General features: G+C 39.0%; 1 protein-coding gene, 2 long non-coding RNA genes and 1 pseudogene across 6 annotated transcripts; 1 reads left to right on the top strand and 3 right to left on the bottom strand.

The window, feature by feature from the left end:
- Nucleotides 1-5,998: 5,998 nt before the first annotated feature.
- On the bottom strand, nt 5,999-8,576 carry LOC126606487 (uncharacterized). 3 transcript variants are annotated; one of them, XR_007617221.1, is made up of 4 exons: nt 8,196-8,576; nt 7,954-8,113; nt 7,190-7,848; nt 5,999-6,197 (listed from the first exon to the last, which is right to left on the bottom strand). It is a non-coding gene; the product is annotated as an uncharacterized LOC126606487 (long non-coding RNA). The 3 variants fall into 3 exon arrangements; XR_007617222.1 differs by having other exon boundaries at nt 5,999-7,248; nt 7,780-7,848; nt 8,196-8,569; XR_007617220.1 differs by having other exon boundaries at nt 5,999-7,848; nt 8,196-8,565.
- Nucleotides 8,577-37,953: 29,377 nt separating this feature from the next.
- LOC126606875 (uncharacterized) lies at nt 37,954-38,823 on the bottom strand. 2 transcript variants are annotated; one of them, XR_007617403.1, is made up of 4 exons: nt 38,704-38,823; nt 38,523-38,620; nt 38,342-38,439; nt 37,954-38,166 (listed from the first exon to the last, which is right to left on the bottom strand). It is a non-coding gene; the product is annotated as an uncharacterized LOC126606875 (long non-coding RNA). The 2 variants fall into 2 exon arrangements; XR_007617404.1 differs by lacking the exon at nt 38,523-38,620.
- A 19,270-nt stretch (nt 38,824-58,093) lies between these two features.
- Nucleotides 58,094-59,515, top strand: LOC126608596 (transcription factor TCP7-like). The gene has a single exon (XM_050276548.1). It carries the CDS (start codon nt 58,227-58,229, stop codon nt 59,058-59,060), a length of 834 nt encoding a protein of 277 aa, XP_050132505.1. The 5' UTR covers nt 58,094-58,226; the 3' UTR covers nt 59,061-59,515.
- A 310-nt stretch (nt 59,516-59,825) lies between these two features.
- Nucleotides 59,826-62,577, bottom strand: LOC126608595 (probable RNA helicase SDE3; annotated as a pseudogene).
- Between the last annotated feature and the right edge of the window lie 9,512 nt (nt 62,578-72,089).

The following is a 72,089-nucleotide window of genomic DNA, read 5'->3' as shown; positions in this document are numbered from 1 at the left end:
CTTCAGTTTTAAACATTCTTAAGCATTGTACAACAATGTCATATGATTGTGTCTACTCCATATCAAATACCTCATAATATAGGTGAATCAAGTGATTACATGTATATATATGTTTATAAACTTATTTATTTAACCGATGCAGGGTATACGAAACCAAGCGTAAAATAAATGGAACATGTTCAGAAAATAACCCAGATGAAAACCGAACATATTAGAAGAAAGAAGACCAAAAATATACCGATTTGTGATCAGCTAATTGTTTAACTCAAGCATCTGATTCCTCTGTGTTTAAGGTGAGTGCTTTTGTATATCAAAATTAAATTCCAATCCAAACTCAAATTCCAAAACAATCACAGCATACAAACTTAATAACCCAAAAAATGATCTTTCACCCCCACTTTAAAGGGGGGGAAAAGAATAGCAAAGAGAGCAAACCCTAGTCTCTATAGCCTCCATGTACATTGTAACCTTCATTTACATAGTGAAACTTAATCGACACCAGTGTGGACGTATTCCCAACTTGGGGTGAATCAAGATATATCTTTGTGTTCTTGTGAGTTTGTGTGATTTACATAATGATTTACGTTAGTCCAAGATCGACCCGATTTTATGCATCAACATGTGTACTGCTTGGCAACGGTCATAAGGGTTAAAACATAATATTACAAAAATTCAAAGTTCAGCTCTCTCTATTCTTCCTCTCTTTCCTCCCTTCCACTATTCCATTACTGCTAGCTATTTGCAGGTTGAGTAATGAGCTGGGAATTTGATCGTAACAAGAAGGAAACAAATTGGTGCCAGAAAAAGGAGAGAGAAAGGTGGGGATCAATGAGGAGACATAGTAGCCGGCGATGAAGATGAAGGGGTAGCCCGTTACGGAGTCAAGTGGCTGAGGAAGAAGCCTTCGACACCGATGATGGTGGAGGATTGGGAAGGGAATGTGGGAGAGGGCATTGGAAATCCCAATGTCCTGAGTTATCTCAAAAATATGGATCTCCACAGCGACCACTTCTTACAGCAATAGTTGTTCCTTCTGTTTTTCATATTGCAACTGATTCGGAATCTAAATCCAGAAAAGATGATTGCGAATGGTAGCTTGAACTTGGATCGGAATTTTGCATTGGCACTAGCATTGAAATCTTGCACTGGCACTAGTATTAGAGTCTTGCATTTGAATTTTGTATTGGAAGTTGCATAAGATGTTAATATAATAGAGCTTGCATCCACACCTACTTTGGCAAAACCATGTCATGTATCGCCATCAGTTTGATGGGGGATGTTGGAATTTGGTTTATTATTATTAGAAATGTGAACTGCCAATTTAGTCATTGAATTACACTTGATTAAAATTAGTTCCCTAAACTATTTTTTTTCTAGAAAAATTAGTCATTAAATTATAAAAATTTATCAATTACATCCCTAATATTAGATTCGAAGCTGCTATATTCAGTTTTGCATCAATTTAAGTCGTGTTATTTGCTAGTGATACGCATTGGAGGGTAGATTGGTGATTTTTCATAAAGAAATAGTGTATGAAGTTAACTTTGGAGGATAAATTAGGCGTTAAATTTGCAACCTATGTGAAATGTTAAGGGCTTATAGGCGAGAAAATGACAGTATTACACTCTAAAGTGTGTCAAGTGACTTAAGTCGATAAAAAAATTGATAAAATAGCTTTGAATATAATAGTAGGAATGAAATTAGTAAGTTTTAATGAATTTAGAGACTTATTTTATTAAAAAAAATAATTCAACGACTTAATTTTCACTGAAGTAATAATTTAAGGACAAAATTGGCATTGCACCCTTATTAGAATTAGTTGTCTTGGGAGCCAACGATTAATCCCTTGCCCATCAAGTTTCAAATTACTTGCTTGTTTAGTCTAGGGTTTGCTTTAGTTTTTTATTATTTAAAGAACTCTTTATATTTGCTATTTTTATGTATCAATAAGCAATACTTTACCCGTATACTATTTAACTTTTACAACAGTTAAATCTTGCATAAAATTCACATTACTTAATACAAAAGTAACATTATCGCCGGAGTCCAGAAAACGAATAAATGGTATATAGCTTCCCTTTCCAGAAGTCATTTTCCATGAAATTAATCACTCCAAAAATGGTTGAGATGGACTCCAGCTGTTTTGATTTGGTGGACAATTTGGAGCCTCATGACTCATGTCATGTGCGGCCCCTCGTTTTCTAAATTTATCATTAGATCATGCTAGAAAAAATTTCTCAAAAATCAATCAAAACAGTTAAATTTACATAATAAAATCGTTCTTTCAATTCCCATTTACATTATTGAATTTACATTAAGAATAGAGAAAATAATATTTAATATACAACTGATTGAATCACATTATTGCTAGCTCATTTTGAGGCTAAGCCAACTCCTCTCCCTTGGTATAGATAATATCGTTTGTTAAAAAAAAATTATTTGACAACTAATTTAATAACATTATTATGCACATGCGAAAGACCTTTTTTATAAAGGAAAACTAATGAAAATGGCTTGAAAACTTTGAGTTTTAATGATAAGGACAAAATAAAGGATAAAGTGAATAGTATCACGATTGACTTTTTAGTGTAAAAATGTGGTTTTTCGTTAAAGTGAACAGTATCGGGTGTTTTTCGTTAAAGTTCCCTTTTTATAATTGGCATTACACGCCTCTTAAAATGTTTTGAGCGTGTTTAAAAATAGAGAAAATAATATTTAATGAACAACTGATTGAATCACATTATTGCTAGCCTATTGTGAGATACTAATTAAAAAAAATTGTACAAAAATAATTAATTATTAAAAAAAACAGTTAAAATGACGAAAATACACCTGCATTATTTTAGGTTGCTTTTGAAATTTTTTGTTTTGGGGGCATTTTTATCTAAAACATTTTGGTGAAACTTGTGACCCCAAAAGGGGTTGTTGGCTTTATATATAACTAGCCTTCATGCACGCGCTCACGAGCGTGCAGAAGGTATTTTTTTTAATCACGGTGTGCTACACACGACTTACATGTTTTAAATGTATTTATATGCGTAAATTGACAAAAGTAAAGTCAAATATTTGAAGTAAATGAATTAGCTCATGCTAGAAGAAACCCCTCATAAACCAATTAAAGTAGCTGAATCCACAAAATAAAATCAGTCTCTATAGAATTTACATTAAGAATAGAGAAAATAATATTTAATAAAAAACTGATTGAATCACATTATTGTTAGCCCATTGCGAGGCTAAGCTCACTTCCATCCGCGTTAGTGTAGATAATATCGTTTGTTAAAAAAAACAATAATTTGACAACTAATTTAATCACATTATTATCCACATGTGAAAGACCTTTTTTTATAATTGGCATTACATGCCTCTTAAAATGTTTTGAATGTGTTTAAAAATAGAGAAAATTATATTTAATGAATTGCTGATTGAATCACATGATTGCTAGCGTATTGTGAGGTACTAATTAAAAAAAATTATACAAAAACAGTTAATTATTAAAAAAAACACTGTTAAAATGATGAAAATACCCCTGCCACATTTGATGCATTATTTTGGGTTGCTTTTGAAGTTTTTTTTATTTGAGGGGCATTTTTGTCCAATTATTTTTTATGACGCTTGTGACACCAAAAACACTATTCATTGAGCTTGTTGGCTTTATATATATAGATTTTCAGCTCTTGTATTTGTTTTTTGAGTCTTGTGACTCCTGAATCCCGATAAGGTATGCTCATATATATGATATATGACCTATTTTCATATGCCTTTTCGAGCAGTTCCACCATGGTCTTTTGCCAAGTGGACTGGCGATGGAACAGGGCCAGATAGCCTAAGCGACTTGCCCCAGCGTGTGCCAGCTTAAGGGAGAGGCTCTGCCCAAGGGAGAGACCTAGCACGATTTGCTAGCCCAATAGCTCGAAGGCAATGTGACGCAAGGCTGACGTTGCCCGGATGTCAGCCATTTTTTTATTGCCGGAAAATAGCCTGCAAGGGCTAGGTTCCTTCGCCAAATTCTGGAAATGGGGAAAAACAATAGGCATGCATGTCAAACTTTAGTAATTTCCAACTAATTTTCACACGCAAAGAGGCATTTAAGTACCTGGAATGGATTCAAATTGAGCAAGAGCTCCAGAATCCACAAACTTGCCAGAGTTTGCTCCGATGAGGTGACCAAAAACTGGGCAAGGTTTCAGAGAAATTGTAAGGGGTTAAACATCTGGTTTCGAACTAGAAAAAACACCACAAATTTTGTCCCAGGCAACATTAAAACATAATGAAACAAGATTTGCATAGAGAACCTCACCTGGATTCGAGTTTCAAATCTTGAAGCTCTCGACTTCAATGGTGATTTACACCATAATGGCCCGATGAGGCATGCAACGATATAGCTCGGATCTTTTAGTCCCAGAGATTAAGGTTTCATGGTTTTGGAGTTTGATTTGTTTAATTTCCGAAGAGGAAAGTGGGTGAGAGCTCTTGGAGCTCTAGAGAGAGTGAGAGTGTCAAGAGCTTAGAGAGAGAGAGAGAGAGAGAGAGAGAGAGAGAGAGAGAGAGAGAGAGAGAGAGAGAGAGGAACTTCAGAAAAAATGGACAGAAATGAGAAGAGTAAACTGTCGATTTGCCCCTTGAACTATCACTCAACTTTCGATTTGCCCCCTGAACTTTTTAATTGGAAAATTAAGGACTTAAACTAATTTTTTTGGCCAATTTCCCCCCTACCGTTAGTTTTTCATAAATTTCATCCAAATTAACGTTAACTCTTATCATGTGCAAACCACGTAACTCTCATTTGTGGACAAAAGCGTCATTTCACTAGACATTCAGACAGAAAAACTATAGAATCACACATATTTGCATAGGTTTATATTTTAGAAATCTAAGGTTTTCAATTATTTTAAAGAATGAAGTGACCAAACTACCCACACATGTTGTGCATATGCTTCCATTTAATAGAAATTTGGATGGAATGAATGAAAAATTAACAGCAGGGGGCAAATCGGCCAAAAAAATTAGTTTAAGTCCTTAATTTTCCAATTAAAAAGTTCAGGGGGCAAATCGAAAGTTGGGTGATAGTTCAGGGGGCAAATCGACAGTTTACTCAAATGAGAAAGATGAATGGAAAGAGAGGGAGTGATGTGAGGGAGTGGAGAGTGCATGGGAAATTCCAAGCAAGTTGCAAAAAATACTATTATTTTATCCACCTATTGTCAGAGCTATTCAAGTGTAAGGTTGGAGATGCAAAAGACAATTATTATTCATTAAGGGCAATTACTGTTGACTAGGTGGATTAAATAGTAGCTAGCCCTGGGGGGCCTTTCCCACGGTGGAATTGCTCTCACAGCTCTAGCTTGAGTTGCTTCCACTTTTGTGGGAAAGAAAATTAGGCAACACCTTTTCAAATGTTACGAAAATTCTCTATGAACTCTTTTAAAGAAAAAATCTTTATGAGCTTTTTATCACTTTATATTTTTTACACAATTTTCAATAATGTTGGTACAAAAATTAATGTTAAATAGTGACAGAAAATTCATAAAGAGTCTTACTTTGAAAGTGTCCCCTTATCATTTCTCGTTCAAATTAATCATCAAACAAGAGTACACTTTTGCCCAACCAGTTATGGTTAGCAAAATTTCCATCACAATTAAGAGTATCAATAAATTAATCAGTGTTTTGTAATAGTCAAGAGTCTTGCCATGAACAATCATTTAATCAATATATACGGGTGACTAGACGATGAAAAAACAATCTTATCTTTAAATTATTATTGAAACATGAATAGTTCCTCTTATAAGACCTGTGAACAGTGAAACTTCGCCACTCACCACTAGTCAATTTGAATTTTGAATCATTAGTCAAATGAATTTTCTTGTTTAAATATGCACTCCGGTTTCATATTTAGTCAATTAAGTTAGGTTATGATTTTCACACACCCTTAACTACTTTTCCTATCAAAATTCTGTCACTATTTAATCTTTCATTAATTACCATAAAAAAGTAGGAAGGGTATATATGGAATGACACACCCCGTCCCGAAGGAGGGCATGCTGGCCGTCACGTGAGAGTGACGTAACCATTTGCACAGTACGGAAGCTTTAAGATACAATTTATAAGTTGATACACCCGAAGGTGAGTCCTAATTTTGTCCAATCTGTCAGAACCCCGCTGTATTCCTCGTAGTCACCACACCTTTGTGATTCCTGAACCTGGAGGGGCGCAAAACCAAAATTGAGTGGGTCAGTAAAACAATTCTTTTCCAAATCCAAACATTTCTCAAAACGTTGTAACCCCTCTCCGTAAAACCTGTATACTTTCCCAGAAATGTAAAATATAAATATACATATATATTCTCAAAACTTCATTTTTACTATCTCAACATTATCTCTTTATCAATCATGCCATGCCATGTCATCTCAACATTTCTCATATTAATTATGCCATGCCACATCATCTCAACAGTAATAAGGTATGAATGCATCAACATAATCATATCAGGTGCAAGAAAGTAATCAACCGTAGGCCCTCTAATAGCCCTATACGGTTGAACCTAGAGCTCAAAATCTATCATTATCACTCTACCAGAGTCACCTCTGTGACCCGTCCGGCCTTCTGCACACAAGTTACGCTCTAGTGCTTCTCATAAATCATCTGTGCACATAATCTAAGGTCACCCACCAGTCGGAATCTCACTAACACTCTCGCGACTGGTCTGTCGTACCCACTCCGCGTGGACTGTACGACTAGCATCTACTTGGATCCAAGGCGAGCGTGCGATGCGGTGAATACTATAAGCACTAAACCATGGTGCAGGATTTGAGCTCAATATATATCATCATCATCATAACAGTAATTAAATACTCATCTGTGCGTCCACCGCACCATTTCATACATATGCATCATAAATCAATTCTTACATGTGCGTCCACCGCACCAATTCATACATATGCATCATAAATCAATTCTTACCTGTGCGTCCACCGCACCAATTCATACATATGCATCATATATTAATTCATGCATGGCATTTCAACTCACATTTCTATATACTTTTCATATCAATTCTATGCATGGTATTTCACTTCCCGTTTTTCCACATAACTCATATGCATTTCATTTTAAACATAATTTCATGCATTTTCAATTTCTGGGAAAACGTTAAGTATATATATATATACGGAAAACAAAACTGCCCACTCACCTGGAGTTCGTCCAACAACTCCCTAGCACCACACATCAAGGCGTCACGACGATCGCGCCCTAGAATAGTAATCAAATCCAACCTCAGAATTCATATCGATAGAATATATAACTTATATAAAATACGTCACTACGTAGTTCGATCCGGAAGATCTGCCACTCAGATTTTAAATCCATAACTTCCAGAGGTCCACAATATATCTCTAGGATAACATCCTAAAATTTCATTACCATCCAACGGTCGGATCATCAATTCACATTTTCACCTAAATGTGAAAACTATAAAACGTTATTTGAACACCTAACCAACAATCTTCAATAACTTTCTCATACGGTGTTCAATTTAGGTATATGAATATACCACAGTGATCTACTCGACGTCACGGACGTCGACATATTTTTAAAATAATTTTATTTTTATTTTTTATTTTTACTGTAGCACCTTCTTCTTCCTTGGGTCGCCGGACTGGTTTTTCCGGCGGCCGTTTTCCGGGCAGTTTTTCAAATTGCCATAACTTTGTCATTTCTCAACGAAATCAAGTGATTCAAAAACGAAAGTTGTAGCCCTTGAAGAGACAAAGAGAATGGTACCTTTCACAACACCTAGTTCGCCGTGGTTTGGCCGGAAACTGCCTCGAAAGCCTCGGAGGTCGCCGGAAACTGGGTATTTTTCAAATGAGTATAACTTCTTCAATACTCAACGAAATTGAGTGAAACAAAAAGGAAAGTTGTAGTACTTGACGAGACGAAGAAATTGATACCTACCTCGACTCCTAACTCGCCGGGGATTCGCCGGAAAAAGCCTCGAAAGCTCCGGCCAAACTTTGAACTTGTCGATCTCCGTGTTCTTACGTCCAAAAACTTCCAACGAAGCACTCCGAGCTTCCTTGGGACCTTACTAAACTCGCTGTGATCTTGTTTTAGCCTAAAACGTAACCAATTCAAAGCTCATGAACAGTGTCATCTCACGGCAACTTTAGAACTAGGGTTTTCGAAGTGAAACTCACCTGAAATTGGTATCCCCGTGCTCGTGAAGTCCCCAGGATCACGATGGTGGTCTTAAATGGAACGTTGGTACAAGATTGTGGTGGTTCTTGGTGGTTGCCGTGAGTTCGAGAGTAAGAGAGAGAATGAGAGAGTTTTCAGAAAAGAATAAGAGAGAGAGAGAGTCTGGAATGAAAGAAGAAGAGAGAAGAAAGGTTACGGGTTTTAGGGAGGGAATTCAGGGTAGGAGGCCCTACCTAAGTCCAAGCACAAATTAACACATACAAATATAAATCTAACCCTAGTTTAGGATCTTAAAGTAAAACAAATGTCATACATTTACACACCTTAATCCCGTTTAAGGTCACATTGGTCATCTCACGTCCTCGGAATTAATAATTCCGGGACGGGCTGTGACATGGAAGATTAAATAGTAGGATACCAATTAACTATTAAAAAATAGGAAGGGATGTGGGAAAAGTAGTTAAAGGTGTGTAAAAATCACAACCCTTAAGGGGTTGGGAGTTATACAATAGATCAATCATAATTAGATTTTTTTTTTTCTTATTCTTTTGAGCAGATGCTATTATTTACACTAAGACCATCTCCAATGGTGATTTAAAACCTAAAAATATTTAGCCCAGAATATTTAGGTTTTAACCCAGAAACAGCTTTTCTACTCCAACCCTTCTGGCCTAAAATTTTAGCCCTAGATTATCAAAAAATGAATTAAGGCTATTTTTTTAAAATTAACTTTAAAAAAAATTATGTAGACTATCCTAAATTAATTTTATGAATATTTTAACCTAAAAATATTTAAATTCCGATAAATTTTGAAAAATCACTAAATCAATACATGAAAATCATGATAAACTGCATAAACTTAATGCCAACGACATTTAATAAACCACATAAACTTAAAAAAAAAAACAATTAATAAACCACATAAACTTAATACAATCGAAAACTCATAGACTACATAAACTTAATAATGATATCCACCATCTTGACTTGGTGATGGACTTGGGTGATAGTCTTGAGATGAATCATCGTCTTGAAATATACTCTGTGTGGCATTCCTTCGTAAAATTTCCTTTTGCTTACCACGTAAGTATTTCTTCCTCTTTGGAGTATATTTGTTTAGGTCCTCCATTATCAAATTAGTTTCATACCTTTCTTGCTCCCTATCCCCTTGTTCCTTCATGGCCAAAAGCATTTGGGCCGATTCTTCTTGCCGACGGCACTGGTTTTCGTTCATTCTTGCCATTTCGCTAGCAAATTGTGCACGTATCGGATCTTGGGACTTCCCCTTTTCTTTTTGCTTCCTTTTGCTTATCTCTACCCGAGGGCCTTGGAAAAGAATAAGTTGGGCTCATTTGGTCGACACCTTCATTGTCGGCAAAATTCACACCTTCATTGACATCATTTGGGGGTGGGGCTTCATTATGAAATAATCTTCCACATTGTTGATTCGCATCGGTTCCCCACCTCGAACAATCCTTGAGGATGTTCCAAGCATGATGCAACTTAAAAGCTTGATTTTTTGGTGTAGTTCTTGTCTTGTAAATTGCCATTGCTTTGTCACCCTATGCAACAAATACATAAAAACAATTAGTTGCAAAATACTATTATGTACATGACAACTAAAATATCAACAAACAATTTACTGAGGCGCCCCTTCCAGTAGGCATGTCAACCATGGCTCTCTCCAAGCTTCCCTTCCACAAAGTGCACACTTTGTTGATAATCTTCCACCGATCATAAACACCACCAACTTCCCTTCGACCGACATTGGAATTTTCATAGAACTTATCAACGATTTTACCCCACAAAACCTTTCTATTTTGATTGGTGTCGACGGCACCATCTTCGCTAACAGAAATCCATGCCAAACATAAAGCAATATCTTCGTCAAAGGTCCAATTACGACCTCTAACATACTCTTTTGCCATCTTGAAAATTTTGGAAATGAGAAGAAATGGTATAAAGAAAAATTGGAAGAATTGTAGGAGAAAAGTGAGTTTTGTGTGGATGTTTGAACAAATACATAGGTATTTATAGAGTTTTTGGTTGAATTTTAAGTTAAATAATTTTTTTAAATTATTCTAGCCGTTGGATTTAAATTTGGACCGTTAGATCTTTTTTTTTACCATTAGATTTGATTATATTCAATCTAAGCCGTTGGATTCAATAAATACATAAATATAAAACTAAAAAAAAATTGAACCTGGACCGTTGGATTAACCAACGGCCCATTTAAACGTAGCCGTTGGATTATAAAAAGTAGCCGTTGGGCTACTTATTGCACTGACAGGAGGGGGAACACCCCCACGTGGGTGTATTGGTTTTCTGAAAATGCCTAGCGCGTGCAGCACGTAGGCGAGTAGGGAAAGGGAACTGGGCTTCACAGCCCTGGTTTCAGTCTCAGTTGGTGGGGCCCATTTTGCTTTGTGGCCTAAAACTGGGCTGGTATTTGACCCTCAAATTAGTTTTAGGTTTTAGGTTAATTTTGGGTCATGGGTTGGAGTGGATTTTTTTTTTGGGGGGGGGAGGGGGAAGGGAAATTTTAGGTTATAAGTCACCATTAGAGATGGTCTAAGGGGGCAAGAGGTGGGCATATTGTTTTAGCCTTACAATGGGCTAGAATAATATGGTTCAAAATTCACCTTTGGCGAGAATCGAACTTAAGACTTTTCACTTACAAGTGAAGAGAAATACCACAGTCTTACCGTAGTACTAAATGGCCAATCATAATTAGGTATTAAACTCAACATAAATACTATACATCATCGTCATTCATGTGAATCGAATCTAATACCTCTCACATGCAAAATAAAGATAAATATTACATGGCCATAGTAGTAGCTGGTTTACTTAACAAATATTATTCTTCTAAAAACAATTACAAAATAATGCAGAAAATTTGTATTCTGCTTAAAAACGTGAAACTACTACACACATACAAAAGAGTCAAGCACTTTTTTCGACCAAAAAACAAAAAAAAAAAGAGTTGAGCACTTTTATCAAATTACGAAGGGACAACAAAAAAGAAGATATATCAAATATAAGAACAATTAATGAATTAATTTAAGAGTCGACCATCCATTGGTCCTGTGTTGGGTTGTTCCCTGTCCATTCAGAATCCATGCATGCAGTAGTGAGTGAGTAGTTTGGTTTGGTTGGAAGTTATTTTTAAAATTCGTACAAAAATAAGATTCAAAAATATTCTCAGTAGATGTAGATCCATCACTAAGTTTCACATGCATCATCATTTGTTCTTAAAAAAAAAAAAAAAAAAAGGATTAGCTGATTGCTTTTTACTAACTATTTGTTAGTATCTTTCTTAAAAATCACAGCAGTCCGTTTTCTAAAAAAATTCACAGAGACATTTTAATCTGTCTGTAGCAACCATCGTGCGATTTACAAGCGACATGAATAAAATCAAAGACGTTATCATGATTTGTTCTTTGAAGGTAAGTCTTGTGTCATTTGGTTTGGACCCATATAATTAATAATACCGTTATTCATCATCCCCTTTTATACTTAATTATGAAAATTTAAACAGATTCACGTGTGCACACATACAGACATACATGCGCTAAATTGAGTTCCCTTCTAAGTTCTTATTGACAGGCTAATGCAACTTTTGTTTTTTGAATTTAAAATCATTCGCGTCTCTTTACTCAATTCTGCTAACTAGGTTGAAAAAAGCGTTATAGTTTCAATTACGTGACAAGATTTTTGGTCTTTTATAGCATTCAATACAAGGATAGGTTAAATAAATTGTGAGTTTTAATTACAATCTTGAAAATTTGAACCAAACAACATTGTCAGGGAGTGAAATTGGGTAATTTTCGCAGGGGATTTGGTTTTTTATTTTTCGTGCCAAAATGATTTGTACAGTTTTAGACATTTCAAATGTAATTTAGGCCGTATATGAATTTAAAAATAAATAAATAAAAAATTATGAATACACCCCAACTATTTGTCAACGTATGTATTCTAAGATTGTTTTTTTTTTTTTTTAATTTCTTGAAGATACTCCCACCTCCATGGTTAAGCACAAAACAGTTAATTAAAAAAAAGAGGTTAATTTTGACGAATGAAACATGAATCAATATTTGGGCGCTTCGACGTCATTCGTAGCCCTGTTACTTCGGTATTGATCACAACATCTATATCATGTGTAACTTCGGCATTGACTCCAACATCTATATTACCTATAAGTTTGTAACTAAGATGTCATCTCCAACTATTGTATAGTCAGAATTTAAAGAAAAATGAATGTGCTTATATATTTCTTCATAAATACATTTCATGACATATAGTTTGCATTACATGAAAATCGTTAAAAGCCTCTAATTGATATGCAAAGGGGACATTTTGGGTTGAGCTTTAGACACCAGGGCATGAATCGTGAAATTCAAATTTCTTTTTTGATCCTACAGTTGCCCAAAAATATTCTAACATAAAATAAGCAAGAAAGAGAATATGAGCATACTGTGTTCCTCATAATGTGTTTCACATATCTGAGAAATCTATGACACTCTTCTCCCTGAACTCTAGCAAGTTCTCTGCAGAAAAACAAAACACCAAAAATTTATTTGAATAATGCAGTCAACAAGAGTTTGATGTAGGGTTTAAGTAAGGTGGGTGTGGGGCGTGAGGGTAGTATAACAAAGCAACCCACTCTTAATCCTTTTTAGAGCATTTCCACCCATTTTGATGGATTGGATCTAGGACTAGAATTATTGCAATTACAATTTACTTAAATAGTAAACTGCCATGATTGTTAGTATTCACTCTCCACCCATTGTGAACCGATGAGATTAATTTAGAATATGTGACTATGATATATACTACATGTCCATGTCTATAAAAAATCTTGTTTACATTTTCGAGTAGATTTCGGATGCTCTCATGTGGCGTAATAAAGACATTCAGTGAGAGGCACAACTCCAAGTTGTTTTAGTGGTGGGTATGAGTAATGCTATTTATACCATGTTTTTGAACCATATTTTCACACCACCTTAGGTGACATTTGATATGAACAGCCATATCATTTGAATTAATCAAATTTTTAAATTTAGTTCATTATTTAATAAACTAATAATTAAGAAAAACTAGTTAATTAAATGATGATTGTGGTATGTGAGGAGTCCTTATCTTTCCTTTCCTTGGGTTTTGCAAATTTTTCAAATGATGTGGCTGTCCACATCAGATGCCACCTAAGGTGGTATAGAAATGTGGTATATAAAAATATGGTATAAATAGCATTACTCGGTGGGTATGCTTGATGATGAAAGCCAACAACGATATGGCGGTTCACGTGTTGAGCATGCACCAAATATCGATAGATGTAGGCACACCCAAGGAATGATCTCTTAAAAGATTATTTTATTTTATCACTGGTGTTGTATACGGTATACCCTACTCACATATTTACAAGTAACCGTTGGAATTTTTTAATTAATTTTTTCCTATTTTCTGTGTCTTCGAAAATGTTTTTTTATATTTTTTGGATTCAAAAAATTATTATCACGGAAAATAGTAAGAACTGTTGGATTGAAGTTAGAATTCAAAAAGGACGTTTGAGATGTGCACTACTACAAAAGTGGCTTATTGTGTCGGTTTTATATAAAATACTGGTGGATAAGACATTTCCAACACCCTTCTTACATGGTGTCGGAATTACTGTCCGGTATAAGCGACATAAACTGTCTATGCCGGGTATAATCGACATAAACTATCTATGTCACTTATAACCAACATAGTTTTTAATCTTTTTAAATGGTGGTGTCGTATAAAAAGAAAATCGTGTTGCTTTCAACCGACATAAAGTTATTGTCACATGAAATACTTTATTTGGCGTTTTCATTTGACACCATTTGTTTTAAATATTTTCAAACTTCTTGTCAATGGGCAGGTTAAGGACAGTCTCATCCGACTGATAGTGTATCCAATATTTGGGCGAGAATTTTCCCACCAGTTTTGCACGCGAAACTGGGTACGGTGATGTCAATGGAGGGTGGTGTCGGTTTTAACCGACATTTTCAAATTTTGAAACTCTGAACCCCTACTTAAAACCCATCTCTCTCTTCCCCCTTCCCCTTCTCCTTGTCCTTCCCTCAGCACTTTCTCTCAAGGGGATATCTTCAGCACTCCCTATTCCACATGCTTTTAGCCCAGTTTTAGCCCTTTTCCATATGAAGCAATGTGGTTGATGGAGACACATGGTTGAAAATGAACAAAGGTTTCATACCTGACCTTGATTACCTTCAAATGACTCCCCACCAAGTGATGAAGCTCCTGTCAGTCTAATTTTGGAAGAGACAACTAAATGATCAATTAGTTCAATCAACAGATAACTGAACTACAAAAAGAAGCAAAGCTAATTAGAGAAATCGCTCATAGGCTTTCTGAATGGGCAGCAACTTGCAAAGGCTTTTATGTCGATGTGTTATCAAAGACTCAGGTATAGCTATTTTTCAAATCGGGCTCTCTGAAGCTTATTTGGTGTTATCAATTTAGTTGCAATATAGTTATCCAGACAGCTTTATATCTGATGAAAAATCTTCGGCGGCAATCAAGCATAAGTGAAATTGGCACAAGCTTCCAGCCAGTTTGCCTTGCGTATGCAACATCATCGTCGAGCACATCAGATCCAATTGATGAAAAAAGGGCAATTCAATTGATATAGTTGAAGAAAAATTTGACAAAAGGAAAAAAGAATAGAGAGGGACAGAAAGGCTGATGTAGGAACTAGGAACCTTTTAGTATGGATTTTTAATCATTGAAGGTTAGGACCGACAATAGGTTTGATATTTTAATTGTTTAATTGTTACTTGATGTCGGTTAGGACCGCCATCATGTCAGAATTTAATGTCGCTTCCAACCGACGTAAGGTTTGATTTCACTTTTAACCGACACTGTTGTTCTCTTTTATTTTATATTACTTTGCTTCTTGGTGGCGGATTAAGGGAACTAACCGACGTCAATACCCTTTTTGTGACACTAGCAGTGGTGTTGGTTCCCCTATTCGACATTGCACGATTTGATGTCGGATTTTTACCAAAAATCCGACAGTAATTGGGGTTTCTTGTCGGTTTTTACATTGTCAGTGATAGCCTCTTTTGTAGTAGTGGTGACTATGTGGCATGTATCCACTTTAGCCATTGGAAGCCTAGCCAACTGTTGTGGTGGGCTTGTCGCGCCATTCTCCCATGTGGAAGGTTATGGTGCACGCACCTGACGGAAAAAAAAAATGAACCCTTCTTTACCACTTTAGGGGGTGGGGGTGAAGGTAGAGCTTAAACGGATTTTCATTGGATCGAAGCCTTTCGGAAATCCTCCCCTTTTGGCTACACTTAAGCGGTTAACACAATCCAAGAAGAAGAGGCGTCAGTGCCAAGATTTTGTCTTGGACTCAGAATTAACAAGGCTGGAGCCATGACCAGTGAGCCTTGTCATGCAAAAATAGGTGGAAGAAATGTGTTTTGGGTGAGATTAGGGATCTAGCCATGTCAGAAAAACATGGATGGAAATGCTCTTACATCATTAGGATTCCATTATTTGTTTACAATTTCCTTTGTATTCTTGTGAAACATGTGTTTTGAGTCATACTGATGAGACTTTTAAATTTAAATTTAATATTTGTCAATTCTTGTATAAATTAAAAAGATCATGATATGATCAACTATACAAGTACTATTTATGGGCTTACAGTGGAATGTTCCATCGTTCATGCGTCAAAACTTAGATTTATTTAAATTATCAAAACCCCAACTGGGGATTATAAAATCACAAAAATAACATAATTATAATGTAGTGGTTAGAAAAAGATACAACTAAAACATATTCAAATGAAAATAATTGAGAATAACGCGTTATTAGGATACGGGAACATATATTTTGATATGATGACGTCCCCTCGTGTGTGTAATATGCCCTCTGCTTTACAATGTGAAAAGATAGAAACCGTGTTACATGGACCAATGTGGGGCACAGATAATCCAAGACCCTTCCATTAGTCAAAACATAGTACTAAAACTATACCACAAAGTTTAGTATTGAATTGTTGTGTTCTTATACAACAAAGTTGGTCTTGTCAAATTCGACATATTACCAAGAAAAGAATTCTATTGTTAATGATTTGGCTCGTTTGGATTTTTCATGTAGTTTGGTCTAGTCTTCTTTTAATAAGCTCTTCCTTGTTGTCGTCGATTACTTATATTAGATAAAGATGGGGTCTTATAACCTCGTAATATTTGAATGTGTTTTTCATTTTCTCTTTGGGCTTGATGCCCGGTTGCCAACTAAAAATATAAAAAATAAAAAAATACCACATCTTACTCATAGCGATTTTTGAGAAAGTTATTAGCATTAAAATAAATAAAAAATTCGTGTGCTTTCTTCTCATTTTTATTTCCTCATTATGGATATGAAGGGAAGGGGTGCGAGAAATACTTTTACGGAAATAATTTTCACAATATTTCTTTTTTCACATATATATTTATTTATGCCTAACTTTTAGATTATCAAATCTAATGATCGGAAATATTTAATAATCCAAAAATCGACTCTTCTACTTCTATTACACTTATTTTCTAGAATTATTTTTGTGTTTTTATAATAATTTGCTGTCGTTTTATTGTGAAAAACTTTCAGCTCTTTTGTTTGTTTTTTTTAAGTCAAGTACGATATTCATTGAATATGGAAGAAAACATGAGTATTTATCAAATATAGCTGAAAATTATCCTTTAATTTAAAAAATGTCACTTTTTATAAAAACTTTCAAGTATATCTAAAATTTCACTTAAATAGACACAAATACTCTCAAATTTAACAATTAAATGAATTAAAGGCTTTTTAGCTACTGTCGCCTTAAGCTCCGATCCAACTTCACCTTTGATTCTACATTCCATCACCACAACCCTATCCCCTTCGACCTTCTCATCACCGACATTAAGTGCCGCCACGGTTACCGCAAATGGGAGCAGCAGAATTTCAATCATGCCTTCAATGTCTTTTTTCTTACTAATATCATATTTAGTTTTAACTATAAAAATAGTTTTTTTATGTTAATCCACATGTCGTTATATGATTGTATTTGTGAGACCCACGTGGCGCCACATCATCACACTAACAGAGCAATTGACAATTTTTTCACGAAAAAAACTAAAATAATTCACGATAGATAAATTCAAGAACACTACTATTGATTATCATTAATTGTTAAGGACCAGATTAAGGAGTTATGTCAATGTCACGAATCATTTTGGCTAAAAAAACCTTTAATTTATTTGATTCTTAAATTTGAGGGTATTGGTGTCTATTTAGGTGAAATTTTGGATATATTTGAAAGATTTTATAAAAAAGTGACATTTTTGAAATTAGGGATTAATTTTTTGCTATATTTGATAAATACTCAAAATGTACAAACAGAGGATATGTGCATAAACGGGCCTCGATAAAAACCTTGCTGGAGATTTTAACTCGGTCGAAGGGAAAAAGAGTATTTTGCACCAAACAACTTAATGGTTAATATTATCCTCAAATAAAAGATCAAAAATTATATCAGGAGGTTCTTCGAACCAATAGATCGGGTGAGCTAGAGTTCGGCCTAATCTAGCTAGGCGATGAGCAACTTTCACTAGTAGAAAAAAGCTTATATATCACGGTCGATGCCCGTGGTAGATTGCAATCCACCACGGACACTGTGCCCGTTAGTAATCTGGATGTGATAGAAAGTCACAGATTCTACCACGGGTTATGCCTGTTGTCAATTGTAATATAACCACAGGTTGTGCCCGTTGTAAATTAAGATCTAACACCACGTGCACTACCGTTGTGGATTACAAATTAGCCACGGCTAATGCCCGTTATAAAAAAATTCTAAAAAAAAAATATTGTTTCATAAATGTATTATATAATATTTATAAACAAAATTACACATTTACTATAATATAACAATTAAATAAAAAATCATAGATTCAAACATTACAGTTGTACACTAAACTAAATCTAACAACAAAACGATGAGATATACAAAGAAATACCAAACTATCCAGAGACCTCCAACAAACAACGACATTGTCACTTGAAGACTTCACATTTCTTTGAACACCTCCAAACAAATGACCTTGAGAGTGAACTACTGCCCCTAAATCTAATGCTTGAGCCTTAGTAATTGTTGCCTCTCTCTATGGGGATGGACATAAGCATATGGATCAAGAAAAAATTCTTGTACCTGTATAGGTAGAAATATACATTTGATCTCAATTAAGAAAAGTGAATATAACTCTTGAAAAATTACATGTTCCTTTACTTGCTAGGATGCTCTCATATATACTTTAACAACCACTCTGGGCTCTGTCAAATGTAGCACATTGACAACTACATTAATATACAATGATTATATTAAATTGCAATCGAAACTCATAGGAACTTAAATGGAGAAATGAAAATGCGATCAAAATTCATGATATCAGAATTCATCCATACCTATATGCATTCGTGTAGATCACCACCTTCTGTTCTCACATGAGTCTGCAAAATCATGAGATTGCGTCAATGAGTAATTGAGAACTGGACGTGTGCGAGACTGAACTCGTTTACGTGTTCGATCGAAGGGGACCACACATTGATTGTCGCCCGAGCGCCATACACTCATTGGGATGTTCCAGTGTACGCGATTACATGCTACATAATCAATTAATCACCATTTACTTGGAAGTTGAAAATCTTTATTTTCTGTAACATTCTTACACTGAACTGTTTGATTGTAAATTGACTTTGTTGTAGAAATTTCTATCCTTTTTGCATATCCCCAACAGGTAACAAGAAACAACACTCAATTTAGAATACTTAATGTTAGGGTTTACCTCATGGCCATTCCCGCTGACTACATCAGGGGCATCGATGCGTATGGAAGCAAGATTAGCAATAATGTTTAGGGTACAGTGTTGTTTCTTGCCAAAGTCAACCATAGACTTGGCCCTCAGCACATCATCCACTGTGCTCCTTCGTATGGGAATTGTTCGTCTCGGACATCTCGTCATGTTTCTATGCCACATTTGCTGCAGTGCACCCTTAATCACATTCATCTTCTTCGTTGCTACTACTCTTGGCCATTTTGGTGCCTTCCTTTGCAGTTATATACCTACATAAATGTGATTATAACTAAATTGAACCTATCATAATGAAATTGTCTATCCCTCCTAAACACTAAACCTTCTATGCTAACAAACGAATAGACTTCAAATGCAGAATGTCTACATTCCATTTTGGGCACTAAAAATCACGACCCATACAGCTCCACCTTACCACCTCCATAAGCATAAACACTGTCTGTTAGCCTTATAAGGTTATACAATTAAAACACAAAAGAATGAGTGACTGATCTGATTCCAACGGCGACCATGAAAGTCGAACACGAAAACAAGCAGGGCACGGCAACACCAAGATCTTCTATAAACTCCTAGTCGAATACAACTACTCTATGGGAAGCATTATGTTGTGTGTTCTAGGGCTTATAGGGACCGGTGTTTTTATATAGGCTAAAAGCTACGGTTTCCATCCATAAAGGAAACCTAAACTTACTTTATTAGCATCCAAGTCAAGTATCATAATCATATTCAATTAAGAATTCCATCAATCATATTTCCAATATAAGACACCTTATATAGGATTGCTATCTTTAAGAGATCAAATCACAATTAACATTTATTCTCCAATATTACATTCCTATTACATGTAGTAGACCACTTAAAGGTTGATTTATATTGGATAAATCCTACACCGTCACCATACCCACATCGGGACCAACATCATACCGCTTCCCATATGGATCCGAACCCAAAATCGGATCGGCTTCAGTTGTATCCCTCATACCTATCATCTAAATAAGAGCCGTCGGAGCCACCACCGTGATCGAATTTCAGAGAATTCTCGTATGGATTTTCATATACAGAACACATACATGAGCATATTGGAACAAGCTTTGGGATTTTTACCTTACAGAAGAAGCTGCGGACTTGGGTGAGCAGTCGACAGAAGAGAGGACAAGTTCGCGAGGAACTCGCCGGGTTTGCAATTAGAGATGGTTTTGTTTTTTATTCCAAAAAGGTTGAATTTGGCTCGAGTATGCAAAGGTGGAGGCGTTTGGAAATTTCTGAAGAGAACAGAGAAGCTGCAAGAAAGAAATGAAAATGATGAGGGAGAGCTAACGCGCTCTCTTTGAAAATAGGGAGTTGGAGATTTTGGGCGCCATGCCAAAATTTTGGCAACCCTCCAAATTTTTAATCTCCCGCCTCCTCCAAATGTTTTCAATTATGAAGATAAAAACATCCACCACGGGCCAAAGGCGTGGTGATTTCACAAAAGATGATGTGGTAATTTGAAGTAACCACTACGAGCATATCTCATGGTAATTATGATATTTTATCACGAATATAAATGTCCGTTATAGATTATTCGCTTTTAACAACGGGCCAAAATTTGACCATGGTGGATTAATGTTATCTACCACGAGTTAAACTTGGTTGTGATAATTGAATAGTTTTTACCACGAGCTATATATGCCCGTGATAGAATTGACGTGGTAGATGAACTGTTTTGTACTAGTGTTTAGTGGCATCCCTTCGGATGAAACTAGTCTTCCATTGTCCAACATTTTTTAGAATCCTCCATGATGCCACTTGTGTGGATGCAAATTTTCTCCTCCTCGATTTTGGATGATTTTGCACCTACAAAACAACTAGCACCTTAGGTTAAGGCCAAAAGCCTCACGCGCCCACGATGAATTCGGGGGGCTTTGGCCGAAGAACCTCCGATGCCAAATTAGAATTTTAGAGAGAAATAGTGTTTAGAGTATTTGGGATTTTTTGTAAGAGAATTGGAATGATCTTTTGGTGAAAATGGGAAGCTACTTATAGGGATTGGGGTGGCCAGCCTAGCTAGGGTTTTTGTGTTTGATTTAGGTTTAATTAGCCAATTTATTTGGCTATTAAACATAAAATGAATGTTTTGGTGGTTTTTGGAATTAATTAGCTAGTTAATTAGGGTAAGTAAAAAGGGAAAATAGTGGAAAAGGTGGAGAATAAGATGGTTTACTTTTCTTGATGGGATTGGCCGGCCACTTTAGTAGTTTTAGGTTTGGATGGGTGTTTCAATTGATAATTAAGCGATTGATTAGGTAATTAATCCCTTAATTAGTCAATTATTATGATTTTAGGAAATATGAAAGGAATAAGTATATTATTTAGCTAATTGATTAGCTAAATAATAAAATGGGAAATATATGAATAAATTAGGTTTTAAGTTGATACCTATTTTGGGCACTTTTGACTTGGTTGAGGGATAATTGCCTGCTACTTGCGCGTAGGAATCCCGGTATGCCTCAAGGGTAGTTTTGTCTTCTTTTGTCAAAAATCCACGTGTCTCCTTGTGATTATTTTTTGCTCCACAAATGCCCCCACACCTGTTGGGCTGCTTGTAGGAAAGGGCAACAGGTGTAGAGATTTTCTTGCTTTAGGAAACTTAAGACTGCTTCCTATTTTGATGTTGATTCTCTCTTTAATAGGAAATTAGATCATTCTAGGAAAGGGAAATAAATTTCTCCCAAAGCCTATTTAAGACCATCTTAAGTGGGTTATTAAATCAACTTTGGAAAGCGGTTTATTCTACCCTACAAGAGAGAGAGAGCTTAGAGGATATTTGTTCCCCCTCCTCTAGCAATCTTCTACATCTTGCCCATGCAAAAGACCGTCTTTCGTTGATTTCTTCGTCTTTTCCGTGCTGCACCGATGTAAGAAAATTTTAAGTTTTCTTGCCTTCTTTTTGGATAGTGCTGTCGCGGGGCAGCCGTCGGGGTGGTGCAACACATTGGCTGGCAAGGGCCAGGAGTCGGCTCGGCATGGGCCGATGAGGTGTTGTGGCAGGGACCACTGGTTGATTTGTTCAATTTAGGCTAAAGCTATAGGCATTTTGTGCGGTTGGGGCCACATATTGTGGCGCTGGAGTGCAGTGCTAGGCGAGTCGCAAGTCTCGTTTCCTTTGGGCTATTGGATCTAACACGGGCTAGGCCGGTGATTGAGACAAATGAGGAGGTCGCGGGCCTCATGGGCTGCTGGAATGTTGGGCATGCAAGCCTCTTGCCTGCTGGAATGCTGGGTTGAGCTCCCCTGCTGAGTACCATGAATGTCGTTGGATGCTTAGTCCTCTTCGCTAAGAGAAAGGTGGGCTGCTCACGAAAAATGAGGTGAATAGGATCAAGGCGGATGCATTGGCTTATCCAATCATTGTTGTGGATCTTGCTGCAAGTGTAGGTGGGAAAATGGATCTTCCCTGCCTGCTCAAGAGATGCCGGTTGAGAAAAAACCAAAGACTTCTTTCGCTCGCGCGGGTTCGCCGACTGCCTCCAGGCTTGTGATTGACTTGACTTTTTCCAAAGGGATGAAAAATGAGGCTGCTAGATCTGAGCATGTGGCGCCTGCCATGTCAAGAATGGCTAGTACGATTGCTGATAGGATTGTTCGGCATAAAGGTTCTATCATGCCCCTAGTGCTGAATTTTGTACCAAGACGTCTGTTGGGAGCAAAGTCCGATTCACCTTTAGAGAGGCTTGCTATTATGAAGAGCAATAAGGTGGACTCTGCTGCTAAAGTGGCGCCAAGGCCCATTCCTTATGCTGCTGAGACTGATTCGTCTGCTGGGAATGAGGAGACTGCTCGTGTAGGCAGCTGTAAGAAATCCACTAAGCCTGCTTCTGGAGGGGCTGCTGAGATCTATGTGCTTTTGAAACCAGATTTCTTGAAAACATGGACGCTTGTGCCAAGTTTGTTGATGGCGTCAGAAAGGTGTTTGCCCAAGCTCGTTTGCGAAGTATACGACCCAATTATAGAAAGACTGCTCTGCTTGCTATGATGCAGATATAGCAAGGCTGCTAAGGAGACGGCAAATACTATGGCAGATTCTGAGCTTGTTGCTTTGAAGGGGTCTCATATGTCTACCCCCATTCCTTTGCAGCTTGAGACCGCTCGCCAAAAGATCGTTAACTTGAAGACTAGGCTTGACGCGATCCAAGTTAAGCATGAAAGTGCAGAGAAGGAGATTGGATGTTACATACCTCAGATTCAAGATCTTGAGTTTGCAGTTTCTAAGCTTTGTTTCGTTGCTTATGCAAAGGATGAAAAATTGATTGCTGCTTATAATCAAGTGATCCACTTCAAGAGAATCGTCGATAAGCTTGAATCCCAAGTGTTGGAATTTCAAGGTGTACTGAAGATCAACGAAAGTTTGAAGAAAGAAGTGGTTGAGCTGTAGCACGTCCATGTTGGTATTGGTGAAGTATTTGGAGAAGTTGGTGCCCATGCTGGAGCAGTCGGGGGTGATGTAGCTACTAAGAGCTTCAGGGCTGCTGAAGGTGTGGTGACCGAATAGTCGTGGGATGTCCAGGCTGCTAAAATGTAGTCATCTAGGTAGCCTTTAAGATTTTCTTTGTTTTTCCTTGTAGCTCTTGTTTTGCTTGAACTTCTTCGGCCTTTGCTAGTTGTTTATAAACATGTTTTCCTTAGCTTTTCTTCATTTTTGCTTCTTTTGTTCATGCCCTAACCTTTAGACTTGATAGACCAGTGGCAAACATGCTACTTTTTTATAAGCAGACAAGCTCGCGTAGCCTATGCAGTCGTAGGTGTTGGTGTAGAACTTTGCAAAGTTGTTAGCCATTGGGTTGGTAGCCGGATGCCTTACTTACAGAAGCAGACAAGTCCGCGTAACCACTAGGCTGTTAACCTTGACTTTCTCCAATTCCGTAGGTTGCGTAACAAGTATCACAACACTTTAGGACTTGGTGTAGGTTGTTCCGCGCTTGGCAGAGATGAAGCTTATCGACTACGTAGCATGTCGACAATGGATAAAACTTCATATATGCGTGCTAGCTTGTTTAACCTTTCACAAGAATGTGCGGTTGTATAAGTCTAATGCGGCTTTACTGCTCGAAGGGCAAGCCGTAGGCAGTCTTCCGGAATCCGTAGGCTACCTTAATGCACTCGGTAGCAGCTTTAGGATTCCAGGGCAACCGTCCATCGGATGTACTGCGTAATGTGCCCTCTCCGTCTCTAGGGCCTGGTTCCATACGGATTAGGCCAAGAGACCCAAAATCCTTCAGTTAGCTAAGCCTTGAAAAAGACCATTGCGGCTACTTCTAGGAATCTCGGCGCAAGCCATCGTGCATCTAGTTATACTAGGGTAGCCCGGCTCATCCACATCTGGATATTCGGAGTGTAGAGTTTATCCTCCCGTTCTTGGAGAGCTGACCCATGTGGGTGTCGGGGAATTGGTTTACCCTCTCGCGTTGGAGAGCAATTAGTTTACTCTTTCGCACTAGAGAGCATGGTTGGTCCCTCGGGGGGGCGCAATTCCTGCGGTAAGTCCCTAAGAAGGGCGCGATCTTCTTTTGAAGTGCAGGAGTGATCAGTTGTTGTAAGCATGCAGCCAAGCCAAGTCGTGATTACTTCTGAATTCCTCATTGAAAAACGAGTTAAACGAACGAGAACTTAGATGTAAGGTCAGAACTGCATAACAACTGGATAATCTTCAGCTGGTGAGGTAGTGCCCGTCGAGCTGCTTGAGTCTTCGGGCTTTGATGTAGCGAGAGGTCACATATGGTACTTCCTCAGATTGTAGGCGTTCCACTGTTTTTTTTTTATCTTTTTGTCGTTTTATGGTGGCGAGGGTGTAATTGTTCTTACCACCTACTCTGCTGATCTTGTACGGACTTTCCCATATGGGATCCATATTTTTGGAGCCTTTTCTGCTGGCAGTGATGAAGGTTTTTCTTATGACCAGATCTCCAGGCTGGAACTGCTGGATCTTGGCCCTTTTGTTGTAGCTGGAGAGGAGTTGATGCTACCGAATCTTGCCACCTACTCTGCTGATCTTGTACAGACTTTCCCAGATAGGATCCATATTTTTGGAGCCTTTTCTGCTGGCAGTGATGAAGGTTTTTCTTATGACCAGATCTTCAGGCTGGAACTGCCGGATCTTGGCCCTTTTGTTGTAGCTGGAGAGGAGCTGATGCTGGTAGGCTGCAATGCGAGTGATAGTCTGTTTGCACCTTTCTTCTGCCAGATCTAAGCTTATGGCCATCTCCTTTCGGTTGCTCATCTTTTGGTTGTGCGATATGCCCATAGACATCCTTGGAGTTCGTCTGGCTATTTTCTTTTCTTATTGGTGAAGTAATCGGTTGCCACGATCATCATGCCTTTGCCCCTAGTAGTCTGGCTGGTGATTAGCTAGGACTCGGAATGAATTGAAAGCTTTTTCACCACCAAGTATTTTGTCATTCAAAGGCCTGTTAGTGGGGCTTCGTACTCTGCTTCGTTGTTAGATGCTTTGAAGCTTAGAGTGATCGCCTGCTTGAGCATTGAAACGTTTGGGGTGGCAAGAACCACGGCTGCTCACGAGCCTTCGTAGTTGGATGCGCCATCGACATGCAAACGCCAGAAATCTCCACTGAAGGAGCAGGTGTGGCTAAAGTGTGCTCGGCTGCCTTCGGGGCGTCGTTGGGCCGAGTTGTTGCATTCGTCAGAAAACTTGCATCTGCCAGGGTCTACGCCTTTATCGTCGCTGGTTTGGATTCGGCGGAATAGTGCGTCATGATGATGACTGCTTGCGTTTGAAGGTAAAACTTAAGCTTTTGGGTTACAACAATTATCGCCAAAGTTAGCTTTTGAATTTTTAATAGCATCGAGGAGAGCTTTTGAACTGTAGAATATAGGTAGTCGGGCCCCCAGCTCTTCTCATATGATGGTATAGCTTATTGCTACTTTAGATATCGTCAAACATGCGAATAAGTCCTCCGCTGCTTCTAGGGAGATGATGTCGGGTACTTCTTCAAGTCCTTAAATGTGCATTGGTGAGCCTCATCCCAAAGTGCATGCTTCTCTGCCAAAGCAAAAAAGTCTGCCAGAGTTAGATCTTCTTTCATGATCAATTTTCTGAATAGCGGGTGGTCTGCTGGAAGTCCTTTTTGGAAGGCTGCTCTAGCTATCGAGTCGTTGCATTCGACTATTTTTACCTTCTCTACTTTGAACCTCCTCACATAGTCGCGAAACGACTCCTTTGGGTTCTTCTTGACGTCGAACAAATGGTCAGACTTCTTTTTGATCGAGCGATATGATGAATATTCTTTGGTGAAAACCAAAGAAAGTTCGTAGAAATTTCGGATGGATTGTGGCGGCAGGGTGTAGAACCAATCTTGCGCCTCGCCTTGTAGAGTGGTGGCGAATATCTTGCACATGAGATCATCGTTGTTTCGATAAAGGATCATTGCGCTTCGATAGCGCTTTAAGTGTCTCTCCGGGTCTTCATCCCCTTTGAAAGATATGAAATGTGGCATGCTGAACTCGCGTAGAGGCTCTGCCTGCTCGATCTCGTCCGTAAAAGGTGACATGCTTATGTTGGTCATGTTCCGTCGTAGTGCCTCGTCGGTGACCTCGTTGCGTTGGAAATCATGCAATCGTTTAGTCAAGAGTCTCTCTACTTCTTCCTAAATTTGCCTTTGTTGGGGTAGCGGAGCTCTCGGCTGCCTCCAGCCATGACTTGCTAGTCTAGGCTGCTCTTCCATGTGTTTAGCTCTTCTATGCTGCGGATGCAATGCATGTGGTGTGTTCCTAGCAGGCGAGTGAGTTCTTCGCAGGCTGCTAGTTGAACTTGAGCTAGATTAAGTGACTGTTTCTCTCCGTCTGTCGTGCTGCCTACTCTGATGTGAGGTGGAGGATGCTCCTTGTGGGCTTAGCCGCGAATTGACACTTTGCCCGGAAGGTTGCTCATGTTGACTATCGGAGTATGACCCCAACCGTGAATGTATGCTCATCCGTGGGCCTAGTCGAGAGTGCATGCTCCTCCGCGCGCTAAGACGGGAATGTACACTGCCCAAACGTTCGGCTCGTGGCTGGTCGAGTGGCTGCTTGCCGGGACACTGCTGGAAAGGTCCGTCTGCCCTTGTCCTACTTCGAGATACCTCGTCCGGGGCACGTTGGATCCTGATGCGTTGCAAAAATTGATTCACCGAGGTTGTATGTTGTGCAAGGGCACTCGTCAACTTTATGACTTGTCGAGACAAGTGTTGTTCACCATTTGGATTGGAAGAGCTTGGAAGGAATGTGCCTCCTTGGGCAGTGGAAGGGAGGTAGACTCTGGGCGCGAGATTTGAGTTGGGAAATGTCAAATCCGCGAAAAAATGTGGTGAGAATGCCCCTAGCTCGATGGTAGGTCCGGATGGTTGAGATAGTCTTGGGCTGACTTAAGCTGCTTGGAGAGCCACGGGAGCAGGCTGGGCCACGAGAGCAGGCTGGGCCGTGAGAGTGGGTTGCTCGACTGGAGCTGGCTAGGCCACGAGAGTGGGCTGCTCGTCGGGAGCAGGCTGGGTCACGAGAGCAGGCTGCTCGGTATGAGCAGGTTGGGCCGTGAGAGTGGGTTGCTCGACGAAAGCAAGCTGGGCCACGGGAGTGGGCTGCTCGACGGAAGCAGGTTGGACCACGGGAATGGGCTGCTCGTCGGGAGCAAGCTGGGTCACGAGAGCATGCTGCTTGGCAGGAGCAGGCTGGGCCGTGAGAGCAGGTTGCTTGGCGGGAGCAGGCTGGGCCGCGAGAGCAGGTTGCTTGGCGGGAGCAGGCTGCTTAGTATGTGATGCATGCGAATGCGAGGCTTGGGCTCGGGCCCGTGCAAACTTGGATGGCACGACTTGGGCCGTGGCCTTGGTGCTGTGAGCCTTGGATGGCACGGCTCGAGCCGTGGTGAAGGCACCATGGACCTCGCCACGGGTGGCTACCAAGGTAGCCACCGTGGTGGTTCCCATGGTGGAAACTCGTGGTTGTGGTGCTGCTCCACTTATTATCGCATTTAGCCTCACGGATCTCCGCAATCCCATTTCTTGAACATTAGAATTTTCACTTATGGAATTTTCCAAATTTCTAGCCATTATATTTTCCTTATACGTTTTATCAAAGAACCTTTGCAAGTAAAAAATTCTAACAATAAGAACGTATGAAAAATATTCAAATGAACTAGAAAATAAAGAAAAAAACCTTTTTGTGTGAGAGTCTTCTACGAGTATGGATTTCAACTCTCAATGAAAACACCAATTTATGGATGCAAATTTTCTTCTCCTCAATCTTGGACGATTTTGCACCTACAAAACAACTAGCACCTTAGGTTAAGGCTAGAAGCCTCACGCGCCCACAATGAATTGGGGGGGCTTTGGCCGAAGAACCTCCGATGCCAAAGTTAGAATTTTAGAGAGAAATAGTGTTTAGAGTATTTGGGATTTTTTGTAAGAGAATTGGAATGATCTTTTGGTGAAAATGGGAATCTATTTATAGGGATAGGGGTGGCCGGCCTAGCTAGGGTTTTTGTGTTTGATTTAGGTTTAATTAGCCAATTTATTTGGCTATTAAACATAAAATGAATGTTTTGGTGGTTTTTGGAATTAATTGGCTAGTTAATTAGGGTAATTAAAAAGGGAAAATAGTGGAAAAGGTGGAGAATAAGATGGTTTACTTTTCTTGATGGGATTGGCCGGCCACTTTAGTAGTTTTAGGTTTGGATGGGTGTTTCAATTGATAATTAAGGGATTGATTAGGTAATTAATCCCTTAATTAGTCAATTATTATTATTTTAGGAAATATGAAAGGAATAAGTATATTATTTAGCTAATTGATTAGCTAAATAATGAAATGGGAAATATATGAATAAATTAGGTTTTAAGTTGATACCTATTTTGGGCACTTTTGACTTTGTTGAGGGATAATTGTCTGCTGCTTGCGCGTAGGAATCCCGGTATGCCTCAAGGGTAGTTTTGTCTTCTTTTGTCAAAAATCCACGTATCGCCTTGTGATTATTTTTGGCTCCACAACTTGAAGCTTTTCTTTTTCTTTTTTTCTGTTTTTTTTTTGGTCAAATATGCCACTGAAAGCTTAGTGTACTATTGTGAATTAAAATCTTGGCTTCGTCCATACCCACCGTGGTGTTATAACATGTGCGGAAATGGATTATGATTGGATTAGCTATTATATTTATGTCATTCCATGTTAACCCAAGAGTTAATCAACATGCAAGGCACTAAAGAAAGAAAAATGTCAAGACAGTGAGCCTGCAGCTGCAAACCTGCCCAAGGAATTCTGATGATAAAGCGTCATTATGAGAATCAAAGACGACTGCCGTCAAATTACCACTCATAATCCTGGATTGTCTACCAACAAGAAGAGCCGAGTGAAAAACTTAAAAGTACAAACTGACTGCTCAAACTAGTTGGCAGACTTGGCAACTTTTTGGCACAGATCTTCAAAGACAGTTTTGTCTAGGCATCAACTCAATGCTAAGTGGTGGCCACCAATAGGAATATAATTCTATGAAGGAACATAACTATTGTCTCAGTGCTCAGGTAAAGTGCTTTTCAACCACTCTTTAACGAGCGGTGTGCTTGTTACGCTCGACCCGAGAAATCATCCAAGTAGCTCTGTGAAAATGTTACTTCCTCTTTGCATGTTGAGTAGATAATGGAGGAATAACTTATATGTCACATTTACATGTTCGACCCATTAAATGATAGGAAGGTGTAATAATTAAGGGCTCATGACCTCTGGGACTCACTAAAGGCCTATGTAAAGGTGTCGAGTACCCCTTATAAGCAGCCTTATGCACGAGTGGAAAATTGCATTATATTGTTGTAGATTGCTTGTAATCCACATCTAATATATATCAGATCATTACTGTGGACGTAACCTACTTTTAAAGGTGAATCACTTAAATCTTTTTGTTCATAATCTAGCTTTACATCCTGAGCCCATCAAGGATTGACGATACTAGTTTTTGTTAACTTTCCAATTTTGAGCGTTAACAATTACGAAGACACGTGAAAACACGTACGTGATAGAGATTTGCAAAGCTCCACTTGAAATGTGTCATTTGCAAATCCCTCTGCTTCATCTAACATTAGAAAAATACATGATTGTTTCTGTTTGTACCATACTTTGCCAATCCCGAAACTACTGAGCACCGGCCAACGCTATACTGTCAAGGACCCAGAAGAGTTCCCCTCCGACCAGGAGGCCAATCACTACTCGACACGTGTCAAGATTAGAAGCCAATCAGAGCGCAGCACGTGTCGACATCAACAACCAATCATAACATGACACATGTCAATGTGACAAAGCTACAAGTTTTTCTATAAATAGGGGTCATTCCCCCACAATATTGCCTAATGCCATTTTGTGTTAAATCATTCACAAGAACTCACTAAATTGAGAGCTTGATCCTTTGTACTTGTGTAAGCCCTTCACTACTAATAAGAACTCCTCTACTCCGTGGACGTAGCCAATCTGGGTGAACCACGTACATCCTGTGTTTGCTTCTCTGTCTCTCTTCATTTACGTACTTATCCTCACTAGTGACTGAAGCAACCAAGCAACCAAGCGAAGGTCACAAAACCTGACACTTTCTGTTGTACCAAAGTCTTCGCTGATTTTGTGCATCAACATTTGGCGCCGTCTGTGGGAAACGACACTTATTCCTACTCTCTTCAGCTGTGTCAAGCTGGTTTCTATCATTCGTACACTTTCTTTTGACCAGGCATCCCTCTCCAACATGGGAAGCGAAGGAAGCCACAGCACACAGAATGACACCCCCCTTGCACATATTGCGAAACAACGAAAGAAGGAAGGAAAACGAGTTCTTCTTCAAGCTAAAGTCGATGAGTTGGAAGCTCAGAACAACAAGATAGCAATGAAGAATGAGGTCCTCCAGGAGCAATATGAGAAGCTCTTCGAGACACTCCACGAAGCTAGGCAAGCTCAGACACGCGAGCTTGTTGCCCCCGTGGAAGTCAACCATCAACTGGGTGCCCTCCAACATGGAGGGTCACATGCATTCGACATAGATATCCCTGATAGGGAACAGATTACCCCTCGACTTGATAATCAACATGAGGCTTCTCTTAACCCAGTTGCTTCGACCCGAACCATGAGAAGTGGAGGGAGACACCTCTTTGCTGAAGGGGCAGAAGGATCGAAAGCCGTCTTTCGCGATTGTCGGGATTTCCTGAAGCAACGTCGAGAGAATTCCATCCATATAAGCTCAAAGATCAATGACCCAAGGATTTCTGAGAGACTCGGTCCCCTGCCACGGCCCGAGCCGGCCACCAATTTGGGGAAGGGGCAACAAGTCCTAGAGAGACATGAGGGTACATGGGACTCAGAGGTGTTCCGACAGACATACCCTGGAAGCCAGTACAGCGAGTCCAGGGAAAAATCACATGCCCTTGATCAAACCTTCCTAATTCCAAGAGGAGATGGAGATTTACGAAAGAAAGCTCCAGTGACACATAACTCCGCTCAGGACCCCCTTGTCCTACAACTTCTTGAGGAAGTAAACAAGTTGAAGGCTGAACGTCAGGCTGAAATACCTGACTGGAACCAACCCAGGCCTGGCCCTCTTACAAGGAGGATCCTCAACACCCCCCTTCAAGCAAAGACAAAGCAAAAGCTTGGCTTGCAACTTTATACTGGAAAAGAGGACCCGATTGAGCACCTTAACCTCTTTGAGTCCACCATGGCATACCGGATGCACACCGACGAAGAGCGATGTCTTCTCTTCCCCTCCACCCTCTCTGGCGGAGCTCTAAATTGGTATTGTCGTCTTACACCTGAGACGGTAGACTCATTTGAGGAATTGAGGAAACTATTTGTTTCCCAACACATTTTCCAAACCGATCGCTTGCACTCTGCAGATGACCTGTACACTATCCGCCAGAAGCCAGACGAGTCATTACGTATGTATGCTGGCCGCTTCAGCCATGAATACTCCCGGTGTGCCGAGGCAGACGACAAGACTGCCCTCAAAGCCTTCACGGCAGGCCTACGTGATTGTTTCTTTAAATACATGATCAATGCCAATACTTGGAAGACTTACTCTGAGGTGATGGCGCAGGCTTATAACCATGCCTCCGCCGAGGCAAAGACATATCAGGAGAAACCCCCTACAACCATCATTTATCAACAAGTGGGAGGTGGAAGCCAGACTCACCTAAATGAGAAGACCTCGACTTTCCAAACAGCAGTGGCACCTCCCCATGCCTTGCATAATGCTTCGCCGAATCAACAGACATATCAATTTCAAGGCAAGAGGAAGGATTTCCATCCTCACCACTCTCATTTCAGTAAAAAGAGTAAGGGACACTATCCCGATAACCAAGGGTATCGCCACAATAACGCTCGCCCCCAGGCAGTCAATGCAGTGGGTCAAACCCGCGTCAAGATACCCCCTACCCCAAGGTATGAGACATACACGCCCTTGAATGCCACATGCGCGGCCATTTACCCCAGCATAGCTCACCTGATACCAAAGCCAAAGCCGAGGCACCCAGATTACACGCCCCCGAATAACGCGGGCATGTTTTGTTGCTACCATGAGCATAACAGCCATGATAGCGAGAAATGTATCATCCTCCGTGATCGTATTGAAGCTTTGGCACGAGAAGGAAAAATTGATCAATTCCTCCTTCACCCTCAAAGGGATAACCGTAACCAACGCCAGGTGAATGTCATATATTCCATAAGCGGCGGCACACCCATATCTGAATCTTCCAATAGGGCCATGAAAAACAGTGAACGAATTCTGAGGCCTGGTCACCAAGTGTTTCACGTGGAAGACATCAGGGGAGGGAAGTATCAAAAGCCTAACTGGGATCCGATATGTTTCTACCCTGAGGAAGAAAGAGGCATCATCTACCCTCATAACGACCCATTGATCGTGGAGGCTCACATAGCCAACTTTGATGTTCGACGAATCCTCGTAGACACAGGGGCTTCGGTCAATATCATGTTTGCCGAAGCTTTCAGGGCACTCAGTGTAGCTGAACACTTGCTCGATCGCTCGATTTCTCCTCTGATAAGCTTCTCCGGTGATATCGTGCAACCCTTAGGGAGCATACATTTACCCTTTACTATTGGTACAGGCCCTTACACGGCTACCATTACCACTAACTTCCTAGTGGTTGACTGCCCAACGGCATACAATGTCATCTTTGGGCGCACAGGCATCAATGATCTCAAGGCTATGGTATCCACGCATATGCTGTTGATGAAATTTCCAACCCCCCATGGCAACGGCTACATCAGAGGAGATCAGCTTAGTGCACGATCATGTTACAACACTTCAGTTAAGCAACAACACTTGCCCGGACCCAAGGAAACCCTGTCTGTACATGACCAAGTCACAAAGACCAGCCTAGATGAAGCGAACTTGGATCTTCCTGATAGCAACAATCAACCCGATGATCCTCGAGATGACTCTTTCACCCAGCAAGCCCAACCTGCTGAAGAGTTGGAGAAGGTACCTATCTCAAGAGATTATCTAGATCGCATGGTGAAGATTGGCACCACATTGTCACCACCCCTTCGGTTAGCATTGATATCTTTTTTGAAAGAGAACACTGAAGTCTTCGCCTGGTCATACGAGGACATGCCAGGCATCTCTCCCGATGTCATCTGTCATCGTTTGAGTATTGACCCCAAGATCAAGCCGGTGAGACAGAAGCGAAGATCTTATGACGCTGAACGATACGAGGCAATGAAAGCAGAAGTTGAAAAACTCAAAGGCATAGGCTTTGTCCGCGAAGTCAATTACCCGACATGGGTAGCAAATGTGGTCCTTGTTAAGAAAAATCCGACCAAAGAAAGTCTTTTGCTTCAAAAGGTCTTGTGGAGAATGTGTGTTGACTACACCGACCTAAACAAAGGGTGTCCGAAAGATAGCTTCCCTCTTCCTCTTATTGACAGACTTATAGACTCTACGGCCGGGTGTGAACTTCTGAGCTTCATGGATGCTTACTCAGGATACAACCAAATCCTCATGAACCCTTCGGATCAAGAACACACAGCCTTCACTACCGACAGAGGACTATACTGCTACAAAGTCATGCCTTTCGGCCTAAAGAATGCAGGAGCGACTTATCAGAGACTAGTCAACTCAATGTTCGCCGAGCAGATTGGGAAGAGCATGGAAGTTTACGTTGATGATATGTTAGTCAAGAGCAAACATGCTGACCAACACATCACCAACCTATATGAAACTTTCACTATTTTGAAGAGGTATCGAATGAGGTTAAACCCCAACAAATGTGCCTTCGGCGTAGGCTCTGGCAAATTCTTAGGTTTCATGATTAGCCAACGAGGCATTGAAGCTAATCCCGAGAAGATCAAAGCAATCATCGACATGAAGGAACCGGTAACTTCAAAGGACATCCAGAGCCTTACTGGCAAGGTGGCAGCCTTAACCAGGTTCATTTCTAAGGCCACAGACAAATGTGCTCCCTTTTTTAAAGCACTTAAGGGAAGTAGGAAGTACATTACATGGACTGATGAATGTGCCGAGGCATTCAAAAACCTCAAGGAGTACATGAGTAAAGCCCCTCTACTCTCCAAGCCCGAGGTATGAGACATTCTCATTATCTACCTATCGGTATCAGCTTCAGCCGTAAGTTCCGTTCTCATTCGAAAGGATGGGAATATTGAGCGACCTGTCTACTACGCTAGCAAAGCCTTACAAGATGCGGAGACACGGTACTCTAACATTGAGAAATTGGCTCTGGCATTGGTCATGTCTGCTCGAAAACTCCGCCCTTACTTCCAAGCGCACTCCATCATCGTGCTTACCAATTATCCTCTTCGACAGATACTCCAAAGTCCTGACACTTCAGGGCGAATGATCAAATGGGCAATAGCGTTGGGTGAGTTTGACATCTCCTACTAACCAAAGCCAGCTGAGAAGGGCCAAGCAGTAGCAGATTTCATCGCCGACTTCACATATCCTGTTGACATTGCTTCTACACCTGAAGCAGTAGCTTCATTACCATCGGAAACTCAGAAAGTAGAATCAACGACCTCAGCATGGAGTCTGTATGTTGATGGCTCATCCAACCAACAGGGCTGTGGAGCGGGACTAGTCTTGACTACGCCCGACAAAGTAGCAATGGAGTATGCTCTTCGTTTCAAATTCAAGGCATCAAACAATGAGGCCGAGTATGAAGCCCTTCTAGCAGGATTACGTTTGGCCAAACACCTCGGGGTTAAACAAATTGATATTTTCAGTGACTCCCAATTAGTGGTCAACCAGGTTACCAACAACTTTGATGCTAAGGACAGCTCCATGGCAGCATATCTTGCGCAAACACAACTTTTGCTCAAGCACTTCCACTACCAGATCACCCAAGTTCCTCGAGCGGCAAACAGTCATGCAGACGCCCTGGCTCGCCTCGCCTCAGCTGTGGAAGACAAGATTGGAAGAAAAATTCATGTCGAACTGTTGGCAACACCAAGCACCATGGCCGCAGAAGTATGCAACTTACAACAGGGGGATAGTTGGATCACCCCGATCTATAATTTCCTTGCTCATGGCACCCTCCCAAATGATAAAGTCCAGGCTAAGCAAATTCGATACAAGTCTACCCGCTACCTGATCATCAATGATCAACTCTATAAGCGAGGTTTTAGCCTGCCATACTTAAGGTGTCTTACGCCTGCCGAGGCGGAAATCGTCCTTCGGGAAATACATGAGGGAGTCTGTGGAGATCATGCTGGATCTCGGTCCCTAGCACACAAGACTTTTCGCCAAGGATATTACTGGCCAACACTCCACCAGGATGCCATCAAAGTATCCCGCTCATGTGACAAATGTCAACGATATGCGGCTATTCCTCATTCCCCTCCAGAGCCTCTTACTCCTATGATCAGCCCTTGGCCCTTCGCCCAGTGGGGACTTGATTTGATCGGCCCAATGCCGGCAGGGAAGGGCAAAGTCTGTTACGCAGTCGTTGCAGTGGACTACTTCACAAAGTGGGCCGAAGTAGAACCCTTGGCAACCATTACTGAGGCAAAGATAGAAGACTTCGTGTGGAAGAACATCCTTTGTAGATTCGGCATTCCCAATGCGATAGTCACTGACAATGGGCGACAGTTTGACAACAAGAAGTTCAGGTTGTTCTGCTCTAAGTTCAACATCAACTTATGCTTTGCCTCTCCAGCTCATCCCCAGTCTAATGGACAAGTTGAGGCCATCAACAAAATAATCAAGCGTACTTTGAAAACCAGATTGGACAAAGCTAAAGGCTGTTGGCCAGAATTTGTACCCCAAGTTCTTTGGTCATATCGCACTTCATATCGGACTTCAACAGGAGAAACTCCATTCTCACTTGCCTTTGGCACAGAGGCGGTTGTCCCTGTTGAGCTCGAGCAAGCAACATTCCGAGTCCAGAACTACATTCAAAGTGAAAATGACAAACAACTCACCCTCAACTTGGATTTAGTCGAGGAACACAGAAACCAAGCTCACTTGAGGAATGTCGCCTACAAGCAGCGCATCTCCAACTATTATGACTCTAGGGTCAAGCCTCGTTCTTTCAAAATAGGAGACTGGGTCTTAAAGAAAAGATTACTCTGCGACAGAGTCCCGAGTGAAGGCACACTTAGTCCAAACTGGGATGGACCGTATGAAGTCATTGGCATCAGTCGCCCTGGCTCTTACACACTTAGAAGCTCCGATGGCAAGACCCTTGGCCATCCATGGAACGCTGATCACTTGAAGTACTACTACAAATAGACTCACGATGTACAAGTGTTGAGCTATAGCCGTTCGGCATCCTATGTAATGAAGGCCATTTGGCAATGAATTCAATAAAGAGGTAATTTAGCCAACTCAGCCCTCACTCTTTTACATTCATAGCAAGCGATGCCGGAACCCTTCTCAATCAGAAAGCAATCTGTCTTCCACAGTCACTACAAAACAAGCAAATGAAGACCGTGTCAAGCGCCAAAAAAAAAAAAAAAAAAACAGCTTCATCCAAAAAGCTTCACCCGAAAAGCTTCACCCACAAAGCTTCACCTAAAAAGCTTCACCCAAAAAGCTTCACCATCAAAGCTTCACCTAAAAAGCTTCACCCAAAAAGCTTCACCTAAAAAGCTTCACCCAAAAAGCTTCACCATCAAAGCTTCACCTAAAAAGCTTCACCCAAAAAGCTTCACCCGAAAAGCTTCACCTAAAAAGCTTCACCCAAAAAGCTTCACCCGAAAAGCTTCACCTAAAAAGCTTCACCCACAAAGCTTCACCTAAAAAGCTTCACCCAACAAGCTTCACCCGAAAAGCTTCACCTCCAAAGCTTCACCCAAAAAAAAAACTTCACCCGAAAAGCTTCACTTAAAAAAGCTTCACCTACAAAGCTTCACCTAAAAAATCTTCACCTAGAAAGCTCCCTCTACATACTTTCACCATCAAAGCTTCACCATCAAAGCTTCACCTAGAAAGCTTCATCTACAAAGCTTCACCATCAAAGCTTCACCTAGAAAGCTTCATCTACAAAGCTTCATCTACAAAGCTTCACCTAGAAAGCTTCAACACCAAAGCTTCACCTACAAAGCTTCAACACAAAACCTTGCTCCAAATAAACAAATTTTGTTCACAAAACCCAAGATGCCCTTGAACTTGTACAAAAACACTTGGGTAAACATAAACATTTTTTGTTTTACACCCACAAGGGCCCAAAATTTTCCTTCTTATTTATTCACTTATATATGTTCCCAAACATATTATAATAGATCCAACAACAAGCCAAAGTCCCAAATTTCATAATGGACAAAAGTACAAGCAATTCATCAATAATGAAGGTGCTACAAAAATTGGAATCTGCCCCAAAATAGAAATCCAACCCAAGAGACTTTTTTTTCTCTCTCCCTCTTCCGCCTCTTTTCATCTATCAAATTTCTGCAACCTCTGCTCTTCTCCAATGGAGCTGAATTTTGGACACCCTATAGTTCTTGAGCATATGAACAACTTTCAAGAAGGAACCATTTCTGTTTGAGCGACGGAAATTAAAGTGTTGAAGCTCCAAACATGATAGTCGGCTTCTTGCAGATTTCGAAGCTGTTGTGATGTTTCGAAGATCTGGAAATATTTAACCGTTAGTTCATCCTGAATTTTTGATATGTTATGAAAGAGTCGATGAGGAACAACTTCAATGAAGAAAGCATACCGATCTGAACAAGATAAAATGGAGTTTCGAAACTCACAACAAATCTGACGGGTTGACAGACAAATAATAACCAGTCATTCATCATACCTGAATTTCTTGAGTTATACAGCTCTGAGGGATCTCAAATTTGGATATGTTGTAGTTCACAAGCTGAGGAACAACTTCAATGAAGAAAGCATACCGATCTGAACAAGAGAAAATGGAGTTTCGAAGCTCACAACAAATCTGACGGGTTGACAGAAAAATAATAACCAGTCATTCATCATACCTGAGTTTCTTGAGTTATACAGCTCCGAGGGATCTCAAATTTGGATATGTTGTAGTTCACAAGCTGAGGAACAACTTCAATGAAGAAAGCATACCGATCTGAACAAGAGAAAATGGAGTTTCGAAGCTCACAACAAATCTGACGGGTTGACAGAAAAATAATAACCAGTCATTCATCATACCTGAGTTTCTTGAGTTATACAGCTCCGAGGGATCTCAAATTTGGATATGTTGTAGTTCACAAGCTGAGGAACAACTTCAATGAAGAAAGCATGCTGATCTGAGCAAGAGAAAATAGAGTTTCAAAGTTCACAACAAATCTGACGGGTTGACAGACAAATGATAAACAGTCACTCATCATACCTGGATTTCTGGAGTTGTACTGCTCCGATGGCTCTCCAATTTGGATATGTTGTAGTTAAGGAATTAACGAACAACTTTCATGAAGACAACTTTGTGATTCGACCTACAGATGATGGTGTTATGTTGAAAAACAATTCCGGTTGTTAGGGGAAATGAAAAACAATTACACCGAAGAAACATCATTATGATGTTTCATCATTATGGTGTTTTCATCATTATGATGCTTTCATCATTGTGATGCTTCCATCATTGTGATGCTTCCATTATGATGTTAATGCACCAACGGTTACACCTTCTGCAATTCCACTTATTCGGGCCTAGCAACCTTCATAAACAAAATCTATGAAGAAAAAGTCCGGGGCTACCACTTAGAAAACAAAAGAATGAAGTTTTGGTACTTACGACATGGACTATTAGCAAGACACCTCATTCGTCAACTCCCTCGACTAGAGACTTGGGGGACTCCCACCATATGCTACTACGCCTTGGTACTCAAAAGTTCGTGACTACTCAGTGACTTGGATTTTTCAAGTCTCCAACCGAGAAGTTTTCCTCACTCGGGAAATTAAGGGAACACTACCTCAAACTACATGCTTCACTCACAAAGCTTCAACAATACAGGTTTCAACAAAAGCAAAAATTCAAAGAACTTTATGAAGAAGGCTTTGGTGTATTTAACACAATATGTTGAAATGAAGCAAAGCTTATTTATTAATATTTTCGATAAGCCACAAATATGTACATATACATGAGTCAAAATAAACAAACAAAAGGGAGCCTTCACAAAGGTTGCTTAGGGGAAGTCTCAGCAGTCGGTAGAGCCCCAGAAAGAGAAAGCACCGGAGGGTGGTTATCCGGAGCCTCAGTACTTGACAAAACCCCAGAAGGAGGAGGCATTGGAGGTTCATCATTTGAAGCTTCATTACCAGGTACAGCCCCAGAGGACGAAGGCAATAAATGCCTTTGGAACAAACCCACAAACCGTTGATGATCAAGTAAAACCTTACCATCAGATTCCTTCATCTGGTCAAGCTTCCTCTTCATGTTTGTAGCATAGTCATGGGCGAGCCGGTGCAACTGCTTATTCTCATGCTTGAGCCCTCTAATCTCCTGTTTGAGACTCATCACTTCAGCAGCCAATGATTCAACTTGGCGGGTTCTAGCAAATAGGCGTTGGGCCATATTAGACACAGAACCTGCACACTGAACACTAAGAGCCAGAGAGTCCTTAACAGCCAACTCATCAGACCGTTTGGAAAGTAGTCTATTATCTTTGGGAGTGAGAAGGTTCCTGGCCACCACTGCAGCGGTCATATCATTCTTCATCACAGAATCGCCAACGGTAAGAGGACCAGTAGGGGATATGAAGGATGGGCGCCATATGTTGTCTGGAGAAGGCGTGGCTGTCTCTTCTCCAAGGTTCAAGTCAAAACGACGGTCGGAGGGTCCAGACATTTTCAAATGTGTTGAAGAAGGAAGAGGTCAGACAAATCAAGATCTTAGAAGTGCAAGAAATGAGCTTCTACTGGTAGAGATTCAAGTGTGCTGTGGAACTTAATGCCAGCCTCTATAAAAATCTGCACTCGACGGAGCTTCAGAAATCGAAGAGGCGTTTGCTTTCTCAAAAGCTGGGCTGCTCAGAGACCACGAGGGCCGATCTCAGAAATCGAAGAGGCGTTTGCTTTCTCAAAAGCTGGGCTGCTCAGAGACCACGAGGGCCGATCTCAGAAATCGAAGAAGCACCTGCTTTTTCAGCCTCGTCAGCACCTGTCACATGCACACTCAGCTTTGCGGAAATTACGGGCAATCTGTCGAAGATTTCTGGTGAAGTAGAAAGCACGTGAATCTTACTGTTCAATCACCGCTCTCCATATGCACCATCAACTCCTCGGGTACCACATATAACTTTGTCAAAGATCTCTGACAAAGTTTAGGCACGAGAATTTCGAAGTTCCAGCTACCCTACTATTACCCATAAGGGTAAAGGAACAGCACCACTGCTTGACAACTGGAAAGTCCCTATGTGTGTCGACCTCCGGGTTTTGCGGCAAGACAGGTTGGCAAGAACGTCCAACCTTTACTCACATTCGAGAAAAGACTCCCAACATAATTACTTTCTAAAAAACCGGAGTAGCACCGCTTTCCGAATCTCGAGAGTCAGATCCTCGACGGGATTGCTTGTTCGAAAACCGAAGGGGCACAACTCTCAGAACTTCGAGAGCCAGATTTCCTTAGATAAAGCTTGTCTGTAATCTTCACACGTAACATCAGCTTTCCAGATACCACATACCACTTTTTCAAAGTGCTCTGACAAAATTAAAACACGTGAAGCTGGCAGCTCCCACTACATTGCTGTGACCAAGAAGGGTAAAGGAATAGCATTACTACTTGTTATTGGGAAATCCCTATATACATTGACCTCCCTCCTCAACGGACAGGCAAACCTGCAAAAATGCTCAACCCTTTCTCGCATTCGAAAAGGCACCCTCAACATAACCTCTCGAAATACTCAGCTTTATTTCCCCCCGATAATACCTCAGCAAATAAGCCACACCAAGAACAAGAGTATCTCATATCATCAGGGTCGAAAGCAAGAGTATCCCATATCATGCTTTCTCCCTGTCTTTGTCTTTGTCCTTGTCCACACCTGCAGGACAAGGAGAAAGAGAGCAGTCAGTCGGAACCTGAAATCAAACCTCCAATTTGGAACTGACTGCCTGGAGCCTTTGCCTGGTTGCTTACTTAGCATTGCTCTCGAGTACTCATCCTCAACTGCTGTCAAGGTCACGAATTCCACCGGCAAATACCTCATGACAGTTGATCAGATATTGGCTCTTTACACTGAAGCTGCCAAGCGTGGATGAGTCACTATGAAGGAATGTTCTGAAGGACCATTTAAATGCAAAGGTTGCACACCACTTCTGCCATGCAAAAGATTGAAGCAGAAGGTTCAACGGTGAGCTGAAACAGATCACTACAGCACGACACCTTTCCATACCACATTCATTATTCCGTCAACAGCAAAAGTATCCCATATCATCAAGGTCGAACGTACTCTAGATTTGATGGACTTGTTTTGACCCTCAAATTTTTGAGTCGGCCTTATACTCTGAAGGGCACCAGAAAACCCTCCAGCACAGTTCAAGAATAAGCCTGTGGAAAGTTACTTCTTCAAAAGCAAAAGTATCTCATATCATCTCTTATCCATTTGCTTCTCCTTATCCTGGCAGTTGAATGAGAGACAAGGAGAATGAGAACAATCAACCGGAAGCCGAAGTCAAACCTCTGATCCTGGGTTGCTTACTTGGAAGTTTGACTGCTTACCTTGTCTGTCACCTCTTTCGGCAGATCTCCTAGCTCGGCGACTTGGGGGACTCCTACTATAGGGTTTGTATCACACTTGACTAAGCCCGAAACTACAACTAAGCTTCAAGTGAAATTGATACATTACCTTGTGCGTCAACATCAGCTAAATACACCATTCCCGGATGGAGGAAAAGTACTTCCAGAGAAGGGCAGATGAAGATCAGACCACACTTCGGTACTTAGAAGTTTCGTGATTACTCAAGGGATTGGATCTTGCAAGTCCCCAACCGAGGAGTTTCCCTCACTCGGGAACTTAGGGGAGCACTGTTTGTACCATACTTTGCCAATCCCGAAACTACTGAGCACCGGCCAACGCTATACTGTCAAGGACCCAGAAGAGTTCCCCTCCGACCAGGAGGCCAATCACTACTCGACACGTGTCAAGATTAGAAGCCAATCAGAGCGCAGCACGTGTCGACATCAAGAACCAATCATAACATGACACATGTCAATGTGACAAAGCTACAAGTTTTTCTATAAATAGGGGTCATTCCCCCACAATATTGCCTAATGCCATTTTGTGTTAAATCATTCACAAGAACTCACTAAATTGAGAGCTTGATCCTTTGTACTTGTGTAAGCCCTTCACTACTAATAAGAACTCCTCTACTCCGTGGACGTAGCCAATCTGGGTGAACCACGTACATCCTGTGTTTGCTTCTCTGTCTCTCTTCATTTACGTACTTATCCTCACTAGTGACTGAAGCAACCAAGCAACCAAGCGAAGGTCACAAAACCTGACACTTTCTGTTGTACCAAAGTCTTCGCTGATTTTGTGCATCAACAGTTTCATATTAAGAAAAATCGTCTCAACATAACACGAGAGTTATTTATTCTTTTTGCTTTCTCAGAATGAAAGGAGATGAGACGATGAGTTAGAGTTTAAGTATTGGTTTGGTACTGATATGTTTTTATAAAAAATGGGTATCAAAAAAGTTGAGCTCAAAAATGTGTTTGGTAAACACTTAAAAACAACCTATTTTCATAGTTTTGGGTGAAAAAAAATTGAAAACATGAAGCAGCAAAAATATAATTATTCTCACAGCACAGCAGAAGCAGTTTTATTTTAAAACGCATCAATATCAAATCAGCCCTAAAAAAGACAAATCATCTAAACAGAGCATGAGAGTTATCACGCCAAAACTTTTCTTTTAAAAAAAAAATAACGAAAGAAGGTAAATAAGGTCCTTATTAATCATTTTACAAAGAGTAAATTGTCGATTTGCCCCCTGAACTATCACCCAACTTTCGATTTGCCCCCTGAACTTTTTAATTGGAAAATTAAGGACTTAAACTAATTTTTTTGGCCGATTTCCCCCCTACCGTTAGTTTTTCATAAATTTCATCCAAATTAACGTTAACTCTTATCATGTGCAAACCACGTAACTCTCATTTGTGGACAAAAGCGTCATTTCACTAGACCTTCAGACAGAAAAGCTATAGAATCACACATATTTGCATAGGTTTATATTTTAGAAATCTAAGGTTTTCAATTATTTTAAAGAATGAAGTGACCGAACTACCCACACATGTTGTGCATATGCTTCCATTTAACAGAAATTTGGATGGAATGAATGAAAAATTAACAGCAGGGGGCAAATCGGCCAAACAAATTAGTTTAAGTCCTTAATTTTCCAATTAAAAAGTTCATGGGGCAAATCGAAAGTTGGGTGATAGTTTAGGAGGCAAATCGACAGTTTACTCTTTTACAAATAGAGAAAGTTATAATTAAAAAAATTCATTAAAAAGTAAATAAGAAGATAAGACATTAAAATAAGAATAATATCACTCATTCTTTTTAACTTTGACCTAAATTCCTTGAAATTGGATTTCCCTCACCTATACCTAAACCTATCCTAATTGAAATTGAAAATCCGGTGGCGTAGCGTACTTAAGAACTAGAATGTCCAATTTAAATATAATAAATAAATAAAAAAAGAGAAGGAAAAACCAACCTAGTTCTTCAAAATAATTGATCCCAAACTAATCACACCAGCAAACGTCATTGTCCTCTTAATTAATCTTCATAAAGCGGGCAACAAGTATTTTCTAATCCAAAATTAATGACGTTGACTTTTTGCAACCTAGGGTTTGAATCCGGAGACTTCCAGCTCACAATAATTCAAAAGAGACATCAATCATCCACCGTTTGATCTTTAGGGTTTAGAATCCAACTGCTAAGAATATGAATTGGCCCACATCATCCACTGTCGGAATAGAAGAGGGGGGAAGGGGGTAGGAGTTGGATTCTTCATATTTTAATGTGTTGAGCTCAAAAATCAACACATTTGAACCGCTAATTGATATGTAAAAGAATTAGAATTGTTTGTTTGTAAATAATAAATTATTAAAATAAGTTAATAGAAACCGTCAAATTTAATTGGTACGATTAAAGTATGTTGATTTTTAAATTTCAGACACTACAGTCTCGAAGGAATCTAATTCGCAATGGGTAAATGCTAAATTTTAAAGTCGAAAATTCAGACCTACAAAAGTGGCAAATTACATAAATAAAAACACACTGCATTATGTCAGTCTGACGTGTCATTTTTGTACCCCACTCCACACTCTCACTCTCTCTCACTCACTCACTCACTGACCACATTAAAGCCAAGACAGCTCTCTACTTCACGCGCCCTCTTTCGACAGTGCGGGTCAGGTCTACCCGCGTAACACGTTTTCCACGCTTAAGACTTTTTTTATTTTTTTATTTTTAAAAAACGTAAATCAAGACCTTTTTTATTTTTAAAAAACGTAAATCACAAGGAAAACAAAAGTAAATATATTTTACCAAAAGAAACCTGTAAACTGGCATTGGCATCTACACGAGATACTCCCATCTCATGTAGCCAAACACGCCACATGTCAAGTATTTATCAATCAATTGCGCAATTTTTAAATTGTGCACTTTTTAAACACTTGATAATTTATAGAGTAAAATACAAAAAACTACCTTAACTATTGGTGTCACGATACTTTCATACTTTATCTTTTAAAATTGACAATGTCATACCTCATCTTACGAATTTGTGCCAATGTTATACCTTCCGTTAGGGTTGGCGTGAGTTTCTCAGTTAACTGTTAACGTGGCTTGATCCAGGACCCATTTTCTATTAAAAAATTAATAAAATATTATTAAAAACTAAAAAAAAATATTTAATATTTTTTAAATATTAAAATAATAAATAAAAGTTAAAAAAAAAACCTAAGGTCAGTTCGTCCTTCCCCCTTCTCTCTCCCCCCCCCCCCCCCAATCTTCCTGCAACCCAGAAAGAAGAAGAGGAGGAGGAAGGAAAAAAAAAATAAAAAAAAACCCAACCCAACCCAATTCTCCCCCCTCTCTAACAAACCTAGAAAGAAGGAGGAAGAAGAACAAGAACAAGAGAGAAGAAAAAAAAACAAAAAAAAACCCAGTTCGTCCGTCCCCGCCGCACCCACCCTTTTCCCTCCACACCCATTCCCCCCATTTTCTCCGCGCCCAGGTTCTCAACCTTCGAAATCGGCCTGGGGAAGGTTTCCCGATTCCACCTCAACGGGATTTGGGTTTTTTTTTTTTTTTGGGTTGCAGGTAATGGGTGCGAGGTTGGGTGCGAAGGTGGGGAGGTTGGGTGCGGCGAGTGGGTGCGGGGAGAAAGGGGGGGGGTGAGGAGGGGGAAGACAAATTGGTTTTTTTTTTTTTCTCTTCTTTTTTCTGGGTTGCAGTTGCAGGAAGGGGGAAGAAGATGATGATGGGGAGAAGAGAGAGAAGGGGGAAGGGACAAATTGACTGAGTGTTTTTTTTTTTTTAACTTTTCTTTATTATTTTAATATTTAAAAAATATTAAATTTTTTTTTTAGTTTTTAATAATATTTTATTAATTTTTTAATAGAAAATGGGCCTCAGATCAAGTCACGTCAGTATTTAACTGAGAAATTCACGCCAACCCTAACGGAAGGTATAACATTGGCACAAATTCGTAAGATGAGGTATGACATTGTCCATTTTAAAAGATGAGGTATGAAAGTGTCGTGACACCAATAGTTGAGGTAGTTTTTTATATTTTACCCTAATTTATAAGACAACTAAAGTCAATTATAGAAGCGTAATTGAATCCATCGCTATAGAGTTAAAGAAATTTTATGCTCTCTTGTTCTATTTATGAAGGTCTAATGCAAAGACTATTGTGAGGATGTGAATGGACGCTTCTCACATTGAAAAGTTAAGAGATCAGTTGAGTCGTATAAGAGCAGGCTGACTTACATTTTGAAGCACAATCACCACATATGCTCTATGTCATCAAATATATAGTGTCCATGTAATTTGACTTGAGTGTTGCTACACGTGAGAGAGTGTGCGAGGATGAGTTTAAGCTGTCAAGAAAGGGGCTATGAGCAATGCAATCAAGCTGAGATGTCTCCAAACATAGACCTCTGAGTTTGCAAGGGAAATCATTGTCCTAATAACATGTGTTAAGAGAGCTTAAGAAATAGTATTTGTTGGTTTGCTGCTATATGTTGGTTAGTAGGGTAGGAAGTCCCATTACTAATGATTGTTAATTTTATAAGCCAAATCCAGCCGAGAATTTAGATTTGAACCCAATCACAAGAAAGTTGGTTGACTAATGGAACAATGTTATGTGGCATAACATTGAAACAAGCAGCTGTCTCCGATTTGGCCATTCAACTATAATCTGGTTTCTTCAAGGAAACTGAATCTTGGGACCAAGTTCTGACAGTTTTAGGGTTTGAATATTATAAAATTGGGTTTTGTATATAATTCAGCCAACAATGCTTGGCTCTACAAATTAGAAAGGAATTTATTTTTTAAATCGTTCATGGTCGATTCACATAATTTTGTATGATCAAAAGTTGTTTATAATATAAATCACTCTTTGAACATCATATAGGCAAAAAGAAAAATGATCAAAATTAAAGTTGTTTAATCAATCAATTGCAGCAAATAAATATACATATTGTAATGCTTTTACCGATTACGATCATCTGTATTTATATCATATACGATTTCATAGTTTGATGGATTCATCCTCTGAAACAAGAAGTTCCAGTCTTGGAGGGATAATATCAACCACTGATCAACCGTTAATGGGTAATCCTATTTTTATTTATTTTTAAGGAGATGAATTTTACATTTATAAAATGAACAGTTTCGAACATGTACAAAGCTCCGTAAATCGACCATGAAATATTTTGAAGAGAAATTCCTTCACAAATATTTTGAAGGCAATTGTTGTTCTAATTCAACATTAGAGCGTGAATTGTATCTCAATTAGTTAATAATACTTATCTTTGTACTCAAAGTCTTGAATTTCTCCACATCCATTGTTGTTTGTAGCGCTGATTCGGTATGGGATCCCGAATCTCGAATCAATCATTTTCGGGATGAGAATCTAAAGACTAACTGCGAACCAAAATTTCGGTATTCTCGAATTCCCAAAATGTTTTTAATATTTCGGGACGGGTCGCAACGAACATTCACATAACAGATATTAGCTTCACACATTCATAGAACCAACATGAAGCGTACTCTCATCGAACCAATAAGGGCAGTCATTCCATCGCAAGTCTAAAACAAGGATCCACGGCAAACAACTAGATTGAAAGAAACAAAATTTTAAACCTTGGTGCATCGATTTTCGAACTAATACTATATATTGCATACTCAAATCAGTTGCCCATATCAGTAAATTTCACAGCCTTTCAATATGAATGAATTTCACCACCTCTAAATATCAATGAATTTCACAATCTCTAACCCTAGAAATTAATTCGAAATCCGAATTAATTCCAAAATTGTACCTAATTTGGGCGCAGAATGTTTGCGCTGGATCGAGGATTCGAGAGACAATCTCAGACTGTCGGATTCTGAGTGTCTAAGAGAGAGAATGGCGAGAGCAAGAGGGGTGGTTGTGTGTGGTGGAGGGAGGCTGGAGAGTCAAGACGGTATGGCGTGGTGGTGGGGTAGTGGTGGCCTGGAGTTGAGCTGAGGTTCAGTTCGAATTTGAGATAGAGAGATGGGTGGGTGGCTGAGCTTCAAAATGAAATGAGAGAGTGACTTAGGGCTGGAGACCCCTAACAAAGAATGGACGGCCCGTAACGGTTTGAAACAATCCAACGGTTGCAATTAATTCTAACTATAATTAAAATATAATATATAATAATATATAGTTTTGATTCGATTCAGGATTCCCGAACCATTGAATAGGCAATCCCAAATCCTGTGCCAAATGGTTTGGGATTGATTCGGTATGACATACTGAAACTTTTGAAAATTTCGATTTGAGACCTTTGTGGTTTGGGATCTAGATTTTTTCAGTTTGTTGTGTGTGGAATGTGAGCTAAGGGTGGACACTTAGAACCGAAAACCGAAACCGAAACACAAACCAAATCGAACCGCACCAAACGGTTTGGTTTTGCGGTTTTGAAACGGTTTCGGTTTTGAAACCAAACCGCAACATAGAAAACGGTTTGGTTTCGGTTTTGGCTTTTGAAAACCGCACCGAAACCGAACCGCACCGCAAATATTAATAAACATTTAATTAAATGTCCATATTATATTTCATGTCTTAATTTGTTGTTTGTTAGAATTCATACACTTAGTTTAGTACTCCACCACACTAGAATATCATCATTCATCACTTTCTTTCGTTCATTAACTTGAAGGACCTTTGTTATTTTATACCATCACACACATATATGTACAAGGGTGGACTAACTTGTTATTAAGAGTCGAACAATGATCTAATAAAGTCCACTCATTTGAAGTATGATATCACATATTCTAGTATCAAAGTTTCGCTCATGTTTAATGAATTCAAATTTATTCAACTTGTTTTATGATAAACATTGTAAGGGACACCCTTTTGTTGCACAAACATATTTTAACATCACAACTACATGCAACATGCTAATTGTTTACATAACAAATCTCTTTTTCCTATTGCTATTAGGAAATGCTTATTAATATGTTAAATTGAAAATTGTACATTTTTTCTTAAAAATCAAACCGAAACCGTTTGAAACCGCATCAAACCGAACTAAACGGTTTGGTTTTATTTCGGTTTTGGCTTCAAAACCGCACCGAACCAAACCGCAAAAAAATTTGGTTTCGGTTTCGGTTTCACTCAAAACCGCACCGAACCAAACCGTGCCCACCCCTAATGTGAGGTTTTTTTTTAAGGAGACAGATAATTTCTTACAAATTAAATTTAGGAATTAGCATCCGGTCGAAAATAAAAAATAAAAAAATGTAGAGGTTAGAAAGAAATTAAAAAGGAAAAGAAAAGGAAAAGGGGAGGTTTGAATATATATATATATATATATATATATATATATATATATATATATATGGGTGGGCCATATTTCCTTTGATTTATTGAAGGAGGCGATGCAACGTTTGTATCTTATCGGCCAACATACTTGTCGCCTTCTCCCTAAAGTGTCATTAAGCTACACACACATATATAGGATGATATATCACTTGAGTTTTGATGCAAGGATTCTCTTTTAATGGAAAATGCCATAATTTTGTTAAATATCTACCTGCCTTACCACTCAATACTACAATCTGATGATATTTTTCTTTACTTGGAAGTGAGAGGTCTTAAATTTGAATCTCGTGGATGATGAATTCAACACCAAATTAGGTTACCCATTATGTGGCATAGCTGAACTCTCCCTCATCTTAAAGTAAAAATATCGATGTACTTAAAAAAAAAATGTCTTGTGTCATTTTCTTTAGTCTTGTTTTCCCAAATAAAATTTTACTTTGGCCAAATTGTATTAATAAAATACAAGGGTGTAATTAATAGGATTAAGTACGTAAAACCCCTCAATCTTTTGGTATCATTTGTGACAACTCGTCCCGAATAATTATATATTTATCCTCGAATGCATGGAAATGACTATTTTTCCCTCGTTGGCCTTGTGATGTGGATGTACGTAGATAATTTTAAATTATTTTTCACCAACGTAGTTAAATTGTGCTCGACGTCACGAGAGCATTGACGTGAATTAGGGTCGAATCGGATTTGTAACGAAAATGTTACAAATAGATAGAGATAATTTGGGTTGTTATCATATGCCAAATCACCTTAATTCCTGCAATTCATAACCCAATCAAAATTGGATTGGTTTTATATTCAATTGGACCCAATTGTTATGCCCTAATTTCCATAGCCTAATTTCCATAGCCCAATTAGGGCTTATGATTTTGTTTATTGCTGGCCAACCCGAGACAAAACACCCATGCACAAGTGCAACCTTCATCTTTCCTCTCTCTTCTTGAAATTTCCTTCATGTTCGTATAACCGTGATCTCCAACTCATAAACATCACCTAAACACCACAGATCGAACCTTTAAGGACTTCCATCGTGTTCCTCGTAAGCTCATGATCCCATTTATACCATTTGTTTGACATAAGGACCTTGAGAACCCTAGAACTCGTGAGCTCTGGCGAGACACCCTGTTACTCCGACGTGATCGTGGACATTTCACGGGATTTTAAGGCTCAAAAAGGGCCCTAAGAAATTCTATTAGGATCCTAGGCTAATTTTGGAGTGGTTAGAACGTCGGAACATTTGGATTTGTCAAGTTTCAAGTTTGGCCGGTTGTGTCGAGCTACTTTCTGACTGTTTTATGTCTGTTTTAGGACCTTTAAGAAACATGTTCTTCTCGTTTAGGGCTTCAAATTGATATAAAATTCGTGGAATTTGGTTGAAAAATGAGTGAGATATTGAAGTTTTAAATTTTTTCCAGAAACCGATGCCGCAGCGGCGGCCGGCGACGAAATCCGATGACCCACCGGAGAAGAAGGGAGAATATTCTGTCAACTTTAACGGAATATACTAACTGCATCAGGTATATTTAACGGAATATTCTCTAACGACGTTAAAGTTTATGTCCAACATGCCAGGCACATGCCTGCGCATGGGTCATCGAAAAATTATTCTAAAAATATGGGGATGCTCGTGGTATTGAGTAGGCCACGATGGTGTATTCAAAAATCTCAATTGAGCAACGTATGAGAAGTTATTATACGGTTTTGATTATGTGCTTAAATTATTGTTAAATCAGTGGTTTCACATATAGGCGAGGACGAGCGTAGCCAGGCGAGACTTGTGGGCTACGATCCTGCTACATACTAGTAAATGGGCTTTTGGTTTTCTATATATATATGTTTTACATTTTCCCAGAAATTGTTTTAAATGGATTTACGATCTTAAATGCCATGTCAATTGCATTACATTTTAGTATGTGCATTACTATAGCTATGCATATTATTGCATAACGCTGTGGACGCCCAGGTAAGCTTCAGGTGAGTATATATTAATGGTAGTGATTGTAGCGTGTATGGTATTATTTAGAGGCATTTAGTGCTTATTATCCTGCACCCTAGTATTAGTGCTCCGCCTGAGGCCAATGCCTAGCCTTCATATGATCATTCACCTCCCGCACCACACGCTCACCTTGGATCCAAGGCAGGTGCCAGCCTGTCGTACAGACCACATTAGGTGGTTCCGACTTGTAGGTGACTTGCGATACTTTGCACAACCTTCACGTGATCGTAGCACTTGAGTGTATCTATTTACATCCAGCCTGTCGTACAAACCACATTAGGTAGTTCTGACTCGTGTGTAGGATTTGGTGGATGAGTTGTAGGTTCAGCTGTACAGGTCACGTTAGATGACTCTGGTTGACATATCACTTTATATTGATTTATTTCACCTGACTTACTTATTTCATTACTGGAATACTTGACATGGCATATACTTGGTTTTCACTACTCTCAAGCATGATTTCTATCTACATATGTATTATTATTTTCTGGGAAATTATACGGGTTTTACGATGAAGGGTTATTATGTTTGGAAAGAGAAATGATTTTATAAACCTTTGTTTTTGCCCACTCACGTTTTCAGTTTTGTGCCCCTCCAGGTTCTAGTTAGAAGTTCGTGTTGGTGGCTCACGAGGACTCTACGATGGTTCTGACAGACATCCATCAATGTAGGGTTTTCCTTCATATCCTGTATAATTAGTTTTTAACCTGCTGGACTGCACTTTGGTACCTACGCTCTGATTATGTGTATCTACACTCTAACACTTCCACTCGTACTTATATACTAGTCTAGTGTAAGTTAGTTAGTTTGATTTTTATTTACCCACATTATCTCATCACCTTTACTTCCGCACGGCGCACATGGCTACGTCACCCTCACGTGACGGCCAACATGACTTGATTTAGGTCGGGGTGTGTCATCATTCCAAATTGGTCTCATCCGTTTTAAACATTCTAAACAAATACCAACCTATTGAAAATATCACATCTACTAGGTCCCAGTTAATTTTTTTCATAAAATGTACATGTGGCAACAATGGATCACATTTATTTGATTACTTAGATACTACAATGATAATAAAAAATAACTTCATAAAAACATGAAGATGAAAAAAAGAAAATTTTAAAAAAAATGTACAAATAAAATCGAAAACAAAAATGAAGATCGGAAAATTTCTAACAAGAAGAGGTTAAAAATTTGGATATGGTTTCAAGGAGTTTGTTTATGCTCATGTGATTTCCTCATTTGCATATTTTCGACTAGTAAAGCTTCCAATTCTTCTTTGTGGGCCATAAAGATGGTGGTGGCCGCATCATTGTAGTCAATACTATTTTAGCAACCTTCATGAACTTGTTCTCGGTGTTGGCGGCGTCAATTGTAGGGTGGAGTTTTTGGTTGTGCGTTGTGTTTGGAGATGATGGCCTGAAGGGGTGGTGGTTACCCTTACTTGGTGGAAGTCATGCTTCTATGACCTTTTATTGATATTAAAGACAAAGTAAGCCCTAGTTACTTCAACAAAATTTAATTCGGGCTTAATGGATGTGACATTTCAATAGATTGGGTACTTGTTTGGAATGTTTAAAAATGTTGAGACTAATTTGAAATAATACTAAAGGTTGAGAGGTTTTAGGTACTTACTCCTAATTAATATAGTTACTATTTCAACGGTCATATTTGGTCTTCTAATTATATATATTTACATAAATTATATCTGACTGTAAGATGATGATCATATTAAATACATGATTGTATTATAGTCAATCCAATAATTTACACAAATTTTCATTTTTGTCTATGTTTTTTTTTTTATATACCAAACTCATGATGTTCAAGTCCAGCTTTGACTCATAAAAACCATGTATCATGACACACCCCGATCCAGAATGTCCATTAGGACCCTGAATCGAGCTGTGTTGGCCGCCACCTGGAAGGTGACGAAGTCATAAAGTGATGATAAGGAAAAAATGCGAATAATTTTAAACCTAAGGGTGCCTGATAACAGAGTGCACTGTGCGTGGGTATGAACCCAAATCACACGTGATGTCAGAGCATAGTTAAGTACAACAATGTAGGTAGAAACCGTACTCACAAAAGTAGCCACCTTAACAGGGACATGCCACAAATCCTCGTCGATAAGGAACTTTGCTACTAGAACCTGGAGGGGCGCAAAACAGAAAACGTGAGTGGGCGAAAATAAAGCTTTTCAAAACATCTCATTTATTCAACATTTATAACCCCTCTCTGAAAAACCTGTATACTTTCCCATAAAATAATATATAATCGTATATAAACATATATATATATATATATATATATCATCAAAAGCTCAAATCACAATCCTTCAATGCTTTTCAGAAAGAATATGCCATGCCATGCCATATGCCAAAATATAATATGAATGCATCAATATAAATCAGGTGAAATAATAAATCAACCGGAGACCCTATAGTGGTCCTGTACGGCTGATTCTATAGCTCAATATCTCATCCAGCCGGAGTCACCAACTGTGACCTGTACGGCCCTGCCGGAGTCACCAACTGTGACCTGTACGGCACTACACTGCACATAAGTCGGAACTACCTATAGTAGTCTGTACGACTAAGATGGTGAAATAATACGCTCTAGTGCTTCTCTCATCAATCATCTGTGCACATAATCTAAAGTCACCTACCAGTCGGAACCCCTCTAATGGTCTGTACGACTGGCATGTCGGAACCACCTCTAGTGGTCTGTACGACATCCACCTACTTGGATCCAAGGCGAGCGTGCGGTGTGGTGAATACTATAAGCACTAATACCAAAGGTGCAGTTTATGAGCTCACAACGCAATCACATCATCATTCATTCATATAAACCATATAAACTCATCTGATACTCATCTGTGCGTCCACGGCACCAATTCACATATATGCATCATATACCAAATCATATAATTCATATAATTTCTATGCATGACATTTCAAAACTCCTTTCATAACGCATTTCATTTAAACTTGATTTCTGGGAAAATCAATAGTATATAGATATATATAGAAAACAAATGCCCACTCACCTGGGGTCCGCGCTACGACTCCCTAACATCAGAACCAAGGCGTCCCGAACGCTCGGCTCCTAAAACAGTTATCAAACCACGTCTCAGAACTCTTATCCATAGAATATGAAATTCACATAACACACATCCACAAGGGCATTCAAGAATAATGTGAGACCCGTTGATCAAAGGTCAACCGTCGACTAAGTTCGACGGTAGAGTCATAACCCCACATAACTCAATCTGAAAGATCCACAACTCAGATTTCCAATCCGTCACTTCCCAAGATACACATTAAGCTTCTAGAACAACATACTAAAATTTCGTTACGATCCGACGGTTGGATCTCCGCCAATTTCCAAAACCGAGTGGCGGTTAACCTTTTATTTTTATGAACTTACAAATCCAATTCGAGAAGATCCATACGTAGGATTTCCAATCCGTAAGTTCCTGAATTCTTCAAATATTACATACTACTACGTATCAAAGTTTGGTGACGATCCGACGGTTAGATCGTCAATTCACCTTTTAGCCTAACCATGAATCGTATCGAAATTAAGTCCAAATGATCAACTAACGTTAAACCACTATCACAACTGAACTCAAGACATCAAATATAACTTAAAAATAACATTGGCGGTCCACTGGCCACGTGCCGCCGCACGCGCCGCCGTGGGTGGCGGTCGGCCGCTTCGGCTCGCCGGAAAATCCAACTATTTCCAAAAATTACCAAAATTTACAGAAATGAAGATCTTAATGAGTAGAGCAACTTTCATACCCGTGGCCAAGGCCAATTCGGTCGGCAAGGCCTCCAATTTCAACAAAACCCGTCGGAAACCCTAGGTTTTGGGTGAACTCAATCCGTCCTCAAATCAACTTCGCCGTCCCAACCATTGCTTGGGCTTTGTTCTAGGCCTCAAGAGGATGCCATGCATGGTGGCAATTGAAAGAAATTGCTTCGGGATTGGGTGATTCGAAGCCAAGGTCGCCGCACCCTTCCTCGCGGGTTCCTCCATTTTCAAGACCAATTCTCTCCAAATTTGAGATGGAACTGATAGAGGGAAGGTCTTGGAGGAGTTCCCAAGTAATTTCTTGCAACAATTCGACGGACAAATGAGTGAAAATCGTCGAAATTACACACAGGTGCCGACCGGGTTGAACACGGGTTGCGGGTTCTCTCAACCCGTTTCCCCTCTTTTCCTCCGCTTCTCACCCTCTCTCCTTTCCTCCCTTCCCTATTCCGATTGGTCAGTCTTTCTCTCCTTTCCTCCCGAAGCTCCTGCATCTCTCCATCTGGTTGGGCAGCTTGCCCAACCTCTTCTTCTTCCTCTTCTTTTTCTTTCTTTCCTTTCCATCCGCACCATCCATTTCTTCTTCTTTAAATCTGGGCCATCCAAATAGCACACCAGATTTTATAAAGGAAGAATCCATATTTTCAGAAATTAATAAAATTGATCAAATTTCAAACTTTAATAACTTCTTCGATATAGCTCCAAATCATGAACCACTTGCGCCCACGCGTCCGTAGTGACGAGTACTACGAGGATAAGCCAAGAAAGAAATGTTTAGGTGACACGATACCGTAAATAATCTCAGTCAACACACGTGTCTCGAAAGGAAATTTCGTAAAATCACTTAATAAAATTATAGAAATCAATATTTTCCGGGACGGGCTATCACATATCAACTCACAAATTAATAAGAGTTTCAAACATCATCATTTACATAATCGAACATAAAATTATTCACTAGGCCCTTCATAGTAGATCGAAAAATTGAGTTTGATTTCAATTTTACAGGAACCAAATTCTTACAAAAAAATTGAGTTCTATGAGAGTGATTCTAATTCTTAACCAACTTTTTAAAAGAGAAAATAATTAAAACAAGCAATAGTATAGTAGAAAGTAGAAGGGTTCCACAATGAATATATTAAACTCATTTCTATCAAACTCACACAATTGTAGCAGGAATTGGATCCTCTCTTGAGTAGGAGATCAGGATTCTCCTGACCCAATAACATGGACTATTGGATTTTGATCCAACGGTTACAAACAGGGACCTCTCTAAAAGTTATAATAATTGTAGTAGTTGGATCAAAATCCAACGGCTCGTGTTAGGGGGTCAAGAGGATCTTGATCTTCTGCTCAGGAGAGGATCCAATTCCATTGTAGCAAGCGTGTTATATAACATTGACTCAATGTGCATGATTCCTATAGATATTTGATAAACACATACCTTTTTACCCTTTCACACACCCCATGTTTAATCTTGATTGTTTTTACGTTTGACTTATTTAATCCGATGACCAAAAATAAAAAGAGTAAGGTATGAAGATTATCTCCCTTCCTATATATCATAATAAAAAATATCACAAAATTAGAGTACTAAGAGCATCTCCAATAGAGATGTCTAATATGAATTCTCAAAAATTTTATTTGAAGGCTTGTATGGTATTTGAAATTTATGTCAAAATATTTTTCCCTCCAAGGAATGTTGAATTATTATTTTATTATAGTATATATTGGGCCCTATAGCCAAAGTTTCTAAGAAAAAAAATATTAAATCGTTTAAAGGTTGTATCTTATTGGTGAATTATGGAGCCACACACATTAAATAACAAAATTGACTCTTGTTTGCTATACAAAAGACTACTAGAAAGTAAGAAATCAAATAACTCAGTTACCACATCCATTGTGGGATTTCTTTGGGAGAAAATGTTGATGTTTTTTAGTTCTAGTTGGCGTATTTGACGTCTTTTTTAGAGATGTTGGCAATGAGTGAAGTTACTGAGCAGATAGAATGCCTCCTACATGCGAACCATTGAGCTCAATGACTCCTTCATCGAGCCTTAACTGTTGGATTTCCAATGGTCTAATACTCTGGACAGTTGTATTTTCAACGTAAAAAAAGTTTAAATTTTGACTGTTGTGCCACGTGGCACAACTCGATGGTCTCATTTCCGAAGTTTAGGGAAATCAACTCCAAGATTAATCCAACTATAAAAAATCTAAAGGAATAGAAAAAAAATGGCAATACCACATGAGAATCAAACTTGACATTTTACTTATAGGTGAAGAGGAATATCATTAGGCAATAGTCTTAAGTGGTTTTTTTCTTTTCATTTTTCATTATGAAAGGTTACGAGACAAGTACAAGAGTCATTTTTCAAGGGCCTTCTCGGCATTGCATATAGCTTGAAAATGTGGTTTATACTTGCCACATGACCATTGTTTGAAGGAAAGTTTGAGCAAAGGTGGACAAAGGCGCGAAAACTCGCATACAACATGAAGGTGGTAATAATGAAATTTTCACTTGTTTTTTAAAATTTAGTTATTTGAATTTTTATTTTATTAATTTTGGGATTGGGGGTTGCGCGTGTTTCACACAGAGAGGGAAGAGTTGTGAAGGGGAAGAGTGTTTGTATATAAGTGGGGGCCACCACCCCATGTGGCTTCCTCTGTCTCCACCAGCCCCTGTCTGGAAGCTCAATCATTAGAGTGAGCTGTGTTTCCCTCAGCCCAGCCCACCTCCCTCCTCTCCCCCAAACCACCACCACTCAACCCTCTCTCTCTTTCTCTACAAGTTTAACCGCTCCTACAATTCCTTCCCATGTCAAATTCCGAGGACCCTAATAACGAGCTCACTAACGGCGGTGGCGGCGGAGGAGCTATGGTCGAGCAGACCTCGCAAAGGCCGTCAAGTAACGGCGTCTTAGCCCTCAAGAAGCCCCCTTCTAAGGACCGACACAGCAAGGTCGATGGACGAGGCCGCCGCATCCGCATGCCAATCATCTGCGCCGCGCGTGTCTTCCAGCTCACACGGGAGCTCGGCCACAAGTCCGACGGCCAGACCATCGAGTGGCTCCTCCGCCAGGCCGAGCCCTCCATCATCGCCGCCACCGGCACCGGAACCACTCCCGCCTCCTTCTCTACTGTATCCGTCTCCCTCCGCGGCGGCAACACCTCCTCCTCCGCCCCCTCCTCCGACCACAAGCCCCAACTCCTAGGCCCCACCCCCTTCATCCTCGGCAAGCGCGTCCGTGGTCCCCTCGACGACCACGACAACAACCACAACCACGACGCCTCCGCCACCAAGAACCCCTCCGACCACCACGCCAACAACGACGGAGCCGTGTCGGTGGTCGGGCACTCCATGGCCTCCATGCTGGGCCCCACCGCAGGGGGACCCGGCGGGTTCTGGGCCCCGCACTTCGGGCAGGTATGGAGCTTCGCCGCGACGCCGCCCCCGGAGCTGATGGACCAGTCAGCGGTGTCCCACCAGCAGCAGCAACAGCAGCAGCATTCGCTGTTCTTGCAGCAGCAGACGATGGGCGAGGCGTCGGCGGCCAGAGTAGGAAATTACCTTCCAGGACATCTCAACTTGTTGGCTTCATTGTCGGGTGGGCACGGCAATTCGGGTCAGAGAGAAGACGACCGGCGCTGAAAAAAATGGCAATGGGTTGGAGTTCCGTCCGTTGGCGGTGGCTGGTGGTGGTGGGGTGTTTTGTTGGTATATATAAATATGTGTATGTCTCTGTTTTAGCTATTTTTGGGTTGTTGTTGGAGTTGTTCAATTTTAAGAAATTTCTTTGTAGTGGGATTTTTAAGCTTAGAATTTAACCGGCTTTGGATGGCTGGAACAAGAAGAAGAATAAGGGTTTGTGCAAATGTATCAGTGCAATTCAAATTAGGGTTTCTCTTAGGGGTTCAAATTGTTTGTAGGATTTGGGATTTGGGGTTTTTGGGGGGGGGGGGGGTTTGTTGGAGGAGGAGGGAGGAGAGAGAATGAAGAAGACGAGCAGAAGAATTAGGGTTTTAGCAGGAGGTTTTGCTGTTGTAAGTTGTAACTGGAAAGGGCTTTCCAGAATTTCAATTTTTATGATGAAAATATTTAATCCAGTCTTGCTTCTTTCTCCGACTCATCGAATCCCACTTTGCATTGATAATTTGATATGATGAACTCCATTTCGATGGGATTGAGGCCTACAACTGCTTTGCTATTCACTAGACTTGTCTGCTTTCACAGCCACTCACAGTTCTGCTGCTTTTGAAGGCACATTCCCACCATTCACCGGGCATTAAGTTTTGGGATTATAAATTGCACCTTTTCTTTTCTGAAAGATGAAGCTTCTACTACTGCACTTTCTTACCCCAAAACAGTCAAACCACATATCTCGTAACAAAAATTTTATGGTGCTGCGCAACCATCCGCACAACATCTAGATGAGCGTAAGTACGATAACACACACACACACACACATTTGAATACTATAACATACGAGTACATATTCGATGGCGACCGACAAACAAACTCAGAAAGTTGCCTGTAGGTGTTCAGTGAGTCTTACTTACTCGTGATAATGCTCCAATTGTGTGATGAACATTGAACTGAGGCTTCTACACAATATGGCACTGACTTGGAAAGTCTTTCAAACAGTGAAATCTTCAGTCCCTTTTTCCTAGCCATGTCAGCTTGAACCCAACGCCAACGGTTTTCTGCTTCACCAGTAACTATAACAGTGGTATTTTTTTCAGCGAAACTAGTCAAGGCCACCAATGTTTCCGGCTCAATAGCAGACGAAGCATCCACCAGAAAAAATATGACTAAAATGTCCTGCAGTTAGGCCTTTATCATGCAGCCGAAAGCTACTCATGAAAGTGGAGAAGATCACTCTGAATTCACAAAGTTCCTCCGTCGGAGGACAGGAGAAGTGTAAGTCTCTTTGTAAAGGCATGACGGGAGGATGTCTTCAGGTACCTCCTCCTTCTCGCGGAATGCAGCATTCACTCGAAACATGTCCGACTCAGGAATCCATTTCAACAAGCTTCTCATAAGCCCATCACAACAGAGGTTGCTAGGAGCACATACAAGGATCCTATTTCCGTGTGAAGTTTGACATAACTGGTGCATTGCTTCACTAACCACCACTCCAGTTCTCGATAGCCTAAAATTGGTCTTTTCATCCCAGAACTGGCCAGGCAATAGGTAAGGTGGTGAGCCGCTCTTTTTAACACACAGCTGGCCAACCAATAGGTAAGGTGGTGAGCCACGAATGCTTAAAATGTGACGAACTGCAGATAATTGATTGGCATCAAGTTTATGACCAGGGCACAGCAGCGCTGGTGCAGTGGGAATGTTCGTACGCGAAACAGACTCAGGAAAGATGAAGTTCCTAAACAAAGCATCCGATGCATTTTGTACAGCTTGATGAGCTCTTTGCAAACAGACTCTATTGAATGAGAAGCTGACATCATATTTTCGGGTCGAATAATGATGAACATAAAAGTCATCCTCAAATTCTACTAAAACAACACTGCTCTTGACGACGCGATATATAAAGCCCTGTATAACAGGTAAGATCATGTCAATGGATAATTAAAGGAAATGAGACACACATTTAGAATCCCATGAATGTTTATGGATCGATGCTCGTAGTTTACCTGAATTGGCTCGGCATTTGTCCCCGATGGTCGTACATGGACCAAGTCCCTCGCCAAGGAATGGGGGATTCTCAGGAAAAGAAGCCATATCAAATGCTACAAAGGTTCTCTTCCCTGTCTGGTTTCTGTTCCGTGTCTGGTTTTTTATAAACTGCTGCTCTCTGCAACTCTACAGTGACATTCTCCAAATCGAAATGAGTCCATTTCTGTTTCAAACGAAAGCATGATTCAATCTGTAATTCATACCACCAACCAATGGCAGCAATAGAGTACTAAGAACACAACTTAACGAGACTTCATAAGCAGATAGAATCCCTCGTATCTTTCAAAATTTTCTCAAGTAAAAGGTTAGATATTGGTCATGGTTTTTGTAAGCAAGTAAGAGGAAAAAGGCATTACGAAAGGGCAAATATTCAAGCGTACCTCATAGAAGAACTCTTCAGCATATAAGAGAGCAGCGAAATAATCCTTATAAGTCGCGGGAGACAGAGGCTGGTTTAGAACTTTCGGCGCAATGTCATTTTTGATCAAATCTTTTATATTGTCAGGAATTGCGAAGATAGGTAATGAATCCTTCTCAAGCCATACATAACTTCTCTTCCCCATCTGATCTAATACATCTGAAGAGGCGTGGGATAAAATTGGCTTAAACATTGGACGGAGCTTAGTGGAAGATGCGGGAGGTCCAGTAGAGGAAGATGGACATGGTTTCAAATCAGATGCCCGAGGTGGGTTAGAGGAGGATGTAGATAGTTTAGGAGAAAACTTAGTGATGGATTGAGAGAAGAAGATTTCTGAGGTTTAAACGAAGACGTTGGAGGGTTAGGGGACGATGAAGTAAATGAGGAAGAGGAAGATGGTTTGGAAGAAGCTGTTGGTGTAGAGGAAGCTGAAGACGGTTTGGGAGAAGATGTTGGAGGCTTTGGGGATGGTGAATTTGGTCCAGATGAAGCCTGAGGTGGCTTAGAGGACGAGACATTATTAGATGTTTTAGTATGAAACGTAGATGACGAAGAAGAAAGTATAGGAGGGCTAGCTGAAGAACTAGAGAAAGATTGCGACGGTTTGAATGAAGATGTTGGGGGTTTTAGGGGTGATTCAGATGAATTAACAAAAGTGGATTGGGGCAGCTTAGTTGAATATGTTGGGGTTCTAAGGGATGTTGAACACGAATCGAAGGAAAAAGGTTGTCGTGATTTAGGGGATAATGAAGATGTATTGATTGAAGAAACTTGTGGTGGTTTGGACAAAGACGACGGAGGCTTGGGGTTAGGGGACGATGAAGATGAACTAAAGGGAGATAGGACATGATTATAGTGGGTTGATGGCGGTTTAAGGGGTGATGCAGCTGGTGTAAAAGATATAAAGGGTTGCAAAGTGTTTCTGTGGGAAGTTTCATAATAGTAATCACGCTTGTTGGAAGCGGTTTTCGCAGGAAATTGATTGAGAGAATGATAAGCATTTGTAAGATGTAATCTGAAAATCAACAAGTTACTAGGATCACAGATAAAACCAAAATAATTACAATAAACCAATCAAACAATTAAAAGAGAAATAAACTTATCTTCCGAAGTGGAGGAAGAAGAAGAAGCCATGACTGCTAGGGTTTCAAGGAGGAACTTCTACACTCTAGCAGCTGAGAGTCCTTGTGCACAAAAATAGGGTTTTGCACTAGAATAGGATGATGCTGTGAGTGCAGGGACCTCCTAATATATAGACGCTCATCCCTTTAATCCGGCCTATTAACTGATTAAAGGGATATTCCAAATCAATTAGGATTTCATTATAGTCCTAAATGGTAACGAACTCTTTGTCAACTAAATAAGGTTTTCATAATTAATTGCACTAAATAAGGACTCCTAAACCTAACCAAATAAGGCTCCATAATTTTCTCAACCATTAACTCGGATTGACCAAGTTACTATATGTCAAGAAACAATGAGCACATGTTCTTTGACACTCACAACTTACATTCTCCCACTTGAGTGTCCAAGAACATGATCCTTATTTGGCTAAGTGGTAGGTGATCATTGAGTCCCACAAAATTTGCAACTATACCTTTAACAACTTGTCACTAGTAGTTTAAATATTGGATTATAGAAAATAACATGTAATTGCTTCTACATGTTTACTCTATTACCACGAATATCAAATTACGAGCACAATGTTGCTTGACATCATTCGTTAAATTCATGTTGATAAGCAAAAGATCAACTCCTGAACTGAGCCTCATGCAAGCATGGCTCATATTTTCTGTCAATTTATAATATGATAAGAGGATAAGTAAAATACAACATACTATTTACAAAATTAGGACCTCTTATGAAACTTATGAACAAAACTTAAACAAAAACTCTTAAAATATCAGCCACTAACACTTCAAATGTTTAACACAAAATGTAATCTCTTACTCCCACTGATTAAAAGAGACAAAATTATATAAATTATTATTACTCCCACCGATTAAGAGAGTTAAAAAAAACTTTGAAAATGTCTACAAAATGAAACAGATACCTTTCAAACACTCCCATTAGCAAAACATTAGTCATGGGATCGTCTACAAAATGAAACAGATACCTTTCAAATATTCCCATTAGCAAAACATTAGTCATGGGATCTAAAAGATAAAATTTGTGAGCTCAACATCTTTATTCTAGATATCTGTAGGGAAGTGACTCTTGTGACTGAAAAACTATGCAAAATCATTTGGTCAGTTTTGTTCATCTAACATTTGACAGAAATAGAAAACTTTTACGGAACGTTTTCTGATTGCAACAAAAACATATAATTCCAGAATCATCTTTGGACATAATCTGATTATATTAGGTTTTCATAGCTAAAACATAAAATACAAGGGCAAACGTATATAGTTTCAACACTTTTGAGCAGATGAAGTATATACAATCTTGTCAATTCCATGTTTAATTGTTCACTGATTTATAGTTGGATTGAATAAGAAAACACTTTTGAGCAGATTAATTATTCATCAATAACATATAAATCACAAGTCCAATTGCTTAAAAACAAACAAGAATTAATAAGCAAAACACTTTTGAGCAGAATATACTTATTAACCCTTCTAAAATTTCTTGCAAGATTAGTTGCATATATAACAAATAAAATATAAACAAGTATGATAATGTACGTTTTATCTACCAAAACCATGAACCATTAAAACCATGCAAAATTGATGAGTGTGAAGCCCATAATACATTATTTCTCCCACTTGGGCAAACACTCAAAATTGCAAGTTTAAACACTAGAGAAAGTGGTTTTCATATAACAAAATATAGGCTAGTTGAAACAATGAAGATCAAATACATAACTTTTTTCTTTTCTTTTTAAAGTAGGTTAGAATTAAAAATTTCATAAATAAAAACTTATGCAATGACTACAGGTTTTATTTTATTTTAGTGTATGACAGAAGGCTCACATATGTGTTAAAGATTATGTCATAAAGTAAAATGAAACCTAATAAGAGAACCCAAACTCAAAATTTATGTTTTAATTCTAAAACAAGGTCGATTAAAATAAACACTTAGATATCTCAATAACATCAAATTTTCAACAATAATTTTAATCCCATTTAGAACTCAGAGAAAATTAAGGTAAAAGATTGGCAAATTTACCTACTCATTCTCGATTATGCAAGATTCATCATGGAAGTAGTCGAGCTGTGGATGATTGAATCAACTGTAAATTGCATGATTGTTACACCTTTGGGCAGAAACTAATCATACAAAGAAAATATCTGCATAGCTAGCCAAAAACATAAAATACACAAAATACATATAGCTTCAATAGCTTTGGCCAGATGAAAATATGTTAGAAGTATTTTATGTTGCTATAATAGTAATTTATAGTTGGTAAATGATTTCCTGAAATTCCCTTTGGGATAAAAGTATTCACCATATAAATTAGAATTCTGATTTTTCAAAATAATCCTTTAGAACAGTATTAAATAACCGTTTTGTTGGATATTCAATGATTCTCAAAAGATTAAATTAGACACAAAAGTATGTCATAATTGACATTGAACAATAGAGTTCACGAAAGAGGAAAAATGGTTATTCAGTTATTCGATAGGGACCAAAATGATCAATTAGTAAACTGATGCCACTTTCCAATTTTTGTCTCAAAAGACAATGATCATCATAATCAAAATTGATGACCAAACAAAACATTGGTTTGAGCGAAATAAACCAATACACTTTTCAACCAAAATTTAATCAGTGTTCACTAATAAATTAGAATTGAGAATTTGCAATGAAAACCAGGACATATTAGAGAAAATAAACATGTCAAAAAATTGGTACTATTGGATATGCACAAATTAGTGAAAACAATATTGCATAACATAACTAGTTTTTGAAGTACCAAAAATTCAGCAATACCACTTTAGTTTGCAAATTCACTAAAAACTCAATTCTCTTTAGATTGTCATGAAAAGTTTTAGGTATGAACTAGACATATATGACTACTGTTTCGCAAAATTTCATGATTTATTTTTATTTTTATAAGAGAGCCAAAAAATGAATTGGAAAAGAGAGGTGTTGCAGAAACTGCAGAAAATGTTCAGTACAGACTTGAGATTACAAATTCACCAAATATTCATTGTTCATCCGATATGCATGAAAATTTTCAGGCAATAAGTAAACATACAAATCTGTTAATTCCAAAAATTTCATAATTTTTGAGAATTTACAAGTCTACTAAAAGAAAATACAAAATGGGATGTCCTGCAGAAATGGCAAAAAATTCTGCAGTACATACCGGAGACTAAATAATTCACCAAAAAATCAATTTTTTTTCCAATGTGTATGAAAATTTCCAGAAATTAAGTAGATATATAAATTCACTGTCAGCCAAAGTTTCATAATTTTTTTTCAATCTTAAAAGTGGGCTAAAAATAAAATCGAAATGGAATGTGATGCAGAAGCTGCGTAAATTCTGCGGTACAGTCCTGATAAAAAAAAAACACCAATAATTCATTTGCAAACCAATGCTCGTGAAAATTTCCAGATTTGAAATAAACATCTCAATTTATATCATACTAAAATTTCATGAATTTAGGAGTTACATAGATATATCAAAATAATATCACAAACAGACTATTCTAGCAACATGGTATCACACTTAAATATTTAACATAAATCCATTTCTTGTCTAGAAACATGAAAAAATAAATTCATTTCTTGTCTAGAAACATGAAAAAATACCAGCGTCTACAATCCATTTGATATTATGACATGACCAAATTTCATAAAATTTTGGAGTTATGAAAAATCTATCAAAATCAGAGACTAAAATAGAACAAATTGCAAGGTACTCTAAACTGCATGAACATAGCTAGTCTTGTTTTCATAACTTTACTAAAATCTCATTTTTCTTTTAAAACAACATTTAGCATGTCCATTGTGATATATCAAAATCTCCTTTTAAGATAAGAAAACAATTTAAAAGTGATACCAAAATGGCCACGACGTTAATATGTGTATACAGATCAAGCTCCTTACGATCGCAAGATAGGGGATCTCAAACCTTTCTAATTCCTGCAGAATCAGTTCACACATTCATCTAAGCTATGAATGAACATGTGTGCCTGCATAAAACATGTTAGTGTCATGGTATCCAAATTCAGAATTTTAAATCATGAAAATCCTATACAATGGCTCACCCACGAAGTCAGTATCCATAAGTTTAATTCAATCCATCAACTCAAAATAATTTCAAAAGGTTGCTTTAGACAACAAGAAAAATATGAGCAAACTTACTAATTTTACTTCCGTTGGGTCAAAATTTATTCTCACCCTTGAAGGATAATGCTCACTAGGGTTTTGGGCGAGTCCTAGGAAACCCAGCACTAACACTACCAATCAAATTATAAAGCAAGATATGAAAATCTCGTAAAGCTCAACCCATAATAAAGCATGGCAAATAATTCATTATGCAAGACTTGGCAGCAAGCTATTCATAATGGGGTTCAAGCTCTATGCATAAACCCTAGTGCATGGGTAATGAACCATGGCTGCTTCAATCATGACGGAGAAATCTTCAGCATACTGGAGCTCTCTGATCCTTCGACCAAACAAATTTACTCCATCGGAGATATCGAAAAGGAATACTAAATACTACAAAATCCTTGGAATAATGTATATTTTACCGACCATACATCTTATGTATATATGTCGTATGATGTAACTTGACATCTAAATCATAAAGTTAATTGAACATGTTGGTCAACAGTCATTCACAATATAAATTTTGCCATGAATGTTTGTGATTCATGCTGCAAAACTGTAGTTAGAAAAGCAATTACAAAAATATTCTAAGATTAAGCGGAAGCCTCAGGATCCACAAGTAAAAGACATTTAACCAAAACAACAAATAATTATGCCTTTAATTTGTTAAGAATTTGTTCAAACAGATTACCAATAATCTGAACCCCAAAATTTTGCAAATTCCCTAGCTGATTTGTATCTGCATACAAGGATAATACAACTACACGCAGAAGTAATTTCTGCAGATGGGTCAGATAATAATAATAACTAAATAATTATTTGCAAGGCCAACACGATAATCAATCCACATATTGAATTATCAGCAATATAAATCAATGAATCATGTTATTCGATGAAGCTTTACATATTGTAAGGATAAAAGTAATGGCATGATATTGAAACGTTACCAATATATTCAAAACCAACCATGATCGAAATTTTGAATCCTAGATGAGTTGAGAGGCTCTGATACCACATGTAAGATGTAATCTGAAAATCAACAAGTTACTAGGATCACAGATAAAACCAAAATAATTACAATAAACCAATCAAACAATTAAAAGGGAAATAAACTTATCTTCCGAAGTGGAGGAAGAAGAAGAAGCCATGACTGCTAGGGTTTCAAGGAGGAACTTCTACACTCTAGCAGCTGAGAGTCCTTGTGCACAAAAATAGGGTTTTGCACTAGAATAGGATGATGCTGTGAGTGCAGGGACCTCCTAATATATAGACGCTCATCCCTTTAATCCGGCCTATTAACTGATTAAAGGGATATTCCAAATTACTGTATGTCAAGAAACAATGAGCACATGTTCTTTGACACTCACAACTTACAGCATTATCATGCTCATCTTCACAGCAAAGAAGACATCGTAACAGATCACAAAAAATCGACGTGCGATCCGTCCTAATGAGATCAAAACATAGAAATTCATCAAAATTATAAGATCAAGACCACTTATGGCTAAGAACAAAAAGACTAAAACTCGATCTACCAAAAGTATTAGCTTATGGCTTAAAAGTACACAGATTATTGAGAAACTGGAAATTTAAGCAGAGGATTAGAGAGAATAATACGCCACATCGTCCTTGCTATGGGAATGTCAACTGCTCAATTTGTGGGATTTCTTTTTGTTTTACTAAACATTTCTCCAAACCTCCTATCAGCATTAGGTACATGCTGAATTTTGTAGAGAGCAGGTTTCTTTCATCTGAAGCCTGTCTATGATATTTGAACTTCAATAAAGTGGAGATCGAGCGGCACTAGACCAAATTCATAAACTACATTTAAAAACAATGGCACGGTTGACATCTAAGACAAAGGGTTTCTAGCTTAATGCATGAGATATCATCTGCAAAACATCAAGACGCACGCAAGTACGGTGATATACACACATTCGACGGCAATTGGCAAACAAACTTAGAAAGTTTTGGTTAAAACCCATAGGTGTTCAACGAGTCTCTTACTCTTGTTAATGCTCCAATCGCGTGATGGACATTGGACTGAGGCTTCTATACAAATACAATATAGCACTGACTTCAAAAGTCATTCAAAGTCTGAGATTGTCAATCCGTTTTCCCTAGCAATGTCAGCTCGAACTCAACGTGAACGGTTTCCGGCTCAACAGCAGCTGAAACATTCACCAGAAAAGTATGACTGAAGTTCACGCCTTTATCATGTAGCCGAAGCAATTCATGAGCAGTCACACTACTAAAAAAAAGTGGTTTCTATAGCATCAATTGATAGCAATTTTTGTTAAATGCTATAAAAACTTTTATAAAAAATGAGCTTTATATATAGAAACAAATTTTTTTACTATATTTCAAGGAATTCAACTAGTTTTTAAATATATCGAGGAGAGACAAAAATATAAAAACAACTAATACCCAACCCAAAAACATGAAAACAATTTTATCCACTTAATAAAATTGTTCAACAGCAACAATAGTAAGGGAAGGGAAGGGAAGTTCCTTCCTTCCTTGCAGTTTCTCAACATTAATAACCCAGTTATCAACTTGCCTCAATAACTCTTTTTGTGCGTTCTTCTTCTTAATGCTAATGGAGCTATTTTTTTTCTTGGTATTCTAAAATAAATTTGTTGAAAATATTTTCTGGTGCTAAAATGTAGGTATAGGCTATCAAATGAGTAGAGAAAGAAGGAGAGAAGGCAAAATCCGACCAATATTTATGGAAGAGAAGGGGAATAAAAGATGAATGAGATAGAAGTGTGAAAGGACTTTACCACTATAAAGGGTATTTTCGTAACTTAAAATCTAAAGAAAAAAAAAGGAATGATATCATCTTCCACATGTATTAACTTTTGTCTCTTCTTGAAATGTTTAAAAAAGTCACTACAAGAAAACATGGAATAGGTAACGACATTTTTTGTGAAGCCCAAAAATTCATCACAATTTGGTGTAATAAGTGAGGAATTTTAAGAAAGCATCACATACATACTTGTGCGGGATACATAATTTTTTTGAAATGTTGTTTGTCACATAAAAGTCTTAAAGTCCTCACAAATTTTTAGGTAGCAAATTTTACCGCCCAATGAATTATATTGGGTGACAAAAATTTTGCCTTCTTCACAAAACATAAGATAAGGCCACCTGGGTTAGTGTGAGGAAAGGCAAATCATCACCTTTCCTTTACTGAAGACAGAGAAAAAAAGAAAAAAAACATAAAAGTAAATAAAATCCAAAAGCCCAAACTCTTTAGAATTCATATGTTCTACTCTCACTCCACTTCCTCTCCTAGCTCACGTTCACCTTTCCCAAATTTGCCAACTGATTGCTGGTGGCGGCGAGTACCATCGCTCTTTCGTCTTCCCCATACCTCTTCTGCTTGCTATCACACTCTACTCTCTTTTGACCTAAGGCGACTTAGTATATCAGCTACCCTTTCTCCCAATTTCTTATCCAAAGGTACTCAAATCTCTCTCTCTCTCTTGAAATTACTGCATTTTTTTATTTCTCTCTTAGAATTTTGTCTTAATCGTGAAAATTTTGAATTTTTTATTTATTTTATGTATTGGGTTTTCGAGATATTGGAGAAACCCCAACTATGGAAATCCCGCTCGTGTTATTGGGGTGGAACATTTTCTCCATTTTTAGTTTTTAATTAAATTTTAGGATGATGTTGATGTATATTTTTAAATTAGGGTTTTCAATATCGGTGTGAATACTTAATGGCATGCTAGCTTTTTTTTTTATTTTAAAAATTGTACCTAGATGGGTGTGAATACTTAATGCCCTGCTTGTTTGTTTAGAATCTAGCTGCTATTGAATTTCATGTTATTTGAATTTATGGAATTCAGTTTATTGACATTCATATTTGTTATGTTATATGTCTATCTTAACAAACTTTTGAAAAATTGTTATGGCAACCTATTGAACTATGTCAAAATCTGAGGCCCAATACTAGTACTGAAGATAGACAATGGATTTGTTGTCGGAATCACTGTAGTTTCGATTATTAGAGAAGGGGTCCAGTCATTCATTCACACTGCTTGTCGCCATGTGGACCAGAACAATCAGGTGCTCTGTCCTTGTAGAGTTTGTCATAACATTTTTTTTTCACTTAATTGAAGATGTTCATCTACATTCGTTGAATTTCAGTATGGATATGAATTATGATAGATGGATAAATTGTTGAATTTGCTACTAGAGTATTTGAATACTTCAGTAGTTTTGTGTCTGAATACTTTGTATATTCATGCTTGATGATCATTACAAGATTACACACCTATTAATAGGAAAGAGGGAAAGAGAGCTCAAACAGAGTGAGGTCCATGAGGAGCTGTGCCACCCGAGATACAATAATGAAAAGAAACACTCCACTACACATAGTTGGAGAAAATATAATAACAACCAATATACAAACATTAACTAGTTATAAAGGGAGAGCACTTCTAAATAAGAAAGTCTCAACTTCAGATTGTGTAAGGAGAGTCTTCGATATGCTTATAATGATAATTATTTATGATGCTAGTCTGCTATTATTTTTCCTTTTCCAATTTACTAGATGACTTCTATGCAACGAGGAAAGAGGGTGAAACGAGTCAGGGTTGTCCTACCTCCGCATCCACCATCACCACCTCCTCCACCACCACCACCATCTCTTCCACCACCACCACCATCTCTTCCACCACATGCTCCTTCACCTAAAGAGCCAACAGACATAAACTTAGGTATTTGAGAAAGGCTAATTACAATTAATTTAATTCTTCTTAGTAATGTTGTTGTAAACAAGTTATAACATTGATCAGATATATATATTTTAAAGATTTATAGAGACAAATTTTGACTTCACTGCAAAAAAGATGACATGTGGAAAGTCATGTGGGAAAGGCCAAATTTTGACTTCACTGCAAAAAAGATGACATGTGGAAAGTCATGTGGGAAAGGCCTCCCCAATACTTTGGAGGCCAATGGTGGGAAGAAGATGCCGGTCATCTTTGATTTCAAACTTCAAGTTCCAAATGATCTGGTTGTATCAAGCTTTTTCACTACCGAGATAGGGAATATTATTCGGACTCATTCACCAGTTTGCTAGGAGAAATGGATGAAGGTCTCACCTCAAGAAAAGAGGACACTGGGGATAAGTTGCTTGTGAGTTTGATTTTAATTCAGTTTATTCATAATAATTTCAAGCACTCACTCGTATATTTTATGTTTAACAATAGGTATTATTTGTGGTGGACCTATCCCATCTGAAGATTATTGAATATGTTGATAAGAAGATGGCGAAG

Source organism: Malus sylvestris, chromosome 16 (assembly GCF_916048215.2).
Source record: "Malus sylvestris chromosome 16, drMalSylv7.2, whole genome shotgun sequence".
Taxonomy (NCBI): Eukaryota; Viridiplantae; Streptophyta; class Magnoliopsida; order Rosales; family Rosaceae; genus Malus; species Malus sylvestris.
The sequence above is the reverse complement of the archived record's forward strand: the minus strand, read 5'-3'. Positions and strand labels throughout refer to the sequence as shown.

What these genes read in the sequence shown, in the direction of transcription:
- LOC126608596 (XM_050276548.1), top strand. Translation starts at nt 58,227, where the DNA reads ATGTCAAATTCCGAGGACCCTAATAACGAGCTCACTAACGGCGGTGGC.